Source organism: Lactuca saligna, chromosome 4 (assembly GCF_052625555.1).
Source record: "Lactuca saligna cultivar CGN05327 chromosome 4, ASM5262555v1, whole genome shotgun sequence".
Lineage (NCBI taxonomy): Eukaryota > Viridiplantae > Streptophyta > Magnoliopsida > Asterales > Asteraceae > Lactuca > Lactuca saligna.
In genome coordinates, this window is record NC_136420.1 from 254,856,104 (window position 1) to 254,928,192 (window position 72,089).

At 34.7% G+C, this 72,089-nt stretch overlaps 1 protein-coding gene and 2 long non-coding RNA genes across 4 annotated transcripts; all 3 read left to right on the top strand.

The window, feature by feature from the left end:
* Positions 1-675: 675 nt before the first annotated feature.
* On the top strand, positions 676-2,299 carry LOC145039093 (histone deacetylase HDT1-like). Of its 2 annotated transcripts, none has more exons than XM_078987221.1 (6): positions 676-769; positions 1,111-1,178; positions 1,259-1,623; positions 1,708-1,770; positions 1,843-1,879; positions 1,960-2,299. In XM_078987221.1, the coding sequence occupies exons 1-3, from the start codon at positions 757-759 to the stop codon at positions 1,496-1,498; spliced, it is 321 nt and encodes a 106-aa protein (XP_078843347.1). In that variant the 5' UTR covers positions 676-756; the 3' UTR covers positions 1,499-1,623; positions 1,708-1,770; positions 1,843-1,879; positions 1,960-2,299. The 2 variants fall into 2 exon arrangements, with proteins under 2 accessions (XP_078843347.1, XP_078843345.1); XM_078987219.1 differs by having other exon boundaries at positions 1,846-1,879.
* A 33,906-nt stretch (positions 2,300-36,205) lies between these two features.
* On the top strand, positions 36,206-37,421 carry LOC145039094 (uncharacterized). Its single transcript, XR_013679727.1, has 3 exons — positions 36,206-36,318; positions 37,031-37,098; positions 37,195-37,421. It is a non-coding gene; the product is annotated as an uncharacterized LOC145039094 (long non-coding RNA).
* Positions 37,422-37,539: 118 nt separating this feature from the next.
* On the top strand, positions 37,540-37,963 carry LOC145039095 (uncharacterized). Its single transcript, XR_013679728.1, has 3 exons — positions 37,540-37,579; positions 37,651-37,693; positions 37,763-37,963. It is a non-coding gene; the product is annotated as an uncharacterized LOC145039095 (long non-coding RNA).
* Positions 37,964-72,089: the final 34,126 nt, after the last annotated feature.

The following is a 72,089-nucleotide window of genomic DNA, read 5'->3' on the forward strand; positions in this document are numbered from 1 at the left end:
TTTTAGGAAATTATATAACTCTTATTTTACATAGGCTATATTATAGAAACATTTTGACTGCTTTTATATACTTTAACAACATTTCAACATTATTAAACAAATACTAAATCAACACAAATTAATATAAGCAAAACACTAAAACTCAACAAAATACAATAATCATACAACAAATTATAGTTGATTGTGTAAGAATCGGCATATCCATGCCCAAATTTTGATGGCGTCTCATCTTTAATTATCATAATATCAGCATAGTTTTTAACAATTAATAGTTTTTAACAATTAATGATATGTGTATAAACCGGTAGCTTAAATCAACATTTTTTCAATTAACGTATGCCAACTATTAAAATTTGATTTTAATAAAACGTTACAGAACATGCAACTATTTTTCACAAGGAACCCTAACAATTTGTTTCGGTTTTTGAAACAAGTGAAACCACATCGTTTGGTTTTTGTTTCGGTTTCAATTAATTGATTTCGAGTTATACAGTTAATTATATTTTTTTTGGGTTAAGGTTTAGTTTTTCCTTACCCCTAATTTAGTGTTCATTTGTATCATCTTTGTTATCTAAAAAAACGATCGAATTAGAAATAAATATAAATATTTTAACACATTAAAAAATAATACAAAATAAATTGGTTTTTTACGGTCTACGTTTACTGAAACATAAAATTACGGTCTCCAAACCCTAACATTTTATCTTCTCACATTCTCCACCGCTCTCTTTCTCGACTCTCTCTTCTTCTCCGATAATGGAGTTTTGGTGTAACGCTCTTTTTCTCTTCCTTTTTATTTATGTCGTTAGTTTTTTTTTTTTTTTCGATGAAAATTTAGACTTTCTTTTGACGTTAATAATGATCACCGTAACGCAAATCTTCACTATCATTAACATTGATGATATTCATCGTTTTTCTTTTGTCCCTGTTTCGTGGTTTCGTTCAAATGTTTTTTCTCTCTTCCTTTTTATCTTCAAATGCTGGTTTATTGTCGTGGAAGTTAGTTGGAATGTACCTTTATGTATCTCTATTCCTTTACACTATATGTGTTACTTTTTCTAAGTTGTATAATTTTATTATTTTTTGCAAACTCATATTGTTTTGATTTAGCTGTTGAGGTTGAAAGTGGTACACCGTTTAAAGTAAGACTTGAAGCCGAGGTTTTGTATATTTTTCAGGTATAACTTTTGGAAGAGTGTGGATATATGCTTATTTTGCTACGTTAACAATACAACTAACTAAAATAATTTGTACTCAGGCGTCTCTTGGAGAAGTTAAGAAGAAAAAAGATGAGTTTATTAATCTGCACATCACTGTAGATGCCGAAAAGCATCTAGTAGGAACCCTTCACCCGAAGAGGCTGCCTCAAGTAGTATATAACTTGGCGTTTGAGAAAGACATTCAGATCTCACACAATTGGAAAAATGGAAGTGTGCATCTCTTTGGATTTAAAACTCCACGTTATCGTTTAAAGCGTGGATATCCTTTTCACAACTAACTTAGAATGTCTATGTTTATATTGTATTAATATTGGAGTTCGGTGTTGTCTACTCCTTGACCACTTTGCGTGTGTGTTATGTGATCACTGATCCTAAAGTTCATACAAATTCTGCTGATGATCAGGTACATACATGCTCCTCTTGAAGTTTCTACATGCTCCTTTTGAAGTTTCATGTAGAATAAACATGTTGATGCATTATTTTTCAGGATAAACATGATTCCTTTGATGATGACAAAGACAATGTTGAAGAGCAAGATGCAACAAACAAGGTTGGTTTTGACATTTTTAATTGAGATAGAATCATGAATAGAATTATATTGTGTTTTGTTTTGATATTTTAGCAGCAATATAAAAAGAATAGCCTGAATGTTACTGCAAGTAAGACTCCTAATTGCTTGGTTTTTATTTTATATGTTAACACAACATTATTTGATTATATATCGTGAATTTTCTGATAGAAGAAAAGAAAGTTGGAAAGGCGCAAAAGCGGGCGGCTACTAGCACTCCAGATGGAGGAAAAAAGTCAAATCAGAAAAAGCAGCGCTTTTGAGAGTCGTCATCTATTGTTCTGTTTTCTTTTCTTAATTTTATGAGTTTAATGTCCTAAATGTATTGAAAACAAGTAAAGAATGATGAGATAGGTGAAGAAGTCAGCAAATTGACCTACAATTGGTTTGATGTGCTGATCAGGTAGAATTTTAAGGGTACAATACTACAATGCCTTCTTAAGAAAAAAAAGTCTAAAATACAATGATGTAAATTAAGTTTAATCTCATAGCTAAAAATATAGGATCGGATTCCATGATGACAATTATGATTGTGATCAATCTACCTGTCAGATTTTCGCTTTCTTTATGGTACTTTCTTCAATATTCATTTATTTTCTATGCAATTTGTTATGCTTTAAGATTTTGATAGAACCATTGCTCGTGTAGATTTACTACTTCGTGCATAGCAAATTGTTGCTTTAGAAACATAACAAGAAAACAAATTGGTTCGATGTTTTTAAACCTAAATATGGATAAAAACTGATTTGAACTTTTTTTTTGAGATGATTATAAATATTTTCTTGTTATTTTCTAAAATTATTGTTAGTGATCAAAATATTTGGGGTTAATGAAATAATTATTTAGTCTGAAATAGACAATTCTGGATTGATGTGTATATGAAGTGGTTTTTTATTTTATTTATTTTATTTTTTTTCTTATAGTTCTTTTAGAAACAAAAATAGTTTAAGATTGCTAAATGGTTAAGCCAAATAAATTTCAAATTTAAATTTAATTTTATGGAGTGCATAGTTTTATGTAATGATTTTGTTAGTAACAAAATTGAAATCCCAATAGTTAAATAATAATAAATCCAATAGTCGAACCAAAAGAATTCCAAATTACAATAATTTTATAAAATCTGGCTTATTGAATAACGGTTTTATCCATAACGAAAACATTTATCCTTCCAAGATGGTCAAGACCATCAACAAATATAAAGGGATGGGATTTAAAACCGGAAAGTCGGACCGAAACCGGAATTGATCGGAGTCGGAACCGTTAGAACCAAAATATATAGAATCGGTTCCGGTTCCAAGTTTAAAGAATGTATTTATCTGGGTTTCGTCTAACGTGGGTTTAGGTACATCGAGTCCAGGTAAGCCGTGTTTAAGAACTGGAACCGGTGTTAGGAACCAGAACCACTTTTAGGGGCTGAAAATATTTTTTGTAAAAAAGTTTAAAACAGGTATATCTCATTCGTTCCAAATCCGATTAACATGTCGTTTTTTCCAACGTGTAACTTAGAGCTTGTACATGATTTTAGACTAAAAATTTATCAATTTTAGCTTTGTATTCATTAACTTGTAGTTCCCCAAAATCAAGATATCAAAGCTAAAAGTTTTTAGTATTCTATGAAAATTTTAAAACATGCATATCTAATGCGTTTGAAGTCGAATTGACATGTGGTTTTTTCCAATTTGTAGTTTAGACTTTGTACATGAGTTTAGACTAAAATTTTGTCATTTTTGGTTTAATATTCAATAAATTATAGTCCCCTAAAGTCGGGATACCAAAGTTGAAAATTTTCAACTTTTCAGCTATTTGTTTTTGTATTTTGTATTCTGTGAAAATGTTAAAATATACATATCTCATTTGTTTAAATTCGGATTGACATACGGTTTTTCTAGAGTGTAGTTTAGAGTTTATAAACGACTTTAGATTATAAGTTTCTTCAATTTTGGATTCATATTCAATTACTTACAGTCCCCCTAAGTCGATATATCAAAGCTAGAAGTTTTTAGTTTTTAAGTTTTTCTATATTCTGTGAAAACTTTAAAACATGCACATATAATTCGTTTTCAGTCAGATTGACATGCAATTTTTTTTCAACTTGTGTTTTAGAGTTTATAAATGAGTTTAGACTATAATTTTATCATTATTGGGTTAGTATTCAATGAATTACAATCCCCCGAATTCGAGATATCAAAGTTGAAAATTTTCAACTTGTCAACTATGTGTTTTTGTACTTTATATCATGTGAAAATGTTAAAACATGTGGAGCTCATTCTTTTAAAATCGGATTGACTATAATTATTTCAAGAGTGTAGTTTAAAGTTTGTACATAATTTTAGACTAAAATTTTATAAATTTTGGGTTCATATTCATCAACCTACCGTCCCCTGGAGTCCATATATCAATATGAAAATTTTAAAAGTTCAACCCACTAAGTAGAAAGTAATTACCAAAAAAATTCGGTTTTTTTGGGTATTCTGGTTCTAAATCCACTTTACTTGGAACCAGAACCGGTTCCTATATACGTGATTTGAAACAAGACTCACAAACTATATAAGAATTGTTTGGCAATGATTAAAATTATGAACAACTATTAAAAAATTCATTAAAACTCAATATTTTATAGATAAAAAACTATTGAAAAGTATACATTGAAGGATTTTATTGGATAATAATTTTTAAGCTAATTAAAAATACAATTTAGCAAATTAATATATAACTAAAAGATATATATTTGAAACATATATATATATATATATATATATATATATATATATATATATATATATATATATATATATAAAGGCTTAGGTTATTCTATTCTAACTAATTATTGTGCGGATATCGTACGCTATGAGAATTACTAAGAGAATAAGTTGTTGAGCAATGCGAATACGTTCAACCTTACAAAAATATCGTCATTTTCATGCATTCTTGCTAATTATTATTTGTTTTTGTTCTCACACATCGTTTTTCGTTCATTTTCATTCTGACAGAATACGACCCAAATAAACATTCTGACAGAAATGAGAATAATAATAATAATTGTATAATAATCTTATAGATGATTTAATTAGTGAGAATGTGTGTTAATGACAATAGTTATGTAAGATTGAATGTATTTATATTATCAAACAATATATTTTCTTTATCATTCTCATAGCATACGATATACGCACAATAATTATTTAGAATACTTGAACCTAGCTTTCTCTCTCTCTCTCTCTCTATATATATATATATATATATATATATATATATATATATATATATATATATATATATATATATATATATATATATATAGGACATGGTCATCTTCTTACCAATCTCATGTTACTTTTTGTATTATTAGAAGTATTAATAAAAAACTCTCAAATTAACATTATAAATCAAATTTTTGGAATTTTTTTTTATAAAAATAACAATTTTCATTTTTTTTTAATTTCAGATTTATTTAATTGGGAGAATTTCATATATGCCCCTCTTAAACTTCAAAATATCATTTTTATCCAGTTTAATTTCTCAATATCATATTTACCCTTTATGAACCTTCAAAATATCATATTTGTCCAACCTTTTTTATAATGTTTTTAATATGTTATAATCATTTTTATACCTTAGAATTATTATAATAATTAAGAAATTTAACCATATTATCATTACGTCTATGATAATGAAATGTTAACTTCTAAATTGTTAGAATGTCGGCCTCTTGACAGACAAAAAGATTCATATTCAACCATTTATTTGGAATGTATATTTTGATTGTTTAGTTTTTGTTGTTGTTGATTGTTATCATGTTGTAAATGGATGATATTTTAAAATATTATCATTGATATTTTGATGTTTAAAAAGTGTATATACGATATTTTGATATTTAAGAAGGGTATATATATATATATATATATATATATATATATATATATATATATATATATATATATATATATATATATATATATATATATATATATATATATATGATATTTTGATGTTTAAAAAGGACATATATGATATTTTGAAATTTTATGAAGGGTAATATGATATTTAAAATTTTTATGAAGGGTAAATATGATATTTAGAAATTAAGTTTGGTAAATATGATATTTTAATGTTTAAGAAGGGCATATATGAAATTCTCCATTTTTAGGTTTTTTAGAAAACATAAATTTTTTAAGAAAGATGAAAAACACATTTTTTTTCTTTCAAAAACTGCATTTATTTTAAAAACAGTAAATCTTATAAACTTAATAAATTAAAAAAACTGGAATATTAGAAAAAAAACTATAACTTTTTTAACCAAAAAAAAGGCAACCTTTTAGGAGCATATAAGCATATTTTTTCAAGTGAATATATACATATTTCTTATACTACAATATTCGTAAGTATATCATACAAATGATACGTTTTTATTTACTAATCTATAAACACAATAGAATAAATATTGTATTCGATATAAAATAAAATATAAAAAACAAAAACTGTTACAAATTTCAAAGCGTTTCATGTCTTCGTGTCAATATTTCCATATTTTTTTTCGATTTATCATTTTTCATCTCTTCAATATTCACCACAATTTCTTCCAAATATATAAGAAAATTAAAAATAAATTTATTGATGCAAAAACACTCACAAAAATACATATGTGAATCACATGTAATTCATATGTGATTTACATGTGAATCACATGTAATTCATATGTGAATTACATGTAATTCATATGTTAATCACATGTAATTCACATGTGAATCACATTTAATTCATATGTGAATTACATGTGAATCACATGTAATTCATATATGAATTACATGTGATTCATATGTGAATAACATGTGATTTATATGTGATTCATATGTGAAAATCATATATGAATTACATGTGATTCATATGTGAATAACATGTGATTTATATGTGAATTACATGCGAATCACATGTAATTCATATGTGAATTACATGTCATTTACATGTGTATCACATGTGATTCATATGTGATTTACATGTGAATCACATGTAATTCATATGTGAATTACATATGATTTACATGTGAATCACATGTAATTCATATGTGAATCACAAGTGAATTACAATATGAAATATATGAAGTTATTTTATGTTGCACGGTTGCAAATATGGGTGATCGTATTTGAAATGTTTTATCTAATAGATTATATATTTTTTAAAGCCAATACTAACCATGGTTTCATTACTCCATCATAGTGTACAATTGTTGCCTCCTCGATACTTCCTGCTTGGTTCTAGAATGATACCCGAATCCATGAACATGCTTTTTTCGCTCTAATCCATAGTCTGGATGTAAAATGTCATCCAACCTAATAATTTAATAGATGTTGAGTTGTTCATTGATTTCAACGACTTTGCCAGAAACAAGAGAGTTAATATCACTAGTATATAGTTTAGTTACCTTACCCCTCCGTCATCATCATCATCATGACACATATAGATAATATTGATCCACCTTTAAACATGCTCATTTGGTAATTGGTACCTGCCATGAGAGGAAAGCAAATGAACAGAAAAAAATCACAACAATCCTAGTTTATTTATGTTCAATGAATAATTAACATTTCAAGAGAGAGATATAGCTTAATTATAGGTATTATTATAAGTCTATAATTATCATCATAATTGTTAAACTAAATTTTTTCTTGTAAACAATGGACCTAAAGTTCATCTGTTCTTCTAAGTAAGCCTGTAGGTTCCTCATGTACTCCCTTTTGAAGCCTTTTGAACATAACATAATTTTGTCATTTTTCAAAATGATAATGCCATTTTTTTGTGAAACTGGCTAAACATAAGTAGTTGTTTGAAATGTAAACAAAATTAGGTGCAAAAAAGTTGGTTCAGGTGTTTGGATTTTAGGAAAATCACATGACTTTAAGTCCCTTTAAAGTCATGACATCACGTTGTTGAATATGAACCAAGATTTTTGCCAAACATACGAATATAACATCAACCATAACAGATTTCTGTAGTATACAAGCACACCTAACTTCAATATTAACACAATAGGACCAATATTGATAAACAGTGGTGTAACACCCGTAGATAAGGGCTAATCAATTAAGAGACGATAAACATCAAAAACGACTTTATGATAGAAGTTTATTTAGAATGAATAACCTTAACTAAGTTGTAGTATATGTCACAAAGTTTCCGTGCATATAAAAAACGCCGAAATCCGAGTTATAACGAAGAAGTTATGACCTGTCGAAGTTTCACGACAGAACCGACACGACGCTGAATGACGTAAAAAGTGAATTTATGTTAGATTGATATTTAGCCTTAGCGATCTAAACAAATGTTGTAGAGTTTGTTAAACCATGAGCGTGCATACAAAGAACGTCCGAATCTGACTTCGTATGAGGAAGTTATGATTTTTCTAAGTTTCGACTTAGCGGTATGTAGCCCGAATACTCGATTTGAGATCGATCGGTTTTTAGCCGAAACAATCTAAACGAGAATCGAAGATCTTGTTGAGAGACGAAAACGGACGTCGGATGAAGAAGTTATGAATTTATAACGGAGTTTTCTTGTCCCGGCCTACTAAAAATAATATAATAAAAATAAAGTCACAATTAGCCAACGTAGTATAAATGAAAGTTGTAGAGCATAATCTCACCTACGCGTGGATATAAAGAACGTAAAAAACGGAGCTCGTATGCAAAAGTTATGAATTTTTGAAGATCGTGGCACACATACCAAAGCTTATCTGAAGCGTACGCCCAGCGTACTTGGAAATTACACCCAACGTAATCCCAAATCCAACAACCTATAAATAGAAACCGAGATCAGCCATTGCCTTGCCATTTTTCTTCATTTCTCTCTAAGTTTTGCATCGTTTTGCATGCCAATTATATCTCGAAGCCCCGGTATCATTCTCGAGCCTCGAAGCAAGTTCCGAAGCCCCGAGGATCTCGAGAAGTGAGATTCCCAAGCCAAAGCTCAGCCCACGAGAAGCCCGCTTTTTTGTGAAGATCTTCCAAATCTACCGAAGAATACTACTTTTACAAGCCTTAGTGTTGTCCGATCATCTTCTGATTAGGTGAGTGTAGAGTTACTTTCTTCTACCGTATAAATATGAAGTATTTGCTATGAAATACGTGCTATGTGTTTATACGTTGTTTGTTTACTTGAGATGGATGTTGAACGAATGTTTTATACAGGTTTTTAAATAATTTAATATATATATATATATATATATATATATATATATATATATATATATATATATATGTAATTTATATCTACAAATATGTTTTGTAGAACATGGGTAGATGAAATAGTTGGTGTGTGATGAAAGATGAGTTTGAGGATGAGACGAAAGATGATATAGATCGTGACATGAGGGTGACAGGTGAAAAATGAGTGAGACCTTTACCCAAACGATGGCCCCTGTCATTCAGCAGAGTAGGGATGACAACCACAGACTATTCTAGATAGTCCAGTGGAACACTAGCAAGCTAGCAACTTGTAGGTGTTGTGGACTTGATGTTCACCGGTGTACTCTAAAAACCCTGGCAACTATAGATTTAGTGCCTCATAATAAAACGATGGTAGCTGTGGATTTAGTACTGTGTAAATGAACGATGGTAGCTATGGATTTAGTACTATGTAGATGAACCTTGGTAGCTATGGATTTAGTACTATGTAGATTAACCTCAGGCAGTAATGGACTTTGTGCTAATTCCTTAGGTCAATCCTTAGGAACGAATGAAGGAATGATAGTCGATTCTTAGGGTAAAACCTTAAGAAATAAAGAAGATAATGGGGATGGATAATTAGGTTGATTGTTTGATGATTGACTATAATAATTATAGTATTGTGGGTTGAAAACCCTATATGCTCACCAGGCTCCCATGCCTGACCCACTCAGTTTTCTTTGTATCACAGGTATCAATATGAAGACATATTTCACTAAGAGATTAAAGGAGATGTAAATCATTAGTGTAAATAAATGTAAGTTTTGTTTATGATTATGTGTCTGTATCGGAACATGACATCCTGAGATTTTGTTATATAATGAAAATACTTTTCTTTAAGAAATGCTTTGATAAATTCTTATCATATTTTGTTTTGGGGACAAATTCCACAACAATTTTCTTTAAACAATTACTCTGATTTTAAAAACAAAGCATAAACAAATTGGTCTTTTTTGGCCGTGAAATTGGGGATTTCACAAGTGGTAGCTAAGAGTGACAAGATATAGTGAAAGAATACTAATTTCTGAAAAACATACCTTAAATTTCTTATTCTCCTCCATAATAACTGTAACACCCCAAAATCCGAAAGTCTAAGAAAGGAAAGAAAACCCTAAGTCAAAGGGTTAACTCGTCGAGTCCAAGGAGGAACTCGACGAGTCCGACCGGGATCCGGATCGAGGAGTAAGTGACCGACTCGACGAGTCGGAGAATGGAATCGGGGAGTCCGGTCTGAAGAGAGAAACCCTAATCCTGGGGGTTGTACCCTATTTAAGGGATGTTATGTCCCTTCCTCAACCTCTATATCACCCTAGAAAACCTGTAAATCCTAGATTTTGAGTGAGCTTCCATCATTGAGAGAAAATAGCTTTGGAGGAGGGAATATTTGAAAGGAACTTGAAGATCAAGAGGGTTGCTTCAAAGGAGAGGTGTAGATCCGAGAACTATTTCAGTTTGTGCTCATCTTGGAGGTAAAAAGCTGTTATCTTTCCTTTTTTGCATCTAGATCTATCTTGGTTATGAGTTTTGGGGCTTTTATGCCATGTCCTTGAACCATTTCGAATTGGAGCCCAAATTTGAAGTTGCTACTTCAGATCTAAGTGTATTCCGGCCTAGAAAATCTTAAAGCATCAGTCTTTGGGTTGGTTGTTAAGCCTATTTGTCTTAAACCCTAGTTTGTAGTGTTTTAAGCCTTGATCTCCTCAGTTATACGTAAAGTTTGCAACTTTACATGGGGAATGGACTATGGAAGTATGGATCTATGATCTGGAGCCCCTACATGGCTCAAATATTTCAAAGAAATGCCACCACTTTTTACTTGCGCTGCGACATTAAACCCATGTATCAATGTTACGGGTGTAGAGGCTTTGATTACCAAAATTGCTATGTCTTTAAATTTGCACAAAGATAACTCAAACTACATCTGCAACCAAATAAACATTTTTAATGATACTTTTACTAATTTGTTTGACATTTACGCTACAAAATATGACAATATGTCAAACACTTTTGCAAGTGTAACCGACTCTACTAGCGGTGCATCGAGTAGTGGTGGGGGTCAAACGGATTTTCATATCGACCTCTATAGCTACCTTTTGGAGGAGCAAAACAAAAGAGCACGCACATTAACGCCTAGTAGCGAACTTGGAATTTATATGGGTTCAAACTTTTTAAAATTCATGAGTGCACCACAATTTAAAAATTTGGATCTTTTGGCTTGGTGGAGAGAAAAGGAAGCACAATTTCCTATTCTCTCCGTTATGGCCCGTGATTTACTAACCGTCCAAGCTTCCACGGTAGCTTCGGAATCCGCCTTTTCTTTTAGTGGAAGAGTTTTATCAAAGTTGAGGACGAATCTTACCCCGGTTACGGTAGAGGTTTGCGTTTGCTTGAAGGATTACTTGGATTCTGTGGAACGTATATAACACTTGGCATCAGTAGAAGGCCCAGTATCACAAAATGTTGAACCGGAGATCATGGATGAAGAATATTCACAAGGATTATCAACACCTCCGAAAGACGAAGACGATGACGATGAAGTCGAAGACGAAGACGGGGATGAAGAATATGGCATTGATGAGACCCCTAGTTACTTGCGTGGCGGTTGAAGAATAATTAAATGAAGGCGACATGAAGTGGAAGACCACAAAAACTATTTCCATTTGGCTAAATGTTAAAATGCCACTTTATTATTATTATTATTATTTAACTAGTTTAAAAACTCTTTCTAATTCGATGTTTGATGTATGTTTTAACTATTTTAATATACCCATGTTGCATTTTGTGTTATATTTGAGGTCCAAAAAATGTGTATTTAAAAAAAAAAGGGCAAAGACGGATCGGATTTCGTATTGGATCGGATTAAACCGAATCGGATGTGGGGCTCGGAAAACCGGTCAAATCCGGTTTGAAACCGGTTCGGATTAAAGCTTGAATCAGATTCGGCGTGACATCATCAAACCAGATCGGATCCAGATCGGATCGGATCGGGTCTTTGTGCATCTCTAGCAGTCAGATAGTAGTAGAGTGTTGTAAGTCTGTGGGGGGTAGCCGTAGCATTCACTAGCAGCAAGATAGTATTAGAGAGTTGTAAGTCTGCGGGTGTAGCTGTAGCAATTATCAGGCTGGTAGGCAGCATGAGCGCATTGTTTTGATGTGGGGGAAGCAGTAGTACCCACCAGTTCGGGTGCAGCAGTGAGAATATGGGAATCCTTGGGTTAGATTTCTGATTTCCCAAATGGTTCAGTTATGGTTAAGTCAGCGATTTGTCAGTGGATCGTCACCACAGTTATGAGATCAGGGAAGCAGTGGACTACTTGGGTTTGTGTATGTTAAGGGCTACTGTTAGCCTGGGAGCCATCATTTTAGTCTTGGACTTGATGATGTCAGGATTCGGCGTGGACCTAGTAGGTTGGATCGGGAGGTTGTTGGAGCCACAGTGTTAGGATAACTAGTGGAAACTAGTTCCAGAGAAAGATTTTGTCTAGAAGTCGTGGGAGGGACTAAGTGAGGAGTCCATGGACTCCATAGTTGAGTTGGAACTTGGGGTTGCAGATAACCGACAACTGATTGGAGACCAGGAAGGTCTTGAGATATTTTGGGAAGCAGCTATATAGCAGTTCAACGTTTCAGCCAGTTTAGTGTTTCATGCAGTTCAGTGTTTCAGGCAGTTCAGTGTTTCAGTCAGTTTAGTGTTTAAGGTAGTTCAATATTGCTGGCAGTTCAGTGTTTTGGATAGTTTCAGTGTTATGGACAGTATTAGTATGTGTGTTGGAATGCAAGTGCCGATGATATAGTTGGTCAATTTGAAGTGGCAAGTCCTTCTCAGCAGGATCAGTTGAGTCTTCTGCCAAGTATAAGTGATCTGTAAGGATAATTAGGCAGGTTGCCTTTCTTTCAAGATGGAAGGCTCGAGTTATTGGAAGTTGAGTAGTCAGATGAGAGATAAGCAGGCTGGTTCCAGCAACATCGTTTCAGTATGAGTGGCAGAGTGGGTATAACAGTTATAGATAGTCGAAGTATCTTTAGAACTCGTTGAAAGCGACTAGGAGATTGCGATGGGGTGTAGTAACCGATAGGAGTTTGGTAACCCAGATATGGATACATCAGTAGGGATCAGGGTGGTCTCGGTTCATCCGAAAGGCGGATAAGGGACAACAGAAATTTTCAATCAGTGGTAGTAATGGAAAGCAGACTATGATAGAATTCGACTAGTTGATTGATGGGTTCTCAATACTAAGTTATAGTAGCGAGAAGTGTCTAGTGGATACTAGCAGTAATGACCGTACTGGGAGTAGCTGGAGTAGTGGATTCGGTGAAGGATGGGTCCTTCACAGTGTCAGAGAAGTAGTTGTTATGGAGCGTTGCCTTGGAAAGGCTGGAAATCACGCAAGGAAAAGAAAGGGGTGAACCCCTAGGGTGTTCAGCATAAGTACTCGAGGAGTATCAGAAGGTTCTTCAGTCGAGTAAGTTGTGTTCCTAGAATGTTCAGGGTCAGGGTTGACCCGAGATTATTATCCACAAGGATTAATGTTAGTCAGAATGGCCAGGCGAAAGGCCAGAAAAGGTGGTCAGCAGATGATAAGTCAACCAAGCAGAGTGTTGACAGCAGTTTGCAGGGCGATTGCCCGTAGAGAAACTTCGAGGATGAAGTTTTGTTTAAGTGGGGGAGAGTTGTAACACCCCAAAATCAGAAAGTCCAAGAAAGGAAAGAAAATCCTAAGTCAGAGGGTCAACTCGTTGAGTCCAGGGAGGAACTCGACGAGTCCGAGCGGGATTCGGATCGAGGAGTAAGTGACCGACTCGGCGAGTCAGAGAATGGACTCGGCGAGTCCGGTCTGAAGAGAGAAACCCTAATCCCAGGGGTTGTACCCTATTTAAGGGATGCTATGTCCCTTCCTCAACCTCTATATCAGCCTAGAAAACCTGTAAATCCTAGATTTCGAGCGAGCTTCCATCATTGAGAGAAAATAGCTTTGGAGGAGGGAATCTTTGAAAGGAACTTGAAGATCAAGAGGGTTTCTTCAAAGGAGAGGTGTAGATCCGAGAACTATTTCAGTTTGTGCTCATCTTGGAGGTAAAAAACTGTTATCTTTCCTCCTTTGCATCTAGATCTATCTTGGTTATGAGTTTTGGGGCTTTTATGCCATGTCCTTGAACCATTTCGAATTGGAGCCCAAAATTGAAGTTGATACTTCAGATCTAAGTGTATTCTGGCCTAGAAAATCCTAAAGCATCAGTCTTTGGGTTGGTTGTTAAGCCTATTTGTCTTAAACCCTAGTTTGTAGTGTTTTGAGCCTTGATCTCCTTAGTTATACGTAAAGTTTGCAATTTTACATGGGGAATAGACTATGGAAGTATGGATCTATGATCTGGAGCCCCTACATGGATCGAAAAGCCACTGAATGGATTAAGAACTGAAGCGACTCGGCGAGTCACATGGGTGGACTCGGTGAGTTGGATGAAGTTGGGAAGGAACTCGGCGAGTTGGAAGAACAACTCGGCGAGTCTGTTGAAGATTGACTTGGACTCGGCGAGTCAAGTCGCGAAACCCCAAACCCTTTTAGTTAAGATTCGGATCAGTGAGTTGGGTGAAGACTCAGTGAGTTGGATAAGGCAGAACTCGGAAATCAGTAGACTCGGTGAGTCATGGTCTGACTCGGCGATTCGAGTCACAAATGAAAGGGGTTTCAGAGCCTATGAACTTGGCGAGTCAGTATGCTGACTCGGCGAGTAGGGTCAACCTGGAAGGTTGACTATGACCAGGACTTTGACTTTGACCAGAGTTGACTTAGTTGACCTTTGAAGGACTGTCTGACTAAGTATCATTTTGATATTGGTAGCTCGAAGAGCTAGAGGAGCAGCGCCTCGAAGGGTTGTCGGTTAGCAGCCAAAGGATTATCAACAGAGCTCAGCAGTTCAGGTGAGTTTCCTTCTTGTAGAAACGGGTCTAAGGCCACAATGTCGGCCCTTTTAGCTAGCAGTAGTTTTCGGACTTCGGTCTGATGTAGTAGTTAGTATGTTTGATGCCTTCGTGGCTCAGATAGGATTTATGTGTTATGTCTTCCGGGCTACGGCCCGATGCAGTATGCAGTATATGTGTGTTCATGCTAGTTGGTATGTTTATGTTATGCTATGTTCAATTAGTTCCGAACTTCGGTCCGATGCAGTTAGTCCGGACTTCGGTCCAATGTAGGGGACAAGGTCCCTGTGAGTCAGTACATGTGTTTATGCTAGATGATATGTGTTATGCTAGTTGATATGTGTTTATCTTATGCTATGTTCAGTTAGTTCTGGACTTCGGTCCGATGCAGTTAGTCCGGACGTCGGTCCGATGTAGGGGACAAGCTACCAGTAAGTTTTCGGACTCCTGTCCGATGCAGGGGGCAAGGCCCCAGTTAGTCCGGACTTCGGTCCGATGCAGGGGACAAGGTCCCAGTCAGTTTCCAGACCTCGGTCCGATGCAGTGGGCAAGGCCCAGTATGTGTTTTATATGTTATTGTATGGTATGTGGTAGTTTGGGGGAGCTCACTAAGCTTCGTGCTTACGGTTTCAGTTTTTGGTTTCAGGTACTCGGTTTTCAAGGGAGGAGCTCGGAGAGATTGCAATGCACACACCATAGTCAGTTAGCCTAAGAATGTTTACTCTGATAATAAGATTATGTTTTGGATTAATACTCAGAAATTATGTTATGACTTATGATGCGGTTTTTATAAATATGGTTTTAGTATTGTTTTTAAAAGAAATTTTTAGTCGTGATTTTTGGGATGTTACAATAACGCATAAATACTGCTCTTTGATCCCTGACAATTGACATCGATTGACATATGTGAAAGTCAATCGATGCACGATTGAGCATAGTACAAAGAGTAGATGCATGATTGAGCATCAAGGTTTTTTTGTAAATCGAAGGTTGCGAATGAAAGTCCAACATAGTACGAAGAGCAGATGCATGATTGAGCATCAAGGTTATTACTTAGGATGGAGAGATAACGTCTGGAGTCTGTATACGAATCCTATTTCGTTGATGATTCTGAGACGTAATCATCCTAAGGGGGAGATAATTGTAACGCCCATAGATTAGGGCTAGTCAATTTAAGGACAATAAGCGTCAAAAATGAATTTTTGATGGAAGATTATTTTGAAGGAATAATCTTAACTAAGTTTTAGTATATGTTACAAGGATTCCGTACATATAAAGAACGTTGAAATCCGAGTTATAACGAAGAAGTTATGACCAGTCGAAGTTTCGCGACAGAACCGACACGATGCTGAATGACGTAAAAAGTGAATTTATGTTAGAGTGATATTTAGCCTTAGCGATCTAAACGAAAGTTGTAGAGTTCGTTAAACTATGAGCGTGCATAAAAAGAACGTCCCAATCTGACTTCGTATGAGGAAGTTATGATTTATCTAAGTTTCGACTTAGCGGTATGCAGCCCGAATACTCGATTTGAGATCGGGTGGTTTTTAGCCGAAACAATCTAAACGAGAATCGAAGATCTTGTTGATAGTAGTGCAACGGTAAAAAGACAGACAAAAACGGATGTCGGCTAAAGAAGTTATGGATTTATAACAGAGTTTTCCTGTCTCGGTCTACTAAAAATAAATAATAAAAATAAAGTCGAAATCCACTGACGAAGACTAAATGAAAGTTGTTGAGCTTAGTCTAACCTACGCGTGGATATAAAGAATGTCGAAAACGAAGTTCGTATTAAGAAGATATGAATTTATGAAGATTTTAAATAATTTAAATATATTAATTTAAATATAAAATCGGATAATATCGGAGGCATTGACGCGTCGGTCCTATCCACCCGGTACGCCCCGCGTACCTAGATGTACGCCCAGCGTACATGCCGATGGAGGATTACGCCCAACGTAATTTGGGGTTACGCCTAACGTAACTCGGGGTTTCAGCCCCTATAAATAGAGTATAAGTGCTTCCGAGTTCTTTGCCCATTTTCTTCCTTTCTCTCTTGTTTTTGCATCGTTTTGCGTGCAATAAATATCCGAAGCCACGGTATCATTCCCGAGTGTAAAACCCCGTTTATTTATTAAATAAATAAATAAATAAATAAGTGAATAGAAGCCCTAAAACAAATGATTATGTATGAAAGGATGGTCTCGAGGAGCTAATTGTAAAGATTTTAGAAGATGGGGATTGTTTGGTAAAAGATGGGACTTAATTTGAAGGGAATTTCCGAAGTTGGGGTTGCTTTGAAAGAATAAGGGTAGGGAGGGGCTGTTATGGTCCTTATGGCAAACTAAATAAATGGAGGCGGGTATTTAGGGTCCCGTAACCCCAACCCTAGCGCAAACAATGGCAGCCGCCATCTTCTTCACTCCATGTTACCGTTGCAGCCTCCATCACTCTCCTTCTTCACCACCGACGATGCTACCGTTGTAGTTACCGAAGCGAGCCACTGAGATCGTCGCTGCTTCGTTGAGAACCGCCGCCATAATCTCCTCTGCTACCTCCGATGAAGTCGTGAACGGATAGAGAAGCTCCACCAAGAATGAAGGCGGAGCTGTGACCGGCGTACGCAAGTCGTGTGCAGTTGGGATGCTCTCGGTGAGACTATCTCTCATCTCCTTCTTCCATTTTCTAGTTGTTGGGGCCTTAACCGCCGCTGGTCACCAATCAGTGGCGTTTTAGCGATATCCTGCCACCTTGTGGGTGGCTAAATGCGTATCTGTTGCCTTAAAGGTTCGTTTAGGGAGCTAATCGGGTTGTATGTGCATTACTTGCTCGCAGGAATTAGGAGAACCGCTGCCACCACCGTGAGGTGGTGGCTATCGCTGCAAAATCCGCCGCCTGCCGCCACTCCTTCCATTTTCCGGCGTCGCTGCCATCGTGATCAGTTGCTGTTGTCGCCGTGAGCCACCAGATGGGTGGCTGGAGTTGTTTTGTGACCATATAGCGGGTGTGTGTGTGTGCATGTATTTCTGTTAGTGCGTGTTTAGTCTAGCCGAAAATCATAAGATCCGCCACTGCCACCACCGTGAGGTGGTGGCTGCCGCCATGAACCACCACTGTGTGTGTTTATGTTATTACTGTGTGTATTTTAGTGTATGTGTGCGTGGATAAATTCGGTATTTCACCTTGTAATTGTAAAAAAAAAGGGGAATAATGAAAAGAACTTGAAAACCACCACCTTAGGGTGGTGGCTGCCGCCTCCTGCCGCCGTGTCGGGTGGCGGTGCGCTTTGCCTCTTGTGATTGATTCGTTTGGGCTTAGTGAAACCCTAATGGGCTCAAAGGATCTCTAATGGGCCTAATGAAGCTTAATGGACTCTATTGGACCAAATAAAACCCTAATGGGTTAATAATATTTTAGTGGGATTAATAGGCCCATAAAGCCCTAATTGACATAAAAGGCCAATAAATTAATAAATGGGCTAGTAATTGGGTTGGAAACCTTAATGCCATCAAAACCCTAATTTTGGGGAATTAATCGAGACACACGAGAATTATGTAATAACTTGGAATATTAAATAATAAACTTTGGCAGAAATTAATCTAAGCAATAATGGACTTAATGGATTAAGTCCTTAATTGATTAAGTCCCTAGTGTGTTAAGTAAGAAACACTTAACCCTAGTTATCATTTGATGTGAAACCCTAATTTCACTTGGGCTTTGTATTGGGCCATCCGAGAATAATCAAATGGACTAGAGTAATTAGTTGGGCTTTAGGGTAAGGCCCATACGAAGGATTGGGCCCAATTTAGAAAATTGGGCCATAGATGGGCCATAGTTGGGGCCTAGATGGTTGTATGATATTGGGCCCTAGAATGATACATGTTGGACCGGACTGATCAATTGGGCCATATGTTGGACTTTGATCCCTAGTTGACTTTGGGCCTATGGATTGGGCCATGGGCTTGGGTAAGCCAAGCTAGGGGTAATGTAGTAATTATCCAAAGCATGTATTTATAGTTATGTGTTAGAACCCAATTATTAATTGGGTGTTATTTGGTGTTGACAGTTCGGGAATCTGTCAACCAGCAGCTGGGGTGGAGTCTGCGGGACTTCAGCAGTATGGGATTGTGTTTACGGGACTTCAGCAGTGTGAGGTGAGTTTCCTTCCAGTAGGAACAGGTCTAAGGCCACAATGCCGGTCCGTTTAGTAGCAGTAGTTTCCGGACTTTGGTCCGATGCAGTTGTTAGTTTGTTTGATGCCTTCGTGGCTCAGACAGATTTATGTGTTAAGTGTTATGGGCTACGGCCTGACGTAGTATGCAGTATATGAGTTTATGATCATGTGTGTTATGCTATTTGATATGTGTTTTTGCTATGCTATGCTATGCCTAGTCAGTTCCGGACTTCGGTCCGATGCAGTTAGTTCCGGACTTCGGTCCGATGTAGTTAGTCCCGGACTTCGGTTCGATGCAGTTAGTTCCGGACTTCGGTCTGATGCAGTTAGTCCCGGACATCGGTCCGATGCAGGGGACAAGGTCCCAGTCAGTTCCGGACTTCCGTCCGATGCAGTTTCCGGGCTTCGTCCCGATGCAGTGGGCAAGGCCCAATATGTGTTTATATGTTATTGTATGGTATGTGGTAGTTTGGGGGAGCTCACTAAGCTTCGTGCTTACAGTTTCAGTTTGGTTTCAGGTACTCAGTTTTCAAAAGAGGAGCTCGGGAAGATTGCAGTGCACACACCATTTGTTCAGCCTGGGATGTTTTTACTCTGATATATTTGACAGTTGTTATAATATTTTGAGATACATTGCTTATGATTTCTATATGAGGTTTATTGACTATGGTTTTATCATTAAATTAAACAGAATTTTCAGACTGTGTTTTTGGGATGTTACACCGAGACCCGAAGCGAGTCCCGAGGCCTCGAAGATCCCGAGAAGTGAAATTCCCGAGCCGAAGCTCTGCCCGCGAGAAGCCCAGTTTTTGCGAAGATCTTCCAGATCTATCGAAGAATACTACTTTTAAAAGCCGTAGTGATGTCCGAGCGTCGTCAAATCAAGTGAGTGTGTGGTTACTTTCCTCTAACACATAAATACAAAGTATTATCTATGAAATATGTGCTATGTGTTATATATTATTTGTCTATTTGAGATGGGCTTGTGTGACATCCCCAAAATCACGGACAGAAAAGACCGATTTCATTTATGCTTTTTAAAATAATTTCAGAGTAAACCCTTTTGATTTAAAAGTGTTGGGGATATTTGTTCCCAAAACAAAACATGATAAAATAATATTTATCAAAGCATTTCATCAAGAGATGCATTTTCATTATATAATCAAAACTCGGGATGCCATGTTACGATACAAACCATAAAGCATAAACGATAACATTACAAGTCATTCAACAAATATATACATATACAGACTTGTAAACAAAACAACTCGATGATTCATCCATATTACGCCCTTGCGCCACTTCCTGTAATACAAATAAAACTGAGTGGGTCAGGCTTGGGAGCCTGGTGAGCATATAGGGTTTTTCAACCCACAATAAATAAATTATATTTAATTTCACCAACCAATCACTATCCCGATTACCCATTCCCGTTATCCTCACTTTACGTCCCTAAAACAACATCTATCTCAAGGGACCTAATCTAGGATTTTCATCGGGATGGACATTACTGCTAAGGGGTTTCCTCAACAATAGATATCCTAAAGGCAACCATGAGGGGGGATAGAGTACACCGGTGAACACATCGTTCACAACACCTACAGGTTATGAACCTGCTAGCGTTCCACAAAACTGTCTAGAAGGAGTCTGTGGTCGTTATCCATACTCCGCTGAATAACTAGATCAACAACAACAACAACATCGAGGCCTCTCATCTGTTTATTACACACCAACTATCTACTCATGTTCTACCCAACATATTAGTAGATAAAAGTATATATTTTTATACATAGTTTAAAACTTGTATAGCATTTTCATTCAATATATATTCCACATAACAGATGAGGCACACCCACATAACACGTATTTCATAGAAAATAAATCAGATTTATGAGATAGAAGAGAATGAATATACATTCACACATATAACAACAAAATTATACACATAACACGTATTTCGTATAAAATACTTCATAATTATGCGTTAGAAGAAAGTAACTACACACTCACTTGATCAGAAGATGATCGGATAGCACTACGGCTTGTAGAAGTAGTATTCTTTGGCAGATCTGGAAGATCTTCACAAAAACCGGACTCCTCGCGGGCAGAGCTTCGGCTCGGGAATCTTACTTCTCGGGATCTTTGGGACCCCGGGAGTTGCTTCGGGGCTCGGGAATGATACCGGGGCTTCGGGATAATTCTTGCACGAAAAATGATGCAAAAACGCGAGAAAAATGGAAGAAATGAGCAATGAACTCGGTTTCCCTCGACCTCCTTTTATATGGGCTGGAAGGTCGAACTACGCTGGGCGTAACTTGAGATTACAATGGGCGTAATGATGATAAGGTCGCTGACTCCCCCCCCCCCCCTTTCGGATAATATCAGAATATATATATAAATAAAATATCGAAAATATTTAATAAACTTCAAAAATTCATATCTTCCTCATACGAACTCCGTTTTCGATGTTCTTTATATCCACGCGTAGGTGAGACTACAATCTACAACTTTCGTTTAGACTCCGTCGGCTAATTTTGATTTATTTTTATTATTTATTTTTAGTAGGCCGGGACAGGAAAATTCCGTTATAAATTCATAACTTCTTCATCCGACGTCCGTTTTTGCCTATCTTTTTATCGTTTTACTCCTATTAACGAGACCTTCGATTCTCATTTAGATTGTTTCGGCTAAAAACCGCTCGATCTCAAATCGAGTATTCGGGCTGCATACTTCTAAGTCGAAACTTCGAAAAATCATAACTTCCTCATACGAAGTCGGATTTGGGCGTTCTTTTTATGCACGCTCTCGGTTTAACGAACTCTACGACTTTCATTTAGATCACTAAGGATAAATATTGCTCTAATGTAAATTTCACTTTTTACATCATTCAACGTTGTTGGTTCTGTCGCGAAACTTCGACAGGTCATAACTTCTTCGTTATAACTCGGATTTCGACATTCTTTATATCTTCGGAATCCTTGTTTCGACCACTACATCTTTATGCAAAGATATTGGGATTATCCCACACTTCAAATTCGAAGCTTATTTTATTCTTAATTAATCAAACCACATAATTAAGCAATTAAGCACAAAACACATAATACTCAAATAATACACTTCTATTATTTCAAAACAGGTTACAAAGGTTAACCTAGACTATTATATCAACATTAATGACAGACCCAGAAACACAGGCGTTACAATTCTCTCCACCTTAGAATGATTCCGTCCCCGGAATCACACATCAACAAACAAATGCAGATAGCGACCCATCATGTCACTCTCCGTCTCCCAGGTGAGATTCGGCCCATTCGTGTGTTTCCATCGGATAAGCACTAACTCGACCATCTTGCGTCGCAACTTCTTAGTCTTTCGGTCAACAATTGCCTCTGGTTCTTCAATCAACCTTTTGTTCTCATCGATTCTCAACTCCAAAAGTGGAATCATGTTAGGAACTTCCCCCGTGAACTTCCTCAAATAACACACATGAAAAGTGTTATGAATTCCATTCAGTTCTTTTGGTAATTCGAGCTTGTAAGCTTGGTTCCCAATCCTCCGAAGAACTTTAAATGGTCCAATAAACCTTGGACTTAATTTTCCTCGTTTACCAAATCTTATAAGTCCCTTCCACGGCGAGACTTTAAGCAAAACCGAATCCCCAACTTCAAAAGTCATCGGTCTTCGCTTTTTGTCAGCATAGCTCTTTTGACGATCCTGAGCTGCTAACATTCTTTCCCTAATTATTTTCAACTTTTCAGCAGTTTGATGAACCATCTCTGGTCCCATAAACTGCTTTTCCCCAGCCTCAAGCCAACAATGTGACATCCCCAAAATCACGGCCAGAAAAGACCGATTTTTGTTTATGCTTTATAAAAATCAGAGTACTTCATTTTATAAAAAGGTTGCGGAATTTGTTCCCAGAAAAACATGGTAAATACGTTATTAAAACATTTTCGAAGAAACGTATTTATTTCATTTTAAAATGTTTGGGATGTCATCGTTAATACCGAAACATAAGCATAAACAGAACTTACAATGATTTACACTAGTGATCTACATCTCTTTTAAATCTCTCAGTGTAATGTCACTTCACTTCGTCACCTGTGATATACATAAACTGAGTGGGTCAGGTTGGGAAACCTGGTGAGTACATAGGGTTTTCAACCCACAATAATATAATTACTATGTTCAATCAAACAATCAACCCAATTACCCATCCCCATTATCTTCTTTACTCTTTAAGGATTTAACCTAAGAGTCATCTATCCTGCATTCGTTTATTCCGAAGTCCCTTACCTCCAGGGTTATAGGACTGACACTAAATCCATAGCTGCCAATGTTCGTTCATAAAGCACTAATTCCATAGCTGCTATGGTCTATTCATCAGGTACTAAATCCATAGCTACCAGTCTTTATCTAATAGGTACTAAGTCCATAGCTACCGGTGTTTGTCCCATAGGCACTAAGTCTATAGCTGCCAATGTATCATCTTCTATCTCTCATCATTCATCTACCCATCTCATACCCAACATATTCGTATATATAAAATACGTATACAGCTTAAATTCTTTAAAACATGTATAAAACGTTCATCCAACATAGACAGCAAGTATTCAGATAATATGCACACATAGCACGTAGTTTATATAAAATACTTCATATCTATGTGTAAGATGAAAGGGACTATGCACTCACCTGAGAAGGTGGTGACTCGGTACTCGGACAGCGCTTCGAAACCTAATATTATCACCACTAGATTTTAGTTTAATATTATTGTCACTAATTATTAGTCTTATTATTATTATTATTATTATATAAGCGTTTAAACAATACTTTCCAACTACTATGTACAGACAGGGGCCAGACATAAAACACCGGAGGGCAGGACCATTTTGGCGTATAGCACTTCTGAAATCCAACAACCCTATGCGGCCGTTTAAACCAGATTCCCCGTACCGCGAGTAGTTAAAAGATATTATAACGACACTTATATAAGTCATAATAATAGCTCAAATATTTATTATAAATTTATAATAACAATAATAATTTTAAATATAAACTATATTTAAAATAGGGTAAGCATAACTTACTTTCAAGGGGATTTTAGGTAGGAGTCGGGCTCTGCAGGGGCAGAACTTCGTCGCTGAATCTTTCTAAGAAAGATTCGTGCAGCGCTTCAGCGCTCACCTTACTATACTAAAACTACAGAAAGAGAAGTCGAATCACGAGGGACCGAAATGCTCGGGGGATAAGGAGAGAAAGACTCTTGAATCAAGAGAATGGTGCAAGAAATATGAGAGCCCAAGGCTCTTATTTATACTAATTGAATTTTCAAAAACTACCCTCCATAATTACTTAATGACCTTTTAGTTATATAAACAACTAAACACCCCTCTATAATACTATTTTAAATGGATTTAATGATATTTGTACTAAACTAATGTCGAAAGAACTCAACATTAGTCTTATAATGACCGCATCGTCGATACCTTTCTAATGATATATACATATGTATATATATGTGTACGTATACATGATTTATACTTTATTTTAATACGTAAATATGCTATTATAATTTGTAACTCGTTCATACGAACTCCGTTTTTGACGTTCTTTATATCCACGCGTAGGTGGAGACGTACTCTACAACTTTCGTTTAGACTCCGTCGGCTAATTTTGACTTTATTTATAAAGTTATATTTTTAACAGGCCGGGACAGGATTGGTCCGTTAAAATCTCATAACTTCTTTATCCGATGTCCATTTTCGTCTGTCTTTTTATCGTTACGCTACTAATAACGAGATCTTCGATTCTTGTTTAGGTTGTGTCGGCTAAAAATCAATCAATCTAAAATTCGAATTTCGGGCTGTACACCGCTAATCCGAAACTTCGAAAAATCATAACTTCTTCATACGAAGTCAGATTTGGGCGTTCTTTTTTATCGATGTTCTTAGTTTAACATATTCTACGACTTTCGTTTAGAGCGCTAAGGCTAAATCTTTCTCTATCATAAATTTACTATTTACGCTTCCCGGCGCCGTGCCGGTTCCGACGCGAAACTTCAACGGGTCATAACTTCTTCGTTATAACTCGGATTTCGGTGTTCTTTATATGTACGGAAACCTTGTGACATATTCTACAACTTGGTTAAGATTATTTATTTTGTCGAAAAGTTGTTTTTGACCCCTATTGCCTTTAAATTGACTAGCCCGGATCTGCGAGCGTTACAAACAAGACGGCGTACGATACTTTTATCCATACAAAGCTTGGTAAGGTGCCATCTTAATGCTCGAGTGAAAACTATTATTGTAGGAAAATTCTACCAAAGGTAAATGTTCATCCCAATTACCTAGGAATTCCAGGGTACATGCCCTCAGCATATCTTCAAGTGTTTGTATTGTTCTTTCACTCTGACCATTAGTTTGTGGATGGTAAGCTGTACTTAAACACAACTTGGTACCCATTTCCTCTTGTAGGCTTTTCCAAAACCTTGAGGTGAAACGACTATCACGATCCGATACAATTGTTAACGGAACACCATGAAGCCTCAAAATTTCCTTCACATAAGAATTCATGAGCTTTTCCATAGACTATTTCTCTTTGGCTGCTATGAAATGCGCACTCTTAGTGAATCGATCAATGACCACCCAAATCATGTCGTGACAATTCTTTGTTCTGGGCAGTTTAATGACAAAATCCATAGCAATGTCTTCCCACTTAGCCATAGGCACAGGCAATGGTTCTAAACTCCCGTACGGTTTCTGATGTTGTGTCTTGACTCTCGCACAAGTCACACACTCGGCCACATACTTTGCAACATCAAGCTTCATCGTCGGCCAGCAGTAGTAGGGTTTTAGGTCCCTATACATTTTAGTGCTACCGGGATGAATCGAGTACATGGTTTTGTGAGCTTCTTCCATAAGAAGATCTCTGATGCCTCCTGTCTTAGGTATCCAAATCCGATCTTGGAACACCTTCTGTCCATGAATGTTTACAACGAACACCAATGTTTTGCCCAAACGTTCCTCCTTTCGGTCATTCTTCTCAGAAGCTTCGCTTTGAGCTTTCTTTATAATTTCTAAAATAGTCGAGACAACTTCAATTCTCAACGCTCTTGGCCTTTTTCTCTTAACATTGACTTTCCGACTGAGAGCATCAGTAACAACATTAGCTTTACCGGGATGGTAAAGTATCTCACAGTCGTAGTCCTTGAGTAACTCTAGCCAGCGTCGTTGCTTAATATTTAACTCTTTCTGATTGAAGAGATATTGGAGACTCTTATGATCAGTGAAAAGTTTGCACTTCGTGCCATAGAGGTAATGCCTCTATATCTTCAGAGCGAAAACTACCGCTGCCAACTCCAAATCATGAGTCGGTAGTTCTTTTCATGCTGTTTCAGCTGTCGAGACGCATATGCTATCACCTTTTCTCTTTGGGTCAAAACACAACCCAATCCAACCCCAGACGCATCGCTATAAACAGTTGTCTTCAACTCCATCGGGTAGAGAAAGTATCGGTGCCTCGCATAGTTTCTTCTTTAGCTTCTCGAATGCTTCTTTATGCTTCTCACTCCAAGCATAAGTAGCTCTTTTGTGGGTCAAAGTTGTTAATGGAGTAGCAATCGAAGAAAAACCTTGGATAAACCTTCGGTAATATCCGGCTAATCCTAAAAAGCTTCAGATCTCCGTGGGACTTTTCGGTTGTTCCCACTTCATCACAGCTTCGATCTTCGCTGGATCAACCATTATCCCTTCTTGGTTGATCACGTGACCCAAGAATTGGACTTCACGAATCCAAAAATCACATTTGGAGAACTTAGAATATAGCTTCTCCTTCTTCAACACTTCCAACACTTCTTGCAAGTGTCTGCCATGCTCCTCTGGGCTTTTCGAATAAATCAGAATGTCATCTATGAACACTATCACAGATTTATCAAGGAACGGATTACAAACCATGTTCATTAAATCCATGAATGCTGCAGGAACATTGGTTAGCCCAAACGACATAACCAAAAACTCGTAGTCTCCATATCGGGTTCTGAATGCAGTCTTCTCTATATCCTGCTCTCTTACTTTCAGCTGATGATATCCTGACCTTAGGTCGATCTTCGAGAAATAGCTCGAACCTTGTAGTTGATCGAATAGGTCATCAATCCTCGGCAACGAATATCTATTCTTTATTGTTGCCTTATTCAGCTCTTGGTAATCGATGCACATTCTCATACTTCCATCTTTCTTCTTCACAAATAACACCGGAGCTCCCCAGGGTGATGAACTAGGTCTAATGAAACCTTTGTCCAATAACTCCTGAAGTTGCATCATCAACTCCTTCATCTCCGTCGGTGCTAATCGATAAGGTACTTTTGCAATTGACATTGTTTCGGGCAACAAGTCAATACGGAATTCCACTTGTCGATCAGGCGGTAATCCAGGAAGATCTTAGGGAAATACTTCCGGATAATCACACACAACTGGAATACTCTGCATCACCTTCTTTTCCTTCTTAGCATCAATCACGAATGCTAAATATGATGTACATCCCTTGGTCAAACACTTTCTGGCTTTCATTAGAGAAACGATTCCAGAATTTACTCGGTGTTTATCTCCATACACCATAAACGATTCCTTCCCTGGCGGGTTTACCCTTACTATCTTCTTCTTGCACAAAATTTTGGCATCATTGGCGCTAAGCCAATCCATTCCCAAAACGATGTCGAAACCGTTAAGTTCGATAGGCAATAATTCCTCGTGGAACTTATTCCCATTCAGATCAATTAAGATGTTTTTCATACGATAGCTAACAGGTACAAACTTGCCACTAGCAACTTCGACTAATAAGGCATTATCTAGTCTATCAACAGGCAAAGCTAGTTTTCTACCAAATTCATGCGATATAAAGGAGTAGTTGGCTCCAGAATCAAATAAAATTTGTGCAGGCAATGTGTTTACGAGAAAAGGTACCTGAAGTGACATCAGCTTCATCTTTAGCAGCTTCCAGTGTCATCAGGAATGCTCTCGCCTTTGGCTTTGGCGGAATGTTGGGTCTAACTGCCTCCTTCTTCTTCGGGCAGTCCCTTGACATGTGTCCCTCCTCACCACAACCATAGCAAACTTTCTTAGTGAGGGTACGTTCATTGGCATAGTGACCTGACTTTCCACACTTGTAGCATGTGGCCACTACCTCACATTTTCCATGATGCTTCTTCTTAGATTTGTCGCACCATTTCTCTTCGCCTCCACTTCCCCTCGAACCAGACTTCGAGAATTTGTTTCTCTTATTGGACCCTGAAGTTCCATCGAACTTCCTCTTTTCACCAACTTCTATACTTTCCAGACCCTTTTCCTTCTGCTGGGCCTCCACATTCTTAGCTGCACGAACAACCGTTTTCAGAGTAGTTGCCATCTTGACTGTCGGACCAAAGTCGGCAGGCAGCCCATTTGCAAACCTCTCAATCTTGGAGAGTTCTGTTGGCACTAGGTACAGAAATAACTTCATTTTCTCAGTGAATGCAGTAGCATAGTCGTCTATGCTCATCCTACCCTTCTTCAAGTTTTGGAACTCATTGTTCAGATCAATCAGATCTATCTCTGAACAATACTGCACCCTTAGTTGTTCTAAGAACTCCTCCCATGACATTTTCAGGGATTCCCCTTGTGGCATAGTATCTGCCAACAACTTCCACCAACTCAATACTCCAGTCTTTAGTTGTCTAACTGCAAAGACAGTCTTTTGTTTGTTGCTGTAGTCGCAACTTTCAAATACCATCTCCATTTCGGAGATCCAATCCATTATCTCAATAGGCTTTGGGCTCCCAGAAAGACTTGGCGGCTTGGCGCCCAAGAAGTTCTTGTACATTCGCCCATCCTTGTTGTTTCTCCTTTCCGGATCGTTCCTTCATTCTCCTTGAGTCCCAACTTGACTCATAATGCGACTATTGTTCCCTTCATCTGATTGCTCGGGAATCAATTCGGGTTCCTCAATAGGTATGATAGGTTCGTCCCTATTATCATGCAACATCTGTCGCATCTCATCCCTTTGTTCGGCTAACATAGCTTGAATCATGGCTTGCACCCCAGCCATTGTTATTGGTTCGGGTGCTGCTGCTACAACAGGTATTTGCTCAATCACTGGCGGTTGATTCTTGTTTTCATCCGCGTTTCCAACGCCACTCCTTGTTCTCACCATTTTGATCTACACATTGAATAAGGTGAAATTTAGATCTTCCTTCACGATAGATTTCAAATCATCCTTATCACTCCGAAACGATTACATGCTAGTTCTAATATCGTATACATACGCTTACAATCCTAAACACATAAACCTTCAGATCCGGTTGCCAACAAACCGTAGATCCGAACAAATAATATCATATATGGCAACATATAACATTTAGCACATAAAAGCATTTTAGGCAACTTTCCTAAAAATAAACTACTGCTCGTGTCTAAAATCCAACAGACACATATCTCAAAATTCCACTTAGCATTCTAAGTTTAAGTCTAGAAATCCTACAAATTCCTAGTTCGCTTAAACTAATGCTCTGATACCAACTGTGACATCCCCAAAATCACGGCCAGAAAAGACCGATTTCATTTATGCTTTTTAAAATAATTTCAGAGTAAATCTTTTTGATTTAAAAGTGTTGTGGAATTTGCTCCCAAAACAAAACATGATAAAATAATATTTATCAAAGCATTTCATCAAGAGATGCATTTTCATTATATAATCAAAACTCGGGATGCCATGTTCCGATACAGACCATAAAGCATAAACGATAACATTACAAGTCATTCAATAAATATATACATATACAGACTTGTAAACAAAACAACTCGATGATTCATCCATCTTACGCCCTTGCGCCACTTCCTGTAATACAAATAAAACTGAGTGGGTCAGGCTTGGGAGCCTGGTGAGCATATAGGGTTTTTCAACCCACAATAAATAAATTATATTTAATTTCACCAACCAATCACTATCCCGATTACCCATTCCCGTTATCCTCACTTTACATCCCTAAAACAACATCTATCTCAAAGGACCTAATCTAGGATTTTCATCGGGACGGACATTACTGCTAAGGGGTTTCCTAAACAATAGATATCCTAAAGGCAACCATGAGGGGGGATAGAGTACATCGGTGAACACATCGTTCACAACACCTACAGGTTATGAACCTGCTAGCGTTCCACAAGGCTGTCTAGAAGGAGTCTGTGGTCGTTATCCATACTCCGCTGAATAACTAGATCATCAACAACAACATTGAGGCCTCTCATCTGTTTATTACACACCAACTATCTACTCATGTTCTACCCAACATATTAGTAGATAAAAATATATATTTTTATACATAGTTTAAAACCTGTATAGCATTTTCATTCAATATATATTCCACATAACAGATGAGGCACACCCACATAACACGTATTTCATAGAAAGTAAATCAGATCTATGAGATAGAAGAGAATGAATTTACATTCACACATATAACAACAAAATTATACACATAACATGCATTTCGTATAAAATACTTCAGAATTATGCATTAGAAGAAAGTAACTACACACTCACTTGATCAGAAGATGATCGGACAGCACTACGGCTTGTAGAAGTAGTATTCTTCGGCAGATCTGGAAGATCTTCACAAAAACCGGACTCCTCGCGGGCAGAGCTTCGTCTCAGGAATCTTACTTCTCGGGATCTTCGGGACCCCGGGACTTGCTTTGGGGCTCGGGAATGATACCGGGGCTTCGAGATAATTCTTGCACGAAAAATGATGCAAAAACGCGAGAAAAAGGGAAGAAATGAGCAATGAACTCGGTTGCCTCGACCTCCTTTTATAGGGGCTGGAAGGTCGAATTACGCTGGGCGTAACTTGATATTACGCTGGACGTAATGACGATAAGGTCGCTGACTCCCCCCCCCCCCCCTTCGGATAATATCATAATATATATATATATATATATATATATATATATATATATATATATATATATATATATATATATATATATATATATATATATATATATATATATATATATATCGAAAATATTTAATAAACTTCAAAAATTCATATCTTCCTCATACAAACTCCGTTTTCGATGTTATTTATATCCACGCGTAGGTGAGACTACGATCTACAACTTTCATTTAGACTCCGTCGTCTAATTTTGACTTTATTTTTATTATTTATTTTTAGTAGGCCGGGACAGGAAAATTCCGTTATAAATTCATAACTTCTTCATCCGACGTCCGTTTTTGCCTATCTTTTTATCGATTTACTCCTATTAACGAGACCTTCGATTCTTATTTAGATTGTTTCGGCTAAAAACTGCTCGATCTCAAATCGAGTATTCGGGTTGCATAATGCTAAGTCGAAACTTCAAAAAATCATAACTTACTCATACGAAGTCAGATTTGGGCGTTCTTTTTATGCACACTCTTGGTTTAATGAAATCTACGACTTTCGTTTAGATCACTAAGGCTAAATATTGCTCTAACGTAAATTTCACTTTTTACGTCATTCAACATTGTCGGTTCTGTCGCGAAACTTCGACAGGTCATAACTTATTCGTTATAACTTGGATTTCGGCATTCTTTATATATTCGGAATCCTTGTTTCGACCACTACATCTTTATGCAAAGATATTGGGATTATCCCACACTTCAAATTCGATGCTTATTTTATTCTTAATTAATCAAACCACATAATTAAGCAATTAAGCACAAAACACATAATACTCAAATAATACACTTCAATTATTTCAAAATGGGTTACAAATGTTAACCTAGAGTATTATATCAACATTAATGACAGGCCCAAAAAGACAGGCGTTACAACTTGGAATTGATGTTTTATACGGGTGTTAAATGATTCAAACTATATATGTATTTTATATCTACAAAATATGTTGGGTAGATTAAATAGTTGCAACTATGAGACGTAGTGCCTATTGTATAAACCTTGGTGACTATGGAGTTAATGCCTATTGTATAAACCTTGGTGATTATGGAGTTAGCACCTATTGTATAAACCTTGGCGACTATGGAGTTAGCGCATGTTGAGTAAACCTTGGCGACTATGGAATTAGCACTTGTGGAGTGAACCTTGGTGAGTATGGAGTTAGCACCTGATAACTATGGATTTAGTACCTGATTGATAAACTTTGGCAACAATAGACTTCGTGTCGATTCCTTAGGTAAATCCTTAGGAACGAATGAATATGCGGACTCGGCGAGTAAATTGGGAAAGAGTGACTCGGCGAGTCCATGTGCGGACTCGGTGAGTAGAGTCGCGACTTGGTCGCGTGTTAAGTGGCCGACTCGGCGAGTCAGGGTAATGGACTCGGCGAGTAGGCGCTGAGTGGAGAAAACCCTAATTCTCGGGGTTGAGCCTTATATAAAGATCATTATGTTTCCCTCTCAGCCTCTTTATTACCCCTTGAGCCCCAGAAAACCCTAAATCACGAAGAAGCACCATTGTTGGATGGATTGGAGCTTGGAGAATGTATTTGTGAAGGAATTTTGGGAGATTGAAGGCTTGGAGCAAGGGGCTTTGTTTGAATTCGAGTCTCATTTCAATTGGGGCATTCCTTTGAGGTAATATCTCGTTTTTTTGAGCTGCTATTTCTTAGATGCATCATTTTGGGGGTGTTGGAGATCATATCTTTGGATGTATTGGAGTTTAGAGGTTAGATCTGAGGTTGCTACCTCAGATCTGGAAGGGAGAAGGTCTAGAGTGCATGAAAGTCCCTGTTTGTGAGTGGTTGATGGAGCCATCTTGTCCCAAATCCTAGCCCAATGTGCAAACGGCTTAGATCTCTTTGGATTCACGTAAAGTTTGCCACTTTACGTGATGGATGGGTTGTAGGAGGCTAGATCTATGTTTTGGATCAATTGCATGGCCTGAAGTGCTTCTGAATAGATTCAGAACGGTGGTACTCGGCGAGTCACATGGGTCGACTCGACGATTTGCTTGAAGATGGTCTGGAACTCGACGAGTTGGAAGAACAACTCGGCGAGTAGGTTGAAGATAGCCTTGGACTCGACGAGTCCATTTGGACTCGGCGAGTCTTGTCGAAGAGTCCCAAATATTCTCTGGTTGAGTCGAGAATCGGTGAGTCAAGGGATGACTCGGTGAGTCGTGTGCGAGTGGACTCAGAGTTGTTGGACTCGGCGAGTCTCGGGGTGACTCGGCGAGTTAGGTCGCAGATTGAGTGAAGTTCTGATTATGGGAACTCGACGAGTGACAGGGTTGACTCGGCGAGTAGGGTCAGTCAGGGGTTGACTTGGACTGATGACTTTGATTTCGACCAAGGGTTGGCCGTTGACTTTTAGGGTTTGGTCAGCGATGTGGCCTTTGGGCCGAGAGAGAGGTAAAATAGTCTTTTACCCATAAGAGGGTGTTATGAGAGGATTTATTCTAGTCTCGAGAGTTGTATTCATGAGAGTATTTGCCTTACGTGTTAGGCGGTGGCGAGTTCAAGATTCAAGTGTGGGGATATCTGCTTTCTGCTTTCCAGGTGAGTCTTCTCACTATACTTTACCTTGAGTAGGTAACCAGAGTTATGTGATTAGAGTATTTGTATGCTATATGTACGTGATGTGTTGTACTGCATTATTCTATGTGATTTATGCTGTGCATGTGTATAGAGTTGGAACCGGAAGGTTCCCAGAGTTAGAACCTGAGGGTTCACAGAGTTTGGGTGCACGGACCCATAGAGTTATAGCCTCGAGTGGCTAATATGTGTTATGTGTGGTATTTTGGGGAACTCACTAAGCTTCGTGCTTACAGTGTTTTGTTTGATGTTTTCAGGTTTCTTTCAGTATCACGGGACGGCACCGGCTTGATTGTACACACCAGAGAAAGAGTCATATTTTGGAGGATCCTGGTTTTCTATGCAAGAGAAAATGGAGTTATGTTTTGTAAATCGACTATGAATGAGATTTTAAACAAGTGTTTCTAAGAATAAAATGATTATTTTAAATGAAAAATTTGTCTTGAAATTTACGGTGTTCCAGAATAAAGGATATTTGATTCTTAGGGTAAAACCTTAAGAAATAAAGAAGATAATGGGGATGGGTAATTGGGTTGATTGCTTGATGATTAAATATAATTAATATATTATTATAGGTTGAAAACCCTATATGCTTACCAGGCTCCCAAGCCTGATCCACTCAGTTTTCTTTGCATTACAGGTAATGGCACAAGAGTATAAGTTGGTGAACTTGACGAGAGATTTTGGATTATAGATCAGTAGTTACAAATAACTGTTGTAAGGTCTGTATTATACTGTTTATACTTTTGCTCTGTATCAGAACATGACATCCCGAGGTTTTATTATTTAATGAAAATACGTTCTCTTTGAGAAACGTTTTGATAAATTTTATCATATTTTGTTTTGGGAACAAATTCCGAAACTCTTTTAATCAAAGGATTACTCTGATTTTATAAGACAAAACATAAACAAATCGATCTTTTCTAGCCGAGAAATTAGGGATGTCACATAAATGATTTCAAACAAACTTTATAAAACACACCTAGCTCAAAACAAAGAGATACATTAAACATATATGAGACTGATTGATACCAAAATCGAATGATGGAGAATTAATTTTTAACCAGAGAAAGAAAACTCACCAGATTCATAACAATGGCTTATGTCCTCTTTACGAACCCTAAATCAGCCCTTGGATATGCCTATGATCCTTCGGAATCACGTAACTTTATCCTGTTGAGCGAGGGAGCGTAGAACGGTAAAAGTTGGCGTGATTCATTTGATAAGAGCGTATGAATTTTGTTATCCTAAAATGCCCCTGATTAATTTAAAAAACATGCCCCCATGCTTTTTCTTTCCCATGTATTTACAAAATTGCCACAAAAGATCTTAACCATTGTTTATTTTGATTTAACGATCTCCGTTTGGTTCTCGGGTTCTCGGGAAACTATAGGTTCTCAAATGATCATTCCCCCCCCCCCTCTCTCTCTCTCTCTCTCTCTCTATATATATATATATATATATATATATATATATATATATATATATATATATAATAAACTCTTATTAAATTTTTTTGGACTATTTGGTTTTATGTTTATAAACCGTAAACAATGGATTGTCTAAAATAAGAATTCGGTTTTTCTAGAAACTGATCCAAAAATTCTAAAATTCGAACCAAATTGTCTAATTGGACAATTCGTTTTTATCCGAATAGTAAACAACCCTAATAATTATAAACAAAGTTATAGTAAGATAAGAATATATATATATATATATATATATATATATATATATATATATATATATATATATATATATATATATATATATATATATATATATATACGTTCAGGTTCATTTGAGACCATTCTAATTTTGTGAGACCGTGAGACCAAATCTAAAAATAATTTTAAAATGCAAAATAAATAGAAAAAACCAAAACTTCTTTTTTTAAATATTATTTTCGGAACTTGAATTAATTAAAAAAATAAAATAAATAAAATAAAATCCATTTTTTTTGAAAAATACGTGAAATATTCTAATAGAATATTACACTGACATATTTCTAAAAAATAATTTTAAAATTCAAAAAAAATCTAAAAATTCTTTTTTTAAATATTATTTTCGGAATTTGAATTAACTAAAAAAAATAAAAAATATAAAAAATATAAAAAAAATTCCATTTTTTTTTGAAAAATACATGAAATATTCTAATATAATATTACACTGTACATATTCTAAAAAATAATTTTAAAATGCAAAATAAATGGAAAAATCCAAAAATTATTTTTTTAAATATTATTTTCGAAACTTGAATTAACTAAAAAAAATAAAAAAATAAGTCTCACGGTCTCACAAAATTAAGCCGTCTGACATTAACTTAACCATATATATATATATATATATATATATATATATATATATATATATATATATATATATATATATATATATATATATATATATATATATATATATATATATATATATAATAAGGATTTTTTTTTTTTTTTTGGGTCAGAACTAAGAAGCCCCAAAAACAAAAACGTTGATACTTACTTTTTCTCCAATAGCTTCCGCACAAATAGCTTTCGCACATTCTCTTTGCCTCTCTGCCTCTGCCGCTCCCTCTCTCGCACAAATAGCTTTCGCACAAATATCTCTCTTCCTCTCTAATAATGAATCCAATAATAAGACCATCAAAGACGTTTTGGGGTAACTAACCAACTGTCTACATTTTTATAGCTACACTCTGTTTATGTCTTCCTTTTCAATTATGTCGTTACGGTTTTTTTTTTATGAAAATTTGGATCTTTTTTTTTTTGATAATGATGCCGGTAACGTGTTTAAACCCGGTTGTTTGATCTGGTGATTGTTTGAAGAAATTTCTCTTTCTTATTAGCAAAGAGTATGTGCAAGTGTTGGTCTAGATTTTAAGATTGTGTTATACTTTTTCCATGTTCGTAAATTTACTGTTGGCAACCAAAATCCAGCCTAGAACTTTGTTTTTAGGTAGCGTATTTGCTACATGTATATAAACAAGTTTTTTTTTTTTTTGGTGTGTGTGTGTATTTTGCATCTACAAAGCCTGCTTGTGTATATAAATTGGATGGTTTCTGTTTGTGTATTTATGTATCTTTGAAACGGGCAATAAATTGGATTTATAAGATTGCATTTATGAGTGCTAGTTGCATCATTGCGCTTGCTATGTTACAAATATGGTGATTGTGGGTGTTTATATAGGCACCGGTGTTTAAGGTTCATATTTATGAACACAGCCCTAAAAATATATTGTGAAAAAAAAATGGTTGGTTGTATTCATATCAAATGTATTTAACACTACCTTTCTGTTTTGTTTCACGTGTTACCTTTTTCCAACTTGTATAGTTTTTTCAATTTTTTTCACACTCATATCCTTTTGATTTAGGTATTGAGCTTCAAAGTGGTGAATCGTTTGATGTCAACCTTGAAGACAAATTTTTGCGTCTTACACTGGTATAAAAAACAACACTATAACTTTTGCAACACTGGTATATGCTTATTTTGCTATGTACGTTATCAATACAACTAACTAAATTTATTTGTGCTCAGGTTTCTCTTATAGAAATCGAGAACGAAACACCAGATTTTATTTCCTTGCACATCACTGAGAATGGCAAAAAGCGCGTATTTGCACGCCTTCACCCTAAGAGGCGGCCACAACTACCATTGGATGTGGTGTATGGCCAAAGTTTTCAGATCTCACACAACAGGAAAAAAGGCAGTGTCTACATCTTTGGATATAAAATTAAACTACCTAGTTACCTACCTAATTCTAAGCTTGGATATCCTTTTCTCAAACATATTGTTTTACTAACTTAGAAGTTAGAATCTCTAAGTTTATATTGGTTTACTATTGAGGTTGGTTGTTTTGGCTCCTTGACCAGTTTGTGATCACTTTCTCTAAAGATGATACAAGTTCTGACATGATGATGAGGTACATAAATTCATAAATGTTTTCATTGAAGTTTTCATGTAGGGTAAAAACGCTGATGCATTGTTTTTTAGGATAACGATGATTCCTCATGATGAAAACAAAGATACAACAAAGGTTAGTTTTGATATTTTTAATTGAGATAGAATTATATCATAATTTTTGTATGTTTTGATATTTTAGCAGCAATACCAAAAGAATAGACTGAATGTGTCTGCAAGTATGAGTCTTCATAAATGTAGGAGTTCCATGTCGTAAATGGACTTTGTGTGTTTGCAATAACTTTGAAGACAGAGAATGCTAATTTGATTAGTAATTAAGAGATAGGGTTGCAGATTATGTTGATGAGTGACGAGGGTTGTTTATAATGTCATGGTGTTTAGTAGATTTGATGTAATTAGTATGAAAAAGACATCATATCCCGTCTTTATGTCGTGAAGATTAATGATGGCAAGTATAGTAATTTGCTGTTTTGACTCCTTGACAAATTTAGTAGATTTGCTGTTTTGATTCCTTGACCAAGGGTGTTAGTATGAAAAGACATGATAAATATAAGAGTGTCAAGTCTTTATAAAAATAAAAAAGAAAGAATGTGATACTATTGAAATTTGTTGTGTCGACCTGGAAAAATAACCCATAGCTTGTTGACAGAAATAAGACCAACTTGTTTTGATTTTGGTTGCCAAACAGATTGGTTTGATGTTTTTAACCTAAATTCAGACAAAAACCGATTTTAATTCCTTTTTTTGGGATATTTATAACACTACAAGAAAAATCCTAAATAACTACGGAAAGTTACTATGGAATTAAAATCTGTTGCTATTTTACTGCGGAATATGCTACGGAACGATTTGTCGTAGCTATTATGCTACATAAATGGTTACGGAATTGTATTATGTAGCTAAATCTTAAATAGCTACGTAAAGTTGTTACGAAATCTAAATTTATAGTTATTTTACTACGAAATATGTTACAAAATGGTTGGTTGTAACTAATTTGTTACGGAAATGGCTACGGAATTGCATTCCGTAGCTAAATCTTGAATAGTTGCTACGGAATTAAAATCCGTAACTAGTTTACTACAAATAATGCTACAAGTTTTTTGGTTGTAGCAAGTAGCTATGGAATTAGGGCTCGTAGCTATTTTGCTAGGAAAATTTGCTACAAAATAAAATTTTGTAGCTAATCTATTATGAAATTTGTTACAAAAAGGTGAATTTGTAAAAGAGCTACGAAATCAAAATTCATAAGTATTTGACTACGGAAAATTCCGTAGTTAAGTAGTTACGGAATATGTTTCCGTAGCAAAATATACTACTCCACATTTGTTTGAATGTTTATTAGGCCAAAGGGTATATTCACTAGGTATTCACTAGAAAAGTGATGTCACCTATGCGCCACATCCATCCACTTACATGTTTACTAATCCTTGAAAATGGTTATCCCTCCACATTGTTTTTATTTTTCTTTTATTTATTTTTTATTTTTTACATTATATTAGTAAAAAAACCCAATAAAACATTAGCAAAAAACACATTAATAAAAATAAAAATAATATTTTTTTAATTTTTTTCCCATTACATTAATGGTGTAATTTGTTTTGTATATTGTTATATATTTTTTATAAAATTAAGTTAATATAATATAATTAGTAAGGATATATATTGGAAATATAGAAATTGAAAGAGGTTATATGTAAATAATATATAAATGGAAAAGGTGATATATGTAAATAATATATAACTTAAAGGGGTGTTATATAAAATTACCTCTAAATTGAAAAGAAAAATAACAAAGTTGTACACCAAATTTTTTTGTGATGTGAATATTTTGTTTTGACGGTAGTAAAGCCCCGCATACCTCATGGCCTTAAGGGAAATTAGAAAATCTACTTCTTCCCCAACCCCAAATTAGAGGTATCACGTTCAAAAGATCGCATCTCTCCCTCTCTCAACCTGCCGCCGTTGTTGCTTAGCCATCATCACGCCGGTCGTTGCTACTCACAAATGGCTACGGAATTTGCTACGGAACAAAATAGATACGGAATTTACTACATAATTCATTGTTACGGAATTGTGATGGAAGTGTGTTGTAGTTGAAATGCTACGGATAAACGTCGTAGCAACGACCATAGCAAAATTACTACGGAACTATAATTTCGTAGTTAAACATTTTGCTACATGAAATTTTACTATGGAATCTCATTGGTAAATTCCGTAGCAATTTCCGTAGTTATTTAAGTTTAGCTACGAAATTACATCATTTTGCTACGGAATTTTTCCGTAGTTAAATCGAAAGTTTCTTGTAGTGTAAATTTATTATTGTTTTATATAATTATATATTATTATATATATAATCAAATGAGAACATCCTTATGAATAGTAAAACACTGACCTTTTGCCTTCTAAAACTTTTGTCACATTAGTTTGGGTTTGTATGCTTTTGGTCCCTAATTTGAAGTTTGCCTGCTTTTCATCCATCTTTAGCTTCAATAGATACCCTATCCATCTTTTATATCCTGAGCTTCAATAGCTACCATAGCATGGAGATACTTTTATAGTTATTGTTAATGGTCAAGATATTTTGGGTTGACGAAATAACTTTTAGTATAGAAAGGACCTTTCTAGATTTGGATGTGTATTTAAGTGAATATTTTCCGCTGTTAAATTTGTTTTTTTACAAACGTGACAATTTTAGGATTTTTAAATGGTTAAACCAAATAAGTATTATATGTTTATTTTTATTGAGTGCATAATTTTATGTGATTGTGTTTTTTCAGAATCAAAATAAAATTCCAATAGTTAAATAATACAAAATACAATAGTTTAACAAATAAAACTTCCGCAATGATTTAGAGGACATTTGTGAATTGTGAGTTCATCTCAAAACAACTTATTAATTTATTGACTTTTTAAAAGGTAAATAAGTAAAAAAAAAAATGTTTGACAAAAAGAAATGTACTTTTAAAACAAATTTTCTTTAACCCATCAAAAAAGAGATTTAAAAAAGTTATAATTTGTAATTTTTCTAAACTTTTAATGACTTTTTAAGTTGTAAAAATCAATATTAACCAAAGCGGAAAATAGGTCGACAAATATTGTTTGTCTAAAAAACAGACGATTACACCATACTTATTAGCACCAATGAGGAATCCAATATCTAACATAATTATTTAATATTCATTGTGCAGAACCCAATCTAGTGAAACTTAATGAGTGATGTAAGTTATTTATATAATCCTAAAAAATTATTGCATACCTTCCCCAATTTTCTAATAACTCTTTGTATAATTTTGAGTGGATTTAACGCTAATAATTTTGACTATACTTGAGGGAGATAACTAGTGCTCGAAATCCACACTTTCCATCTCCCATCACATCTTCAGTGTTTGTAACGTATGGATGAAATTCATTTAGAATTTCACTCATAAGTGGATTTGAATTAAATACTAAAGGTTGTTGAAAAGAAAATGTATTGTGCCTCTCTGGTTCCTGGTTTGAATCAAACTAATTAGACCCTCTATAATTTGATATATATGTCGCAAAATTATGTCTACGAGGATACTGAGTTGGTGGAACTTGAGGTGGCAGAAAATGAGGTTTTATTTGTGTGCTGAACCACGAACATCCACTGTGTGCTTTGTTTTTGTGAGAAGTATGTTCCCGAAGCAAATTTATTAATGGCGAAAATATATGTTTTCACTTCTGCACCCAACAGAACTTACTAAATCTTGATTGTTTTTAATTGTGTGTTAGACCTTTGGCCTTCAACATCAACATCAATGTCAACACCAAGAACATCTTCTTCTAGAAAGATGCATGGATCTAAATTATATATATATATATATATATATATATATATATATATATATATATATATATATTCGAAAAGATATGATTGGAATAAAGTGGTATTGGATTTCTATTTTTTAAATATACTCCTTGTTTGTGCACACATAATAACCCAAGTGTAGTTGCATTCGGTTTCCTTATGCATATAGACAAATGCTACACAAAAGGTATGATTAGTTGGAGTCACACCAACTATTTCGAGGAGGGGAGTCTCATACTATTTGTTTTGTATGTTGTATCCATCAACATAATATTTGGGAATGCACACCACATATCCAATGATCTTTGGTGAGCAAAAAACAAATCTTGACGCTTGTTTGTTGATGTATCTGCATGACTATAGTAGATATAGCAATTCTTAGCCAAAAAAGACGTAACAACCTGTATTTGAGTTTTGCCACTAGTTTCCTTCATTCTGAATTTTTGGCGTGCATTATATCTAGTTGGAAGAATGGATAATTTTTCTATATTTTACTTCTTTAATGTAGATAATATATCTGTTGGTTTCACATTTTTTCTTATCAAATCTTCCACCAATCGGGTTTCATCTTCAGAAAGACGCCTTGGACATGGGTGACCTTCTAAATATAAGGAGGGTTCGCGATTATGTATTTCACATATGGCTTTTAATGACTAACAATTATCTCTCTATGAATACTTTCCTTTTAGTGCAAATGGACAATTTTTTTTGTACCGGTATTTTTTGTCGATATTCTTTTAGTTATGTGTGTACCACCACCACCATGATCACACTAAAAAACTATATTTGAGTTAGTAGTGGATCTTTTTATTACAATAATGTAACCAAGTCTCCACCTTGCATTGTGGACCTAGTCTATTAGTTGTTGACGAGAATTAAATACCTAAAAATTATTTTTTTATTGGATACAACTTATTATTTAATAACTATATTAATAAATCTAAAACTTTATACCATGCTAGTTTCATATTCTAATATGTCACTGATGAAAATAAATATTTTCAGGATCGTCATCTTGAAGTGCATTGTTTGTCTAAATATCATTAACCTAATCAATACATACAAATATAAATATGTGATTCATAAAAACATAAACATCTAAATAATATAAGCAAATACACCTCGTCATTTAACTCATCAAACGATGAAAAATATTCTGGCCAACTCATTTTTTGTTTAAGCATAACGTTTTTCAAAATATCCTACAATGAAAATAAAGTTTATGAGTTGATTATTTATAGTAAAACTTTGGGCTTGAAAAGCAATACTCGATAAATTATAGGGGACCATAAATGTAAATATCTTTATATTATTTTGAATTGATCGTGGGATTCAACAAATGCAATGCAGTTACTAAATAATTGAACTGTAGGGTAAGTTAAAAGATCATAAATCTAAATATGATTATATTATTTTGATTTGATTGTCGAGTAATATTTTGAATACCTAAAAATGATTTTTTATTGGTATCGTCATCTTAAGATGCACTAGTTTTATAAATATCATTAACATAATCAGTACGAATATGAATATGCCATTTAAATAAATATAAAAATCTTAATAGTAATAATGAAAAATAGCTCATCATTTGACTTGTGAAACGATGACAAATATTATAACAACTAATTTTGCTACTAAGGATATCGTTTTCATATTTCCATACACTGAAAATGAAGTTGAAGGAGACGTCTATTGATAGTAAAACCTTGGGTATGTAAAGGACTAGTACATAAATTATATACAACTTAAACGTCCATAAATATACATATATTTATATTATTTTAATTTGATCGTTCTGGATTTAATTAATACACCTAAAATAATAATGTAGTTATGAAAAGTATAATGTTATATTTTTTATACTAAAAAGATTGAAAAGATGTTTTAATAATCGTAAAAGTAAATTAGAGTAAGTATGAACATTGAGATCTAAGTATAATCTTGATTAAGCTCAATTAATTCGGAATTAGTACAAGTGAAGTTGCAATGAGAGAGAAATTAAGGGTGACAACTCTCGACCCAACCCGTAACCTGATACTGATCCAATCCGAAAATAAACGGGTTTGGGTTGAAATTTTTGACCCGCCAACCTGTTTATTTCATGGGTTGGGTTGGGTTACATATTTGGGTTCATGGGTCAACCCGTCAACCCGTATATATATATATATATATATATATATATATATATATATATATATATATATATATACACACACACACACATTTATAATATATATATATATATATATATACACACATATACATATATTCGCAAAATCTGATTTCCTTCCGTATTCGTAATATTTCGTATCATTGTACTCCTTCCATATTCGTATGTGGTTAGTACGCATTTGCGGTGGCCTAATCAAAAAAAGAAAAAAAAAACATATCATTTTATTCACGAGTCACAAACAAATAATGCATCCATTTTGTATGAATGTTTTCATTTTTCAAAATCTATTTGGATGTTAATGACTTTATGAACTTATGTTGAAAACTTCTTTTTTTTATGTTAATTAGTTTAATCACTTTATGAATTTATGTTGAAAAAACCTCATTTTTAAAAAATGCATTGTTTATATATTAAACGAGTTATATGGGTTGGGTTCAACCCATTTACATGTGAACCCGCAAACGCATATACTTAAATGGGTTATATGGGTTGGGTTGGGTTGAAGTTTCCAACCGACCAACCCGTGACTCACTAACCCACCAGCCCATATATTATATGGTTTGGGTTAAGTTTATGTTTTCTGACCCGACAACCCGTCAACTCGAATCCAACCCAATTGCTAGGCCTAATGATAAATCTCCATGCATAAGAGTGAAAAATTTCATATTCACTTAAGTACTTACCCTATTTATAGGATACTATCGGATACAAAATATACTAGGACTTCGACATTAAATAGCAAACATCTAAATGTGCCTAGTAAATACATATATAATGAAGTCTTGTGAACCTTCTTCATTTACAAACATTCGTTACCAAAACAACTACCTAAGGTTCAACACATCACAAAACAATTAGACTCTACATCCTCCCTCTTTGTGATCAATGTCGATCTTCAAACTGAGGGTAGTGTCTTGATTATTTGTGGCAAAACTTTTCATATCTCCAAGTATCAAAAGGTCAACTTCCTTATCTTCGCCCTGTCTTCATTCAAATTCTTTAGAAAATTGTTGATGTGAAGAAGGATACTAGAAAGATGCTTATTGGAATATCTTTCTGCATCATCGGTACAAAATAAGAATTTCTTCTTGTTTCCCTTATTACCTTTAACCCAGAAAACAACTCCCAGTGGTTGGTGAATAATTTCTCCATCTTCTTAATCATTAATGTTCATTTTACCTTTCAACAAAGCCTTAGGAACTTTTGACTTTCTGTTGAAGGCAATGGAGAGATCAATATCAGTTAAAGCCAAATGAGCAAAATAAGCATCCAAATAACCCTTGATGTTCCCATATCCAATGATGTATGAAGCTTTATCCGATATTTGGGATTTTTGTTCAAATCACCCAAGAGCTTCGTAACCTTGATAAGTGTAACACTCGTGTTTCTAGCCTAGGCATTTATATTGAGGTGATAGTCTAGGTTAACCTTTGTAATTCATTTTGAAGAAATGAAAAGGAATTATGTGAATATTATGTGAATTATGTGTTTTATGCTTAATTATTAGCGTTTATTTAATTAAGAATAAAATAAGCGTCAAAATTAAAGTATGATATAAGCCTGATATCTTTACATAAAGTTTTAGTGCTCGAAACAAGGATTTCGGGGATAAAAAGAATACCAAAATCCGAGTTATAACGAAGAAGTTATGACCCGTCGAAGTTTCGCGACAAAACCGGCACGATGCTGAATGTCGTAAAAAGTGAGTTTTTGATAAACTACTTTTTAGCCTTAGTAATCTAAACAAAAGGCGTAGTATTTTTCAAACCGAGAAGTTCGATAAAAAGAACGTCCAAATCTGACTTCGTATGAGGAAGTTATGATTTTTTGAAGTTTCAGCTTATTAATAGACAGCTAAAAACTCGAATTTTAGATCGAACGATTTTTTAGCCGACACAACCTAAACGATAATTGAAGGTCTCTTCATTAGGAGCACAACGGTAAAAAGTCTGACGAAAACGGACGTCAGATGAAGAACTTATAAATTTTTAACGGATTTCCCGTCCCGGTTTGTTAAAAAATAATAATATAAAATTTAAAGTCAAAATTAGCCGACGAAGTCTAAACGGAAGCTGTAGAGCGTAATTTTAGCTACACGTGCATATAAAGAACGTCAAAAACAGAAGTGCCACGTGTCCTCGCTTCGCATGTGCCACGTATTCGAAACCTGCTGAGTCACCGAGCCACCTGGCAAGACGTGTTGCCTTCCCTCGCATGCGAGACTGCCCCGTGTCGCCCCATGTCCTCTTCTGATTCGACCAAAGGGAGGCCCAATCTGAATCTCGCAGCTGGATCGAGACTCGCACCGCCTAGCCTCCGAACCTCGCATGTGGACTAGTAGACCGCGGTCCAATCAGAGACCGACACCGAGCCCTTCGCACATGCTACCCTTGCGCGAGCCTTCCCTGCGAACCCTTGGATCTGCGATGTGTGTCTTCTTCCTGACCGTCTGATCAGAAGCCTCTCCCCATAAATAGAAGGGTGCGAGACCTCCCGGGTAACTTTGAAAATTTGTCAATTTTAACCCCTAAACCCATATTTTCTTCATCTTAACATCCCGCAAAGCCCCAGTATCGATTGTAAAGCCCAGAATACTCCACGAAGTGCCCGAGAAGCCCAGAAAATTTATCTTTTCGGTTTCAAAGCCCAACTTTTGCAAAGCCCGGTTTCTCAATAAAACTCCTGGTTTTGTTAGAAACGATCGTTTTAGGAAACGAATTGCTGACCGATTATCATCAAACCATGTGAGTGTATAGTCACTTTCATTTTACACATAGATATGAAGTATTTACCTTATAATACGTGCTATGTGTAGATATATTAATTGTTTATTTGAGGTAACTGTTGAGTTGATGTTTTATACAAGTTTTAAACTGTATAAATATTTTTATCTACAAATATGTTGGGTAGAACATGGGTAGTTAGTGATGTGTGATAAAATAAAATTGATGAGAGGCCTCGATGTGTTTTGAGATCCAGTCATCTAGCGGAGTTTGGATGACGACCACGGACTTTCTAGACAGTCCAGTGGGAAACATTAGCAGGTCCGCAACCTGTAGGTGTTAATGAACTGAGAGTGTTCATTCGATGTACTCCATCCCCCTCATGGTTGCCTTTAGGACATGTATGGCTGAGGAAACCCCTTAGCAGTAGTGTCCATACCGATAATATTCTTTAGGCTAGGTCCCGTGTGATAAGTGTTTAGGGACGTAAAGTGAGGATAACAGGAACGAGTAATTAGGGTTATTGTTGATTGATAAACTTAGTAAGTTTATTGTTATTGTGGGTTGAAAACCCTATATGCTCACCAGGCTCCCAAGCCTGACCCACTCAGCTTTTATGTTACAGGTAGTGGACCCTGAGCATAGTCGGAGGACGATGAGAGATTTTTGGATTATAGGTCAGTAGTTGTAAATAAATGTTGAAAGGCCTATAATGTCTTGTTTATGCTTTTGATTTGTATCGAAACATGACATCCCGAGGTTTTGATATATATATATATATATATATATATATATATATATATATATATATATATATATATATATATGGAAAACATATACCTTCTTAATGAAGGGTTTTGATAAACTTTTATCATATTTTGTTTGGAGACCAATTCCGCAACATCTTTTAAAAAGATTTCTCTGATTTTATTTTAAAAAGCATAAATCAAATCGGTCTTTTCTGGCCGAGAAATTAGGGGATGTCACAATAAGATCATTAATATTCATCAATGGGAAATAAAAAATGGTGAAATCTAATAATACGTTGTTTGCTTCGAAGAACATTACAACGATAATTTTGCAATACTCATTCGGACAATGCATCAGAAGTAATCGATACAATCTTGACTATATTCATCAAGGACCACACATCTTCTTCATTCTTCCCAAGCATAGCATGGAATCAAATCTTTAGCTTCTTAAATTCATCTTGATATTCTTATTTCTCAGCAATCTTGAACTGAGGAAAGATGAATAACGAATGATTAAATAGAAAATCCAGTTAATTAAACTTAGTATCTTGAATGGAATAACTTTTCTTTGGTTTCACAACAAAATCATCATCTTTGTTACAAGTGTTGCTTTCGATTGTTTCATACCACCAAGCTTTGTTGGGATCGCCCTTGTTAACACCTGGTGGATCATTCGCTCTTTGCCTCATTATACTGTTTAGTTGCCTTAATTTCTCTATTTCAAGCTCTTGTAGCTTCTTTTTTTCTTCTGATGTGGATTCGGCATGATAAAATTTCCTTTTATCTTTAGGATCAGAGGTTGTAACAGGTTTATCTGTTGAAGAACCCGAACCTCCTTCACTGATGTTCAACCCTTTCTTTGATTGCAACTTGGAAAAATCGACTTTGACATTTGGAGTAACTGTTGTTGTTGTCAAAGATGTCATAATTGATTTCATTGGGATTGAGGTTGGAATATGAGTAAAGATTACCTTCCCAACCACTTTTCCTTTATGTGCTCCAGAGTCTTTCGATGAACCAACCCCCTTTCTCCCCCTTGTGACATGTTCTTAGAAGGATGTGGAGCATTTGTTGGTAAGCGAAGAACCAAATCAAGAATCAATGTAAGTTCAGTCTTGAAACATGAATCCATTGACGAGACCACAAAAGAAATTTTCTCTTGAGATAACGAAGTAGTTGATGGAAAATAAAACTTCATCAATCTTTCATGAAATCGTGTAAGCGAGTTCTTAATGCTTGTGAATACCTTACTATCATATTCCTTTTTAAGATTCATCTCATTAGCATACTCCTTATTAAAAGAACTAATATCTTTATCATGGTTCTAGTAGCCCCCAACAGAACATCAACTTTATCTTTAATGTCCTCACATTACTTATCAAGTTTCGTTAATTCCTTTGAAAATAGATCAACACACTCCTGGATCTTCAATTCAATATACTCTTTCTAAGAGCTCACAAACTTCTCAAAAAGTTCATGTTGCTCACGTGAAACTCTTTGCAATCCCTTAACAACATTAGTGTGTCAATTTGATTGAACAGTAAGACGTTCGTCTAGACTTGTAACAGTAACACTTCCTAATGTCAAATTCCAAAAACCAGCGAGAATGATCAATCAAATTCCTTGTTCACAATTCTCGAGACTTAAATAGAAACTCAACCTATTCCCCACTCATAGAGGATTTCACAACATTATCATTGAGAAATTAAGTAATGGTGCTGAGCTTGGAATTCATAATCTTGTATTTCTTTCCTGACATAATCGCACTGTCATGTACATCTTCTTCTTCAGGATTAAATTCTAACGACGCAAATCCAACCATTTCACCATCCTCATCATCTTCGTTATTCGGTGTCTTATAATATGTTGATTGAGAAGAGAATAATAAAGTATTTTTTTCATTAATGATGCCTGCGAATGTAGGTGAAACATCTAGAACTATTGTTGGTATAATAGTTGAAGTTTGTGGTGGTGACGAAGGTCGTGGTGGTGGAACAGTTGAAGTGTTGATGGCTAATTTCAAATTCCCTTCACTCATAGTAACATGTAAGTCCTTTTTAGATAAATTCTTAGGGATGTTTGAAGTCATGTACTCCTCCACATTGGACTTGAAAATAGGAACTTCGGGTGGTGTGATAGAAGTTTGCTTAGGGATTAAAGTTATAACTGGTTCACTAGAAGCAATGTTTGTATCCACATCAGATGTGTTTACAGTGACATTAGGAATACTTATCTTCTCGGTATTCAATTCAACATTGGTATCCTTTCTAGGTGAATTGTGAAACATGAAATCATCATTCCCAAACATTGCATCCTCAATCTCTTTGCTATCTTTATTAGCTTCAAAAGTATTTGTTTTTATTGTAGCTTTGGTAAAAGGCTATTCATCATTAAAAGCCTTAAGATTCTTAAGTCTTTTTAAGACACCAATAGCTTTTCATTTCTTGCTTCCTTTTGATTCTTCATCAGTAACATCCCTAATAATAACACCAAAAGACTTGGACTTCATCTTCAATTTATTTGACTTCTTAAGTACATGTGTAGAACTAGAAAGTTATTTAACAACTTCTGTAACAAGATTCGTAGGAACAATTGGGACTTCCATCTCAGAACCACTTGTAACTGACTTCTCATTTGTAGCTTTCGTAACCTTTTTAGAGCCACTCTTCCCAGACTTCTCAGAGACAATCTTAGCTGAAACTCCCTTTTCAAGAACAACATTTGGCTTCAATTTTGACTTATTCTTTACACCTTATGAATATGTTGATGTTCCTTCTGTGGATTTAAAGGTCACCTTCTTTGGGATAGAAGCATAAGAAGCTGGATCCATGGAAGCTTTATATTGTACCAATAATTTTTTTTAGGGATACTAAATTGAGCATGGTATAAGGAATTCATCCAACAGCCGAAAAAATAACCGGATCATCAATAGCAGACTTAGGAATATGAAAATGTGAGAATTGAGCAACCTTAGCATCTTTAGGAACTTAAATCCCTGCCCGACTGTAAGCTTCATTGAGAATAAGACTCCAAAATCAAGCACTAGATATCTCAATAGTCTTCTTTGAGTTCATAATAGATGAATTGAACTCAACCCGTAATAATGATTCATAATCAACTTTCATGCCATTATAAAAGACCAGACATAACGAAATAGAATTAAAGTTTGGTTTTGTCAAGACTAAAACTCCGTCCAGTCAAACAACGAAGGGTAATTCCAAAGAAAAAACTCCAAATGCTTAGAATATTGGACTTCTTAAAAGCACTAACCAGAGATATTATTGGTTAATAATCTATCTCATTGAAAATTTAAATTCCCTGTTCATTTGTGGGAACCTCAAACGATCCTTCTAACTACAATTTAATAATTTGAGCGAATTTCTTCTTTTTCAAACTCTTGTTGCCTTTTGATACCATCCTAAACGTAAAAATATCTGTTGTACTGTCATATAAATCCGTAGAAGCAGAAACTGATAACCACTTCATTAGATTGACAAAAGAAGTAGTTAAAGCATTTTCAAGAATTGGATTATTCATACACTAAACCATCATCTACAATTCTTCAGGGTAATATTTAATCTTCAGATTAAACTAGATATTGTTATATTGAATCTTCATGTTGGGCACAAAAGCTTCATCTCCAGTTGTGTTGAATTGATCATCAATAGGATTAATAGTATACATGATGAGCAACGATAGAATTTTGATTTCGAGTAGAAAGTAAGGTTAGGTTTCTTGCGTAAACACTGGGAATCAGAAAGATTGATTTGTATCAACAAGACATCCTTTATGACTGGCGTCAAATTCAAATTCAAAAAAGATCCAATAAACAATCGACAACTGGAACCTAATCACCCCCATTTTCCACGTGTACTAGTAATGAGCACTTTTTTCAAGCCATAATAAATCAGCTAGAATGTCACTTATTTTGGTTACTATGTGATTACTAATAGAAGTGAATAGTCATCAAGCTTTGTTAGTAACCAGGAACCAAGCTTTATCCATTATGATTGAGCCTCATTCACTTATGGGAAGAATAAATGAAATCATAAGACAAACTTTACGAAATCTAGGTTTGAGTTGGTAATACCCATAATCGTAAGGATTTAAGTGCCAATGTGATCCAAAAGAAAAGTTAGATCAAAATAAGAAAAATTTAGATATTGTGATATCAAAGAAACTTTGATATAAAGGCAATAAGATCCTAGGAAAAGATACTTTTCCTTCGACATTAAGAGATATATCAAAGTACTTGTGTGGTTTAATGAGAATTACAATCGAATACTTATAGTGAAGTATTGAAGGGACTCTTTTAACAAGCTTCGTAGTGGCTTAATTTTCAAACAAGTTTGCAACTTAACATAAGAGCAAAATATTGTTAGAAAATACTTGAGTAACCAGTGTAATCATCAACAAGTAAGCTTTGGAAAAATTTAAGTGACTAAAGATCAAAGTAAATGTTCAGACTAAACTCTTATTTCATAGAAAAAATTAAAGAAATGGATCTATTGGGAAAAAATGACTTGGGATAAGTACATTTCATTAAGATCACACATGAAAATTCAAAATGAGATTTTGAACATTTGAAAACGTACATTGAAACATAAAGTTTCATAAAAATATTGAATAATAAAATTGTCCACCGTTAATTCCTTAGGTGAGAAGGTTGTTGGGTCTCACCCTCATCATGGTAAAATGATTTAGGATAAAAACAACAGACTTTTGGTACACCTATATCCTAGTTGTTATTTTTACTAGAGATGTATTGGGATATGCATCTTTATGTGTGTAATTGTAAGAACTTTAGGATGAAAAAATTGGTTAAGAAAATCCGTTGTACCTCTACTAAAAAGTGTGACCATGCAACCATCTCTTAACTCAAATTGATAAGAGAAAGGTAGCTTGAAGAATATTGTTAATACAGCCTATTGGGAAGAAATTTCTGGAAGAAAATTTTCATTAAGGCTTCACAAATAATGAGTCATTGAGGCTTTAGACAACATGCTGCAACATGCTTCTACATATATTTAACTAGTTATGAGTTACAAATGTTACCTGATCCCTCTTGAGCTTCACTTTTGAATGCTTATGAACAACATATGTTACAAAGGACTTCCCAATCAAGATAAGGAAATAAAAATATAAAGAAACTATTTTTGTATTTTTGAATTTTTGAAATAAAAGACAAAAATAGAAAATCTTTTTGTGTTTTTGGTTTTGTGAAATAAAGAACAAGAATACCGAAAATCATTTTTGAAATTTTGATTTTTAGAAAGAAAGACAAATATAAAGATTTTTTTATCTTTTCAAAAATAAAAAGAAAAAAATATTACTTTCATTAGACCTTCTGCATTGATAATGAACAGTTCTGCAAAGAATCCAAGCATAAACCTTCTTAACTTAGGGAAAGACATACATAGACATTTGTTACTCCTTTATTGACGATAATGAATAGTTGTTAAGAAAACAATCACTTCCCCTTTTCTAATGATAACAAATACTTATCAGTGAGACAATCGCTTCCCATTCGCTATTAACTCCATCAATCCTTCTCTACACCTTCTCTTGTTGGCAACAATTGTTGAAAAAGTCAGAGCTAATGTCGAAAACAAAGCGTATAGAAGCTATGACCGTGAACAGTAGCCTCTAAATGAAGTCATATCAATAATAAATGTTAGTCCAAAACTTTGAAATTCCAAGACCAGAAAAATTAGGTAGATGTTGGAACATAACAAGCTTCCATCATTCCCAAACCATTTAATACTTTTAGAACAAATTTTTCATCAAGTGGTTTAGTAAAAATATCAGCAAATTGATTTGTGGTTTTAACAAAATGAACTTCAATATCGCCATCCTTAACATGATCTTTGATGAAATGGTATCGAAGTAAAATATGTTTTATTTTTGAATGCTAACTTGGATTATGACAAATGCGAATGGTGCTTTAAGAATCATAAAGCAAGGTAATTATCTTCATGTTAATTGCATAGTCACATAATTGCCTTTGGATCCAAATAACTTGGGAAGTACATGATGCATCAACAATGTACTCGACTTCAACTTTGGATATCAATACACATGTCTTCTTCTTCGACTGCCAACTCACAAGCTTCCCATCTAGAAATTGACATCCTCCAGTAGTACTCTTACGATCCAGTTAAAAACCCCCTAGACCTGCATCAGAAAATGCTTGAATAAAGAATCTTGTGTTTGCTAGATACCACACTCTAGATTTAGAGTGCGATGTAAATCTCAAAAGATATTTTTTGATAGTTGTGAGATGTGGTTCTCTGGGACTCGATTGGTACCTTACACAGTTAGAAATCAAAAACATAGTATCAGGTTGACTTGTAGTTAAGTACAATAAACCAGTCATGCTTCGATAAGTATTCAAGTCAACAACAGGCTTATCCAATGAAGGACTTAAGTGAGGGCCAACAACCATGGGAACCTTCGCATCTAAACAGTTAGTCATTCCAAAGCGCTCAAGCATGTTCTTCATATAACTTTCTTGATTAATAAAGACTCTTTCTATGTTTTGGTGAATGTTTAGTCCCAAGAAGTTATTGATCTTACCCATTATACTCATTTCAAATTGACACTTCATTACATCTTTAAATTCCTATGACGAAGAAGGGTTATGTCACACCCCCGGCCAGTGGCGGACACGGCAGGCTGTGCGACGTAGGGACAATAGGATCAAGGTCAAATAGATATATTGAACAATACACAAAATTTATATAACAAAAACGATACTTTTATTTATTATAAATTGAATTGGTGGTTACATTGATTGGTAGATCAATCACACAACCTAAGCATAACTAGAAGGTAAACAAACTGAAATAACTCTAACAAGCTATAGTGGTGTTGATTATGATGATAAATGCGGAATAAGAAAGATGTAGTGAATAATCATACAAATTATGAACACATGGAGTAAATAAATCTTTTAAGCTCCCATTAGTATGGTTAGAAAGAGTACAAATGGGTTTATCATAATTCTCTCTCTAAAACTAATGCTCTCCATATCATTCATTACATAATGGGAGTCACTCACTTCCTATTTATAGGAAAGACTCAACCCATTTACACATACAAGAAGGTAATCCCTAACACTCCACATCCAAGCGTGACTTTGCACCGTAACATTCTCCCCCTCAAAGTTAGGATTGGATGTCCCAGCTTCAATATCCAACGAGTTCGCACGATCAAGACTAAACTCTCCCTCGAAATGAGACTAGTCTTCAAATCCGCAAATGAATACCCAAAGCTGAGTACCTACTTTTCATTCTCCCCCTTTTTATAATAAAAAAAATGATTATAAAACCCATTAAGGGTGAGAAGTGCCCGAGGAATAATCTTCAAAACACTCCCCCTTAATGTGTGCCAAAAATGAAACACTGAAAAACTTGCATGAAAAAACAATCATGAAAAAGCCTTGAAAAATTTCCAATTTGTGAAATTTTTTGAGTTTTGGGTGAGAGTTGCAAGAATTTCCTAAATCTGGGTAAAAATTGTCACTTTCTGAATTCTACAGTCCCATTGTGCGAAAAACAGGTTACGACGCGAAACATTCCCCCAATTGCAAGATTGGGTAGAAAGTGTAAATTCACACAAATTGTATGGTCCTGAAATGTAAATTCCACCATTTCTCAGAGTTGTTACCCAAATTTTGAAGTTGGGTTATTTTTGCTAACATTTTGAAACATAAGTGACTCAAGGAAAAAATTTTGTCTTCTTCATTATCTTTGTACTCCAATGTCGAATTTGGGTTTAAATTGCCATTTCTTCGAAACATTAGGGATGAGTTTCGAAAATATGCATCGTCCTTTTCAATTCGTTACCCAAGAAATGAAATCCAACATGCTTTGCTTTTAGTTTCAAGATCAACGAAGCGCCTTTTTAATCATAATCAGTCAGAGGAATCATGACAAGGAAAAATGTCATTACCGGCGACAAAAGTCGCAGGTAAAAGTTACAAAAATCGCCGATAATACTAATAGCGGCGACGCGTCACCGGTTCTGAGTCGCCGCTACTACCTCGTCGCTATTGATCAGTTTGTCGCCGCTACTGATAAAAGTCGCCAGTATTGACTATGTCGCCGCTAATGAGTATTGTCGCCGCTAATAAGCTAGTCGCCGGTAATGACATTTGTCACCGGTAATAACTTCTGTCGTCGGTAAAAGTGTCGCCGGTAATTTTTTTTTTTTCAAATTTTTAATTTTTTTTAATTAATGATTTTGGTTGCCGGTGATAATATCGTATATAAAAGTGTCGCCGGTAATAACAATATTCGATTAAATATCAAAACGAATAGTGTCGACGCTAATTACATAACAAACATCCTATTAAATATCAAATATAATAGTGTCAATGCAAATTACAAACAAACATCCAAATACAATTAAATATCAAAAGTCATAATATCCGAGTAGCAAAACAGCAAAAATTTTACAATCTACCAAGTAGCAAAACGTGACAACATATGCAAATAAAACCCATCCTTACATACCATCATCGTCGTTCCCATTGTTTCCTTGATTATTTTGGGATTGAAAAAACGAATAAAGCTCATCCCTACATGCCGGGTCGGCGAGCATTGCACAAAGATTTTCCAACTACATAATTAATAATAATATATATAAACTTATAAGTTAGATCGTCAAACATAAACAAAAACTATCAAAATACATTGTTATTTTTAAACTAAGATAGAAAACCAAAGTACATTGCTATTTCTTGCACTTGGGACAAAAACCAAATTACCAAACTTTTTAGCAAATAATCACCACAAAACCAAAACTACCAAATCAACATGCATTTTACGATGCTAAAGTAGTTGTTATTTTTAAACAAAGATAGAAAACCAAAGTACATTGCTATATTTTGCACTTGAGACAAAAACCAAATTACCAAACTTTTTAGCAAATAATCACCACAAAACCAAAACTACCAAATCAACATGCATTTTACGATGCTAAAGTAGATTGTTATTTTTAATCAAAGATAGAAAACCAAAGTACATTACTATATTTTGCACTTGGGACAAAAACCAAATTACCAAACTTTTTAGCAAATAACCACCACAAAACCAAAACTACCAAATCAACATGCATTTTACGATGCTAAAGTAGATTGTTATTTTTAAACTAATATAGAAAACCAAAGTACATAGCTATATTTTGCACTTGGGATAAAAACCAAATTACCAAACTTTTTAGCAAATAATCACCACAAAACCAAAACTACCAAATCAACATGCATTTTACGATGCTAAAGTAGATTGCTATTTTACCTGTGATAGTTGTGATGGTGGTTGTGATGGTTGCGAAGGCTGTGGAATCGTCGGGAGACCAAAAAGTTTGCGGCCAATGCCTCTAATGTGGCCACGTCGCTCTCATAATACTTTCTCGAACGTAGCTCTTTCTTGAGCGGGCGTTAACTCACTTTCACCTTGAGTTTGTTCTAACAACTCTTCAACTAACCGATTCTGTAACTCCCAAAAGTGAGTAACAATTAAGTATAAATAAACATTTAAACATATGATAAAATTATAATTAAATACTTACATATTGTTGTTCCGATTCAGCAGTAACAAATACACCATTCTTATCGGTATGAGCTTTGCGAAATGTTTTCACTCTCTTAAGGTTCTATTTAACTTTAAAAATTAGATTACATTTTAAATAAATAATTACATGTATCGTACGGTACCTTCTTATAGCAAGTACTGCTATACGAGCTCGAACCCCCACGATTCACATTTGTTTGCTTTTCACAGATTTTTTTGTTCCTTTCTGAAGCAATTATGTGTTCGTCAGTTTGAAAATACTCAACTGTCTTCGCCCAATTATCAACAAGCATACCATCCGGAGGATTGGCCAATGCTGTCGGGATATCTTCATACCCTCTGACCATCTTGAAATATTCTTTTGCGTCGGCTTTACGCTCTCGATAACCTTTTAACAAGGCTGCTTGAAAACTCTCTGTCAATAGATTAGCTTGTGCATCCTGGTACATTTTATTGAGATCAAACTTTGTCTACAAAAAAAAGTTAACCAAGTAAAAAACAATTATAGTTAAACCTATAAAATATATTTAAATAAATAATTACTGCTAAATGTTGTAATACAGTGTCCTTTATATCAGGGAAAACTCTTTTCCAACTCCATTTGTCAAAAGGGACCATCTGCCACATTGTTTTTCCAACTTCTTGGGAAAACATGTCTCCCGCCTCTCCTACGGGATTAAATGTGATATCCCTATCATATTGCATGCCAATTGGTTTCCCGTGGTTCTGTAAGATTGCTTTCGCAAGCTTTATATTTTTTGCTTCTCCTCGAACTTTCCTTCGGGCACGTTCCACAACTACAAATATAATTAAAAATTATTAGAAACGATATTTAATTTATGATAACTGAACAAAAATAGTAAATAAAAATTCATGATAAGACTTACCATCCTGCTCGTGTTGGCCAGGACCTCTACCACCTGGGAAAGGTGGGTCCTCAACTCCGTCTCCCCCATGTCCACGACCCATGACATCAGTCATGGTAAACATAAACAAAAGCCACACTCTCATCATTTCCTGAAAAATTATAAGATATATAAATACAATTTTTATTATAGATACACATTACATAGAAATAAACATTTAGATAGGAATAAACATTTCTATTTAAACTAGAAATCTAAATAAAGCTCATATTACAAACACATATTACAAATACACATTGCATAAGCAATATTCTAATCAGAATCTTCCTCATATCCTTCAGTGTCTTCTTCGGTATCATAATCAGAATCGGTGTCATCATAATTAGTCTCGCAATCAGAAACATCATTGACTCTACCAGTTGGCGGAGGAACTTCAGATGCACTTTCTATATCAACAATGACTCTAGGAATGTTTTGAAAGTACATGCTGAAATCGATAAAAAGTGGAGCATCAGATGAAGAGATATTTTGAAGTACATCGACATCGTCTACATTTTCGTTTGGGACATTGTCAACATTTTGAACAATGTCATCGTTCGATGGTAGATCCCAAATACTTCATTGATTAACATGCTCGACAACACACCGATGGTTATTGTTTGGCTCTCTGATGTAGAACACTTGTTTGGCTTGTGACGCATATATGAGTTGATCATCTTTGTATGCTTCGCGTCGTGTGTCGATACTGGTGAAACTATCACTAGAAATAACTCCTGTTCGAGTATCAAACCACTTGCAACGAAATGGTACAGTTGAATAATCATGTTTATACCTCAACTCTATCATCTCTTCTAACTGGCCATAATATTTCTCGCCTTTCTCACCCACCGCTAAAACCCTATAGTTTTGTGTTGTACGTTGTGTGTCACGACTAAGTACCATAAACCTAACACCATTGACTATGCATGCGGTGTAAGAATAGACATTCATTTGCGGTCCCATTGCAAGAACCGAAAACTCTTTGTGGAATTCTGGAGATTTTTTGATGTGTGTGAAACAAACTAGTTTTAAATCCTACTAACTTAAACACAAAGACAAACACACGAAAGGCAGTGTACCTATCGATTAGCAGTTTAGTTCAGGTAAGTAGGGTATCGAACACAGGGAACGATAAACAATTAAAATATATGCTAATATTATCTAAATAAAACAAGTAATAGAAAGAGTTTTCTCTAGTTTTGCAAGACTAGAAACTTAAACAATTAACTAAAACTTAAACTAAGAAACTAAGAGCTAAGCAAATAAAAATCAACTAAATTTAATAATAAAGAGGACTTCTGTTTAGGTTCGACTCATTTGTTCCCATGGATGATTTCGATGTATCGGATTAATTTTTCATTAGCTACCGACTAAGATGATTAGTTCCACGTTCACTATTACTAATCCTTAGGAAACAAATTAACTCAAGTAGTGGCCAGTTGTCTAAATCAACGGATTTCCTAGTTATTGATTCGGGTTAAATAAGACTTGTAATAGTTAATCAAATTGGTGATTCAATTAACCTCTTGTTGATGGTGTATCACACAAGCTCACACATTAACTTACCTATCTTCAAGTTAATTCTAGTTTCACATTCGTTATTCCTAGACATACAACTATGTGGTCACGTAAATCATATGAAATTAGCAACTAAGAGATGTTCATACAACTTAATTACTAATTTATTAACAGGAGAATAGTTATTTTTAACACATAAGGTTCTTTAACAAGCTTAACAAAACATAATTGCCAATCAAAATTAATCCTACTTAAATAATCAATCCATGTTCACAAAATTGTCTACCCAAACAGAAGTTATGAGTTTTTAGCTCATGATTACAGCAGAAACAAGCACAAAAACGAAATCAATTGGTAAAAACATAGTTCAAACAAGAGATTAGGTAAGAGTAAACTTGATTTTGACTTGATTCTCCTTAAAATTGAATGTAGGGTTGATTCCCTTGCTTCCCACGCTCTAGCAGCACCTTTAGTCGACAATTGGCCTCCAAGGGTTCATCTATATCCTAGGGTATCAATCTGAAAGTCCCTTTATATAGATTTTCACAAAACAGAGGCTACTCGGCGAGTCCAGTGACCTACTCGGCGAGTCCATCACTTAAAACCCGTGTACGGCAAGTCAGCGCGTCCAGAATCGCGAAACTTCTAACCAACCCGGCGAGTAATCGGCCCTACTTGCCGAGTACATTTCGAATCAGCATTTTCTCAAAACACTAAAGTCGTCCGAAATTGTGTCTAGTTTTCAGAACATTTTGAATCTTGTCAATCGGAGTTACGGTTCATGAGATATGACCAAAACACTGACGAGGGGTCAAGCTGTCCAGCAAGATCCTTCTTTCTTCAAAATCCAAGATCCAAGCTTCCAATCGCTAGTTCCGCTTCCTTTTCCATCCGAGCATGTAGTTGTTGCTGAAAAATGAAATTCTAAACTAATTAAGCACCTTTTGTTCATTAAATGAGATAAAATCAACATAAAGTATTAAGATAATGCATGAAGTTTATAACTAAATATGCCCATATCATTTTTCTATATTCATTTGATGAACCTAACAATTATAAATTAATATGTATTATGTATTCGTTAGATCAATGAAACAAATTTGTTTATTAATTTATATTACCTTTTCATGAAACCACTTATGAAATTCTCTCTTTTCATCACTCTGGGGATGCTTAGATTTAAATTTCCAATGTTGATGACCAAAAGAAATAGATTTAAAAAGATAAAATAAAAAATTAAGAATGAAAGTTAGAGATAAGATTAATTACTTGATATACTGTCTGACTTCTTCACATCTATTCAATACAAACCATTCCATGTTATGCATTTCCGTTAAATTAAGAGATTTGATTTGAGTTGTGTTGGTCGGTCGACATTTAGACTCAAACATCCAAAACTTCGTTTTTTCAATGACAACATCTACATTTCTTTCTGGACGATTCTTTACATCTCAAAGGTACATCGAACAAAATGATAAAGCTTCTTCAGCAACATAAACCTCAGCTATAGAACCTTATGGCCTTGCCTTGTTTCTGACATAGTTTTTTAGTTTTTTCATATACCTCTCGAAGGGAAACATCCATCTCATACAAACTGGGCCTCCAACAATTGCTTCATCAGGTAAATGAAAAAGTAAATGAACCATAATGTCAAAAAAACACTGGAGGATAAATCAATTCTAACTTGCACAAGATTGCAATAATGTCTACTTTTGCTTTCCTCATATCCTCCACCTTCAATGTTATGGAACAAAGTTGCTTGAAAAACATACAAAGGTCTACAATAGGTGTATAAGTATCTTTGTCTAACAACCCTCTTACTCCAATCGGTATCAAACGTGGCATAAGAATGTGGTGGTCATGCGATTTCAACCCAATAATGCTAGTATTGGTATCGTTCACTTTCTTACTGATGTTAGAACCAAACCCATCCGGCAGTTTAACCTCTTTTATAAATTGACAAAAGAGTTTTCGACTAGATTTCGTGAAAGAGTATCTTGCCTGGGGTCTATGAAACTTATCACCATTTTTTTGCAACCATTCATTTCTCCGAATGTTTAGAATTCTCAAGTCCTCTCGTGCATTTGATGTGTCTTTGCTTTTATCATTCATTAGGAGAGTACCTAATAAACTCCCGTCCACATTTTCTGTACATGCATGACATCTATGTTGTGTTTCAACTGTAGAGAAGACCAATACTCGAGTTCGAAGAAAATGCTTGGTTTCGACCAGTTCAACTCGTAATCTTGCCGCTTTGTCTCCCCGCCTACATGCTCAGGATGTTTACCTGGTTTACGAGTTAGTAGACGACCTAGTTGCTCTGGTATGTCATCATTACTAAAGTGTCTCGGATCGGGTCTTGTCTCTTCCATCCCGTTAAAGTCCAACCTCTTTCTTAATGGATCATTAGCATCTAGGAAACGGCGATGACCGATATATACGACTTTGTTTGTTGCACGGTATGAAGGAGTGTCTTCATTGCAAGTAGCACATGCTCTATACCCTTGCCCACTCCAACCTGATAGACTACTACGAGCTGGCCAATCGTTTATTGTCCACAACAACATAGCTCTCATCATGAAGAATGTGTTTGTCGCTGCATCTTTAATACGTACGCCTAAGTTCCACAAATGTTTAAGCTCTTCCACCAACGGTCTAAGGAAAACATTCATATCCTTACCTGGAGCTTTCGGGCCTGGAATCAAGAAACTCAACATGAATGATGACTCTTTCATACAAAGCCAGGGTGGCAGATTCTATGTGGTGAGTATGACCGACCATGTGCTATGTGGATTACACATGTTTCCAAATGGATTGAAACCGTCAGCTGAAAGACCTAGGCGTACGTTACAGGGTTCACTTGAGAAGTCGGGGTATTTTTTATCAAAATCTTGCCAATGTTCCCCATCAACAGGATGAATCATCACACCATCTTCTGAACATCTGGTACTATGCCAAATCATATTTTTGGCAGTATGCCTCGAACAATATAAACGTTGTAGTCTAGGGGTCATAGGAAAGTACCGTAACACCTTATGAGGTACTTTCTTACCCTTGGTGTTTTTATCGATCCATCGGCTCTCTTTACAAACGTGACAAACTTGCAATGAATCGTGTTCTTTCCAAAAGAGACAACAATCTTTTTTGCACACATGTATCGACTCATACCCCATGCCAATAGACTTAAGTTTCTTTTTGGCTAGATAATGTGAAAAGGGAACCTTGTTGCCTTTGGGAAATGCTAATTGCAAGAGCTCAAGGAGTTGATCAAATGAAATATCAGTCCATTTGTTGTTCACCTTGATATGCATTAACTTTGCAAGAAACTCAAGGGAAGAAAAGATGAAACCAGTATACAATTGAGTTTCCATTTCTTCCAACAACTGTGCAAAATCATCATCCACACTGCTACCTCTTGTATTCGAGGTTCCTTCATCAAGGTTGGTATCATTTTCTCTCGACTCCCACATCACATCGTTGATTAAATCGGCCATTTCGTTACTTGGCAAGACGACTGGAGGAATAAAAGATTCACCATGATAGATCCAAATTTTGTACGCCTTGCTGAAACCATTTATAAATATATGGCGTTCAACTGCAGTTGGGTACTTGAAGTAACGGTTATCACATTTTTCACACGCACATCTGATTTACCATTACTATCAAGGTGCGACTTGGACTTCTCAATAAAAGCTTTGAGTCCTGCTTGGAACTCGTGATGGTTTCGATATGGTAAGTACAACTTTTATCAATAGACATGATGTTGCTGAAACATAATTTTGGGTTTTGAATTTAATATACAGAATTAGCATTGTTTTTTTTCCAATCCACATTTTTTTACATCTAAAATAATACAAAAATTAAATAATAATAATAAAAAATAAATAAATAAATTTTATTTATACATTTTATAAATTAATTTTAATTAAAATTACTTGTAAGTTTTTAAACAATTTTATAATAGACATTACGTTGTTGTGTTGTTCTTTTTTATCGTCGAGATTAAAATATATATAAGTTTTTAAACATTTTTATAACTTTAATTAAAATTACTTTGCTAGTTTTTGTATATAAGTTTTTAAACAATTATATATATATATATATATATATATATATATATATATATATATATATATATATATATATATATAGGGTAAAGTGAATATACCTAACAACCTTATATAAGCTTAGGTACCTAATCATATTATACTACATTGTTTTGCATTATATTTCCATTGCAATCGTCTAAGGTTCTTAAACTTCAACCCTTAAATTGATTTACTTCCAAGATTTTCAAACATTCACCATTATATTCCTCCTACACCATTTGATTTGCAACGGTAGTATATGAAGCCCACCAGGGGGTCTCCGATAGAAAGACATCATTTGAAGGAAGATAATGGTGAAGGTCCAAAGATTTTGGAAGCAATCAAGTTATGAGGTTGAATTTTAAGAACTTTGGGTGATTACAATGCATATAGGATACAAAATTACGTAGTATGATGTGGTTAGGTACCTAAGCTTATATAAGGTTGTTAGGTATATTCACTTTACCCATATATATATATATATATATATATATATATATATATATATATATATATATATATATATATATATATATATATATATATATATATAATTTTTTATATTTTTTCCAATTATAACAATAATTAATTTTTATTTTCTTTTCAATTATAGCATTCTACTTATAAGAAAACCACATAATTTTACATAATACATAAGACCATGAAATTCACATACTTTTACATACATATTATGTTGTTGTGTTGCTCTTTTTTATCGTCGAGATTAAAATATATATAAATTTTTAAACAATTTTATAATTTTAATTAAAATTACTTTGCTAGTTTTTGTATATAAGTTTTTAAACAATTATATATATATATATATATATATATATATATATATATATATATATATATATATATATATATATATATATATTTGTGTTTTTTTTTCCAATTATAACAATAATTAATTTTTATTTTCTTTTCAATTATAGCATCTTACTTATAATAAAACCACATAATTTTATATGATACATAAGAACATGAAATTCACATACTTTTACATACATATTATGTTGTTGTGTTGTTCTTTTTTACTGTCGATATTAATATATATATATATATATATATATATATATATATATATATATATATATATATATATATATATATATAAGTTTTTAAACAATTTTATAATTTTTTTTTTGTGTTTTTTTTCCAATTATAACAATATTTTTTTTTTCAATTATAGCATCCTTTAACCTATTTTTATGGTAACCGATTATTATTGGTTATAGAAATATAACCTTTTAAATTAAGTTGAAGATTATAAGTTAACTATATAACTTATTGGTTAATTAATTTGGAGTTAGCTTGGGTAAAAACTAGAAACTTTCTAGTTTTTGTATATAAGTTTTTAAACAATTTTATAATTTTTTTTTGTTTTTTTTTTTTCATATTATAACAATAATTTTTTTTTTCAATTATAGCATGCTACTTATACCAAAACCACATACTTTTACATAATACATAAGAGGATGAAATTCACATACTTTTACATATATATACCACATATACACCAAATACAAATACATACGCATACACACAAAATAACATCCTACTTAAACCAAATACACATAATTTCACATATAGATAATAACATCCTATTTATACCAAATACAAAAGTTTCACAATCATATACCACATTTACAACAAACATACATACATTCATATACACACAATAACATCCTACTTATAACAAATACATATCATTTACCAAATACTCATATACCACATATACACCAAATACACATACATTGGCATATATACAACAAATTCACATATATTCAAATTAAAAGTGAAATTAGCAAATGAACTTACCTTTGTTGAAGAATTGGAGTTGGAAATTGGTCCCAAAAGCTTTAACCACACCTAATCCAAAACAACACCACCAAAAACAAATATATGAACAATTTATTACCATTCAATCACTGGATGAAGCTAAAACTCGAAATTAACATACAAATTGAAAAGGAAATTACAAAATCAACTTACTTTTGTTGAAGAAATGGAGTTAGAAATTGGTCCCAACACTTCAACCACACCTAGATTCTTAATAGGACACAATGTGGGAAGGGTACCGCATGTTTTTTCGTCAACTATTAGCGGTGACTATTTTAACTCTTTAGCGGCGACAAATATGTCGCCGATATTAGGTTAGATACGATAAGACACCCCACCCGTTGGATTAGATATCTCATCGAAAGGCTCATATGTAACAGAGGGGGGAAAGTGCGGATCCGGGTGCCAACCCTTTACCGACGACACTTTTACCGGCGACAATATCTAGAGTCGCCGCTAGAGCCCCTTGTCGCCGATAATAGTGTCACCGGTAAAGGGTATATTTCTTGTAGTGAATAACAAAAACGAAGCCTTGCGAACCACTAAATGTCTTCTAAATCATTCAACTTCATTACTTGATCAACGAGACTCGTCCATCTACTTGTCAATGTCGACTCCAACACACCAGACCCTTTGCACTCTTTGTTCTTCGGATTTTTACATCATCAATCAACCCAAAATCAAATCCAGACTCCAATCGAATACATTTCGTCTTCAATCATCCACCATTCACTTTTAATTACATGGACCAACTATCGATCCTTCGAACATCACTCAACAAGCCGTCGAATCTACATCATCAACAACTCTTCGCTTTTTGGTTATCAATCCAATAACATACCTTGCTTCCTAGTCGACACAAATCAATAAACTAACATCGATTCAAGAAGCGAAATCATCATCTTCAACTCTTCGTTTTTACTAAAGAGACCCTCGTTTCAAATTGATTCCAAATCAATCAACTCTAGACTGCAATTTCAAAGATGTCAACTTTCATCCAAGTCTAAAATCAATCCATTGATTCCACACACTTCGATGCTATCCCAAACCATCAATTAACAATCATCGACACCCAAAAACAATGCTTTGATTAACCTTCATTCTTTGTTGGTAACATGCTAACATTGACTTCAAAATCAAAAGTCAAAATAGATTCACATATAATCCAAAATCATTTCGTCATCAATAAACCAATGCAAAACCAATTTCGTTCCCAAGGATACCATCGACCAGCAAACCTGATTTCAATACAGGTTCGCCCTTCACCTTCAATGACCGTCTATAACAAACAATCCAATTCCAGAAGTCAAAATCAATATCTAACTTCCAAAATCAATCGAGAGTCTAGCTTTGAAATCTATCTTATATCCATATTCAATTCTTCATTGGCTCCAAATGAGTTAGACATCATTACTCAGTTTATCCAAGTCGATTTTTGATTCTCGATTAAAAGTTTAAGATTTTGATTATTAATTCCAACCAAATCAGTCGTATACTGAACGAACACACAAAAACAATTTTGACTTTTTTAGTTTGACTTTTCAAATTTGTCAGTCGACAAACACAAATCGACAACTTTTTAGATCAATTTCAGATCAAACACACAATTCAAACTGTTCTTCATGGTCGTTCATAATATTTTATGTCAAGTTCATTCAAATCCAAGAATCAAGTTTGACTATTTTTCTAGGTCAACTTGATCATTATCGACCGAGAATCACCCAAATCAACTCCAGTCGATTCATAAGTTTAGAAGCATGAATAACATCAATCGATATGAAGAAGATTTCAAAAACAAAAACAAAAACGAAACGATTGATACTAGATAATCAGAATGTGTTCGTGAAGTATAAATCGACGAAGAACCAAATGGGCTAAAAAAATGAATAGAAATCGGATTTGGACACAGTATGAGAATATGAAATTTTGGACTAAAATATTGGACACAGTGACTTTTGGGCTCAGATTAAAAAAATGAATTAATTGATGCAAAGTGAATTTTGAAATTGAGAATGATTTTTGGAATTTTGATCTAAACATAAAATAATTAGATCAATCAACGAGGTTGAAACATATTTGATCCAATGAGGCAAATCGATCGAAAATGAAAAACGCAAATTACGAATTGAAATTATGGACATTTAGGAATCCATTTGAGAATTTGAGATACCTTTTTAATGAATCAAGTTCCATTTTCAACAAACGAATCAAATTTTGAAGATCTTGGTTCTTTTGTTGGAACGAGAAAATTTCCAATTTGAACATTGTACCTCCCATGATGTGTGTTGTACAACTCGTTCTTCGTGTTCTTCAACGATCCAAGAACATCTTCATAAGAACCATCATCACTTTTGTTTTTTAACTTCAAATTCAATGCAACATTTGGAGATTGTTGCTTTGGAACCCAAATTTGCTTCACGAATTTCAGATTCACAACAACATTTGATAATTTTTGTGAGTAAACACGCTTGTTCTTCTGTTTAATCTTCTTCTTTTTTTTCTTTCTCATTTTTTGCATCTTGAAGATTTGATTTCATGAACAAACCCACTTTCCACAACTTTAACTTGACAAGTTTGAATCAAATGTTTTGGAGTTTAATATTTGTGAATTTCTTGGATTACCGGCTTTCAATAAGGAATCATTCCTTCAAACGAATCACAAGAGCATAAAATATCATCGGTTTGAACTCCAATCGAGCAAAAAACCTTTTCATGTTCATGAGAATCAACTTGAATCTTCTTATCATGAACTTCAAGACCATCAAGAATATCACATTGAACTCCATAGTCTAGAACTTCAATAAACTTAAGAGCAAGAAGATCATTTGAGTTTTCAGTTAGAGAAATGTATGTCTTATTAAACAAATCTCTTTCTTCTCCTTCATTTTGATTTCTACTATGATCTATTATGGACAACGAAATTTTAGTCAACCATTCAATCTTACAAAGTTGTTGAAATACCATGCTTCCATGATCATCCTTCATACCTCCATAAGAAACCTTATTACCCCATGAAATCAACATGCTTAATAATAACCCATGAAATTGATTTTTGTTGACTTTGTATTTGAAATATTTAACGATCACAACCCAAGAATTATACAAAAAGTCCAAGATCTTTGATCAATCGATAATATCTTGAGTTTTTATAGAGAGAGAAAGTGATAATCAAAAAGATCTCTAGAGAGAGAAAGTGAATATGAACCAAATTCTAGAGAGAGAAAGTGGTGTAAACAAGTATTCTAGAGAGAGAAAATCGAATTATCGATCAAATCAAGGAAAAATTCGATTTCTAGAACACAAACTTTCTCAAAAAAAAAAAAATGAAGAACCCATAACAGTGAAGATTCACTCAAATCATGAAGTCATCATGGATCAATTCTTGATCAAATCAAGAACACCCGCTTTGATACCAATTGTAGTGGTGTTGATTATGATGACAAATGCAGAATAAGAAAAATGTAGTGAATCATCATACAAATCATGATCACATGGCGTAAATAAATCTTTTAAGTGCTCATTAGTATGGTTAGAAAGAGTACAAATGGGTTTGTAATAATTCTCTCTCTAAAACTGATGCTCTCCATATCATTCATTACATAATAGGAGCCACTCACTTCCTATGTATAGGAAAGACTCAACCTATTTGCACATACAAGAGGGTAAGCACTAACACTCCACATCCAAGCGTGACTTTGCACCATAACACAAGCTTCCTTGACGATATCCTCCTCCTCCTAGCTATCATCCACACTCATCTCCATAAGAATACATGTATTTTGAAAACGTCAACAAAATGTTAGTGAGTTCACAAGTTTTTATAGTTTTCTGCTTTATCTAGTTGTATTATAATAAGAGTCCTTTTTCTTTTTAGAAAAACCTTTCTTTGCTTGTTAGATACTTTACCAACCTTAACTTACCATCTTTATAGGATATTTTACTAATCCAAACTTACTATTAATTTTTATCCTCCGATCTTACTATCTTTAGATTTTAGAATATTTTACTAATCCTAACTTACTTTATTAACTACTTGAAGGCATCCCTCTAGGTACTCAGATCTCTAAGGATTTCAGGATGTATTATCATGAGACCCCATAATCTATGGTATAGACTATAATTTCCTCCACACGATGCTTCATCGAATGTCGAATAATGAAACCTTATATAAAGAAAGTTATCCTGATGGGATTTTAGATAGTAATCGTAGGTGGGGGGTCAAACCCTGTATAGATCTATACATATCTTTCTGTCTCTTGTAAAATTAATGATTATTTGTTTGGGGTAACTGAATTCAATCAAGACCATTGGATGAATAATAAGAGCTCAGTAACACATGTAACCTTTGGTGTTTTATCTTTTCTTAAATTCTTTAACTTAATAATTTCTATAATTATCCCTATATAATTCCTTTACTTTATATTTGATAATTATAATTTATAGATCTCATAATTATTTTTGTGTGTGTGTGTATATATATATATATATATATATATATATATATATATATGTATATATATACACATACAAACACACACACACACCCTATTTATGATTGAAAAATATGATATTTAGGCAGAGTTACGACTAAGTACAATGCATATCTCTAAAATTGATCAACATTACTTCTAGGTACCATGTTTTTCTTAGGAAATTGGCAAGTATAACCTCTACGTAAAATATTTTCCTAGATTATTGGGCTTCATAACTCTTATGCATAATATCATAACTTACATCTAGGTAGAGTATCTATGAGTATATTATCCAAGTGTTTCCATGCTTTATATAGCTACTGATGTGTATATATATATATATATATATATATATATATATATATATATATATATATACATATATATATATATATATAATATTTTGATAAAGTAGTATTATAAGCATGTATCCCCCCTTAAAGCCTTTAAAATAGTAAAATGGGGCCGTGAACTCACCCTTGAGGCAAGAGACCGCTGATGTAGGGTTGAATCAGGCTCGGGATTATGAGGATCGCTCAAGAAATGCAGCAACTTAAAGGATTGGGTGCATAATGGGATCAACATTGCCTTCTATTAATAGGAATGAATTTAGGGTGTGCTCGACGAAAGGATCTTACGCATCGCACGTGATCATCATGGTTCCATCCATAGACTGTCAGATGTCACTTTCCCCAATTGGCGACCTCACTCACAATCTTCTCGAATCTGGTGTCAGGTGTGCGACGGACATAGGCTCGTAATTTGTGCACACGAATTGATTTTTTTTAAAATCATAACTCTTTCATGCGAGCTTCGATCTAAGCCCTCTTTATATTTATCTAATGATCTCAAGGAGTACTAAAACTTTCCTTTAGGTTGTTTTAGCTAGTTTTGACTTTCATTGTTATGCCAAATGGGGGTAAAAATAAATGATTTTACAAAAATCATATCTCTCTAATTCGGATCCCATTTTCTTTATTCTGTGTCCTAAAGTTTATATCTCACTGTGTACTATGAATCTCCTTTTTTCACTTTTTGTCAAAACTCAAGCAATCTCTAAGTACCGTTTTGACATAATTAACTTTAATTACGTGGCTGATTCTTATTTTTACTAAATCCATAACTTTATCATTTGGAGTCGGGTTTTTATGAATCTTATATCATTGGGATCACTTCAACGAGTACTTTCTATATACATTAACCATTTAAAAGACGATGTAACTTTTTAGACGCTTATTTTTGAGCCTAACAGTCAATTTAATCCTAAGTTTAACGACATATTTGATTTTTATTAACTCATAAATATTAAAATATTAAACTATTACATTTATTTTCCTACTGCTTTCCTAATGGTGGTCAGTAAAGGAATCTTCTTGATTTTCATATTCTCCCCCGGTATAGGAAATTTCGTCCTAGAATTTTATCTTATCTTCGAGCTTTCTTTGAACAAGTGGGGGGTACTTGTCCTTCATTTGGTCCTCTCATTCCCATGTGTACTTTGGTCACCGTTTAGCGTTCCATCACGCATTTACTATAGGAATCCGACTCCACTTGAATCGTTTGACCTCTCTGTCCATGATTTCGACTGACTCCTCGATAAAGTTCAGTTCAAGGTTAATTTGATTTTCATCAAGCGGAATGAAAAGCGTATCGTTGGAAAGGAAATTTTTAAGATTATACAGATGGAATAAATTATGCACGTTATTAAGCTCTTGAGGTAATCTAAGTCGATAGGAAACTAGACCTATCATGTCGAGGATTTTGAATGGTCCTATGTACCTATGATTTAGCTTTCCACGCTTTCGGAATCTTATAACTACTTTACATGGATATACCTTGAGTATTACGCTATCATTGACTTGGAACTGTAGGGGTTGCGCCTTATATCATCGTAGCTTTGCTGACGGTCACATTCGACCTTTATGCGCTCTTGAATTTGCATTATCTTTTCTGTAGTCTCGTGAATAATCTCTGGGCATGTTCGTAGGGTATCCCATGCGAATTTCTTGGCTAGTTGGGTATCACCAAAATTTTCCTATCAAATAGGAGATCAACACTTTACACATATAATGCTTCGAACGGTGCTACCTTAATTCTCTTGTGATTGCTTTTATTGTAAGAGAACTCGATCAATGGAAGATGAGTGTCCCATGCATTTTCAAAATCTTTCACACATGTTCTGAGCATGTCTTCCAGCATTTGGATGGTCCTCTCACTCTGACCATCGGTTTGAGGATGGTAGGCTGTACTCATATCCAAGAAAGTACCAAGGGATTTTCGCAAACTTTTCCAGAATCATGAGGTAAATTTGCTATCCCTGTCAGAGATAGATAATGGTACCTATGAAATTTGAAAATCTCTCTAAGGTATGTCCTAGTTAAAATTTCCATCTTATCTGTCTCTTTTATTAGTATAAAGTGGGAAGTCTTGGTTAATCTATTGACAACTACCCATATAGTGTCATAACCAGTAGTAGTCTTCGAATGTTTCATCACAAAGTCCATAGTGATCTATTCCCACTTCCACTCGGGTATCTCTGATTGTTGCAACAACCTCGAGGACCGTTGATGTTTTGCCTTGACCTTGGAACATGTTAGGCATTTACTTACATAAGTCATAATCTCAACCTTC

What these genes read in the sequence shown, in the direction of transcription:
- LOC145039093 (XM_078987221.1), top strand. An exon ending in AGGTTTTGTATATTTTTCAG is followed by an intron (nt 1,179 to 1,258) that starts GTATAACTTTTG and finishes ATTTGTACTCAG; the next exon opens with GCGTCTCTTGGAGAAGTTAA.